At 47.6% G+C, this 72,089-nt stretch overlaps 1 pseudogene; it reads right to left on the minus strand.

The window, feature by feature from the left end:
- Window positions 1-15,430: 15,430 nt before the first annotated feature.
- Window positions 15,431-59,400, minus strand: LOC147896064 (epoxide hydrolase 1 pseudogene; annotated as a pseudogene).
- Between the last annotated feature and the right edge of the window lie 12,689 nt (window positions 59,401-72,089).

Genomic DNA, 72,089 nt, shown 5'->3' on the forward strand with positions numbered 1-72,089 from the left:
ATCATCCCACCAAGTATCTCTGCCACAGAAGTGAAAAAGGAAGGCATCCGAAGCTGCTCTCTCTATAGAGTGAAGTCCGCCTTCTGTACCCCCTTTTTTGTCTGACACGGTAACTCGACCATGTTAAAGTCACCTCCAATCACCCATGAATCCACAATGGGGGCCCAGGAGAGCAAAGTGTTCCACATAAGGACACGTTCTCCACCTCCTGCTCGAGGAGGGAGGAATGGAACCAAGTGGCGGAAAATCAACAGGGGAAAGAACCCTGCCACCTGAAGAAGAAGCCTTGTCAACAGGAAACCCAATCTATGGCTCCCTAAAAGTAGCGGGCACAAACTCCTCCTTTGGGAAATCTGAACCATCTGCCAGGGCTGAAAAAGAGTTCATGTGAACCAAGCCAGACACCGAAGTGCAAAGGATCCCTTCCGAGGAAAGAGAATCAATAGTGTAAACCATCCCCTTCCCCCTATCCAAGGGAGGAAGTGAGGACTGCCCTCTATCCTGTGTCTGCCCAGCCGCGGAGACCTCTACTGCCTCAAGAAGAGCGTCTGGCACCGCTGGATCTAGGGAAGAAGCTGCAATCGGGGAGGAGGTCGAAGCTTTAGTGTCTCGGACTATGCGAGGTGAGACTGGAGGGACAGCTTGAGGTGAAGCAGAGTCCACTAATGTACCCTCGTGAACTGAAGGAGGAATCTACTTACGTGCCGGAACCCACTGGAGAGCGTCGCGTGCCCCTGAGGTAGGTGGGGGTCGAGGAGCAGGTGATGGACCTGTACCACCCCCCTGTCGAGGCCGAGGAGCAGGTGTTGGACCTGTACCACCACCATCCTGAGGAGGACCGCCATGCGAAGGTCGAGGAGCAAGTGCTGGACCTGTACCACCCCTCTGTCGAGGCCGAGGATCAAGTGCTAGACCTATACCACCCCGCTGTCCCCCCTGTCGAGGCCATGGGGCGGTAGCTGTACTAGAGGGCTTCTTGGGCCTTTTCTTCTTCCTGGGGCAATCCCTGGCAAAGTGTCCAATGGTCCTGCATATCCTGCACTGGTCCTGTCTACCTGAAATCTCTACTCTCTGGCGAAAAAAGGAACCATCCGGGCATTGGATCATAACATGATCCATCTTGAGGTTAGGATCCTTACAGAGGACCCTAACTCTAGGTACCCCATCAGCCTTGGTTGCCTCTGCTGCAGTCAATGGCAACCCAGGGAGGGGTGGGATCTCAGCAACTGCGCCAAAAAGCTCCCCAATAACAGAAAGAAGTCGATGGTAAACCTGGGGAAGCCTGGGGAATCTGATGAAGAGCGAAAAGATTTCCTTATCTGCCTCCACTGGGTCGAAACCAATGTGAAAGGCTTCAAAGAAGATTTTCCTGTGTCCCAAGTGTAAAAACTCAGCCTTGAGCACAGTGCTCGCAGCCTCTGGAGTGTCAAAAATAACCTGGAAAAAACCTCGTCCCATAAGACGAACATCTAACAATCGTGGAGTGAGGTCTAGGGGGAGAGCCGCAAGCATCCAGTCTCGGGCTTGGGATCTGGAGGGGTGAGACCCGAAGATGCGTGCTAGCAACGTGGTAGAGCATTCAATCTCTACATCCTTCTTGAGCTGCTGCAGCTCGTCTTTAGAAAAGGTAATAGTTTTCGCGGCCGGTGGAGGTGGAGTAGGATTGGCTGACGGAGTATCCATCACCAATCGAGGTGAGAAGGCCGACTCTGACAATTTGAAGCCTCCTTCCGCTCCAAAAAAAAGCTGACGGAGTATCCATCACCAATCGAGGTGAGGAGGCTGACTCTAACAATTTGAAGCCTCCTTCCTCGAGCAGGAGGTCTTCCCCTGTTGAGGGGTTTGTTTTCGCCACTAGGTCGGAACATACAGGGCCTAGGTGGCGTCCCACATCGCCGCCGTAGACAGCTGATCCGGGATCAGCTTCATCCAGGTGTTACTGGGGGTCCCATTGATATATTAGTTATTCAAGAGCACAAGCTGGATTATAGAGATTGTGCCAAGTCAGGCAAGTTGCTTTCAGGACATACTTGAAAAAGCTTATGACAGAGTAGATTGGAGTTTTTTGGAGGGCACCCTTCTACGCTTTGGATTCACTGATGTTTTTTTTTTTTTTTTTTTTTGCAAAAAGAGACTTCTATTAAGTATTAAAGAAAAACCGTTAGAGCAAGCTCCATACGGGATACATCATGCAATGCACGAAAAGCTCAAGAGCCAAAAAGAAAGGATTGAGGCTGAAAGTGCCATCTCAATCCGGTAGAAGCCTCCGAGAAAAAGGGAGAACCCCTCCAAACTCGAAGAAAAATAGTCCTTCTAGAAGAGGCTGCCCGTGAAGAACCCTGCATGCTAGCCCATATGGCTATCAAAGTGTGAACCGTGTCAGTCCAAATACCCGTGAACACCTGTAATGGGTGTATCTGGGTGCCATCCAAGGCCTCAGTACATCTGGCTCTCCAAATGTGCCAAGAGGAAATGCTAGCCAAAATCTCCCAAGAGGTGTCCACTGAAACATGAGAAGCTCTGAAAGGAGTAAGTGGTACATCCTGTAGAGAGCAGGGCTCTATCATCTGCCGGCGGACCGAGAGTGCCCAAGAAGAAGGCTCACCCTCATAAAACACCTGGGGCCCGGTAAGAGATAACCATGCGACCGAGCCCCAAGTCATGAAGAAAGGGGATGTGTGAAAGATGCTGAGTATCCGAGCAACCCCTTTCCAAACAGTCCTCGCCTGACTGCAGTCCCAAAGGCAATGTCGCACTGACTCCTCTGCAGAGTGACAACGAGGACAAGTGGGATCAGCCCCAAAACGTGATCTCCACAGGTTCACTGCAATCCCTCCATGAATAGAAAGCCAAAAGAAAAGAGTGATCTTTCTATTTCTGAGGGATTTCCAAAGCCTCCTCCAGAAATTTCTACGCAAGTCTGCGGTGATGAAGAAGCTTTCCCAATGGGGGGCTCTGGAGGGAATCCAACCCCTACTGTTCAGCTGAAACCTCCTGGCATTACCAACCGTGAAACGAAAGAAGGGAATCCCCCTCTCTCGGTGCCCATGATCTATCCATTCCCACTCTCCTGGGTCCCACTGCAAGCACCTGATAGGTGCACCTCCATATAACCACAACCTCCAGGATCCCAAGGCCAAGAGCAGAGGGTCGGGGTCTAAGTACCACTGCAGGCCCGCTCCAACGTCCACAAAACCAGCAATCCTGACAGGCTGAAAGGCAACCTCAAGAAGAATGCCATCCCTGGATGTAGAAAGTAAACCTCCATCCCCAACATCAAATACCAGAGCGTCTTCCCCGAGACCTCGGAGAGCGATCACCTGTAAAGGAACTGATGTCCGCGAAAAAGCTCCCATCCAAGTGGTGGAAGTAATAGGCAGCTCAACTGTCCATTCCACCGGGATGGCTGCATCTATCTGCTGAATCCTGCGTGCTACCCCTCTGAGGTGACTCACGGACTGTAGTCTCTGATCCACAGGTAGCCTGATAAAAGATTTCCAAGTGCCTACTGTGTAGGCGGGGCCTCTCTCCCATTTAGACCACTGCATGTAATGGGAAGTGCCCAATGGTCTGGCATGCTCGTCAAGAATACTATCATTCCAAATGATCGGCTGCCTATCAATCTCTTCGACGGTAGAAGGAGGAATCCTTCGAAGAGTGTTCCTGAAGCTCCCCCAAGCTTTCAGGATGGCAGTCATAAGAGGAGAGGCAGGAGATCTGAGAGGGGCTGATGTGAAAATCCAGCGAGGGCTGTCTACCCAATCATCTCCCAAGGTTGGTGTGCAAGCCTGAATGCGTCCAAAAAAGAAATCCTTCCAAGGTTCCTGCCCAGGCATGAGTCCCCTCACCACCACCTTACAAAGCAATGCCCTGCACTGCAAATCCGGGTCAATGACATTAAGGCCCCCTTCACATGTAGGGAGAATAATGGTCTCCCAGGCCACCCTTGCTGCAACATCTGCTGTGCCATCAAGTCCACTCCATAAAAAATTCCTGACTGGTCTGATGAGCTGAGTGATGCAATCCCTAGACCGGCACCAGCAAGAACACACGAACCAGGAGGTGGCCAAGAGAACCTGATTCACTACCACAACTCTAGATGCAAGGTCGAGTTTGGCAGAGCTCCAGAAAAGGAGCTTTTTCCTTATACTTTCTAGTACTGGGGCAAACTGCTGTGCTGGAGAGATGTCCAATCCTACCTGGCATCCCAAATACCTGATAGGAACACCCCTCTGAATCCAGGAAAAACCAATGTCAACACCCCAGCCTGGAGTGTCCTCATCACTGATCCAAAAGCCAAAGGATTTATGCCAGTTAATGTGTGCCCCTGCAGCTGAGCAAAAAATATCCAAGGCTGTCCGGAAAGAAACAAGTGACTGCAAGGAGGCCTGAATAAAAATAGCAGTGTCATCAGCCAACTCACAGTCAAAAAGCTCCTGCTCCTGTCTCAAGGGCAGTCTCAGCCCAAAAAGCTCAGCCTGAGATCTAAGGAAGATACTCATAGCTTCTGCCACAAAAAGAAAGAGGAAGGGGGCTAAAGGGCATCCCTGACGAACTGATCTGGAAATCTGAAACCTGTCACCCCTTACCCCACCAATCAAAACCTGGCTGTGGGCTGATCTGTAAAGGGAGGCCACACCTCTGATCCAAGCATCTGAAAATCCAAACCGTAGAAGAGTGCCCTCAAGAAAACCCCAATCTACTGTGTCATAGGCTTTCTCGAAGTCCAAGAGTAAAACTGCTAGCCTCTGCCCACTCTGCATAGCCCACTCTGTGGCTTCCCAAAAGGAAAATATATTATCAAAAATGCTCCTGCCATGCACAAAGCCTGTCTGAGTATCATGGATCAGGTCTGGAAGAAGGGGCTGTAGTCGGATGCTGATCGCCTTGGCAAGGATTTTGTAAAGTGTGCCCAAAAGAGTGATGGGTCTCCAATGGGATACAAAATTCCTGTTGCCACCTTTCGGGATAAGGTGAATGAGTCCCTCGGTCAATGAGTCAGGCATCTCACCCGAGTCCCAAATGCCCTGCAGGGCTGAAGTAATATGATCACCTATCATATCCCAAAAGGCTATAAAAAAAGGAGGAGTAAGACCATCAGAACCAGGGCATTTGCCCTTATGAAGGGCAGAAAGAGCAGCCTTGAATTCTGTGTTGGTAAAGCGTGCATCAAGTGAGCATAACATCTCTGGGGTGACCAACACAGGTAAACTCTGCCAAACTTCACCTCTAGCCGCCTCTCTGGCCTGTGAGTTCGGATCTGCGGAAAGAAGGGAGGTATAAAAATCTGTCGCTAAATGCATGACGGTTTCCGGATGGGACTGCAAAACGCCGTCAGAGTCAATAAGCTGCCTGACACTCTCTCTACTATGTCTGGGGCCAAGTGTAGAGAAAAAATGTTTATTGACTCTCCCTCCCATTTGTATCCAAAAGGACTCCCGTGCATGGAAGGCATACTCTGCTCTCTGATCAAGCAAGGTCTGCAAGTGAGCCCTTGCGGCAGCAAGGCGCTCCTGTATCCAAGCATCTGATGGTCGTTTCTGCTCCTCCCTCTGAAGGGCTGCCAACTGCCGGCGGATACCGATCTCTCGCCTGAGTACCTCACCTCGTCGAGCACTAGCAACTGAGTGATAGAAGTCGCTGATACTGTCAAGTGCTGTGGCCACATGTGAAGGACCGGCCACCCCCCCCCTGCATATGAGAAACCCAGATCTCCAACACTACCTCTGTGAGAGTCTCATCCATGTATAAGGCGTCTGGGATCCTGATACTGTGAGACCGTCCTCTCAGATGAGGCTCTGAAATGGACAAAATTACCGGAAAATGGTCTGAAGTGGAAACACCGGGTGCAATGCAAACTGTCCCCCCTCTATCAAGAGCCCAGTCATCCACATAGAATCTGTCAATCCGAGCATGGATAGGCATCTGCACCCTATGGTTCGACCATGAAAACAAAAGTGACTGAGACTGAACAAGAAATGCATCATCTGACCAAGCATCTCTGCCACTAAACCTGAACAAGAAGGCATCCCAGGCTGCTCTCTCAAGGGAGTGGATACCACCTTCTCTGCCCCCTTTCTTATCAGAAGGTGCCTCAACCATGTTGAAGTCACCTCCAATAATCCATGAATCCGCAATGTCAGCCCACGAGAGCAACTCTTTCCAAAACAAAACACGGTCCCCTCTGTTGTTTGGAGCATAAAGGTTGAGGAAACCAACCTTACATCCGTCAATCAGAAGTAAAACCCACTGTGCCCTGGAGGGGGTTATGGTACCGTGTCCAATGACCAGAGGGAGAATAGAGTCTGAAACTGAAATGCATGTACCTCCTCTGGTTCCCAAGGCAGGAAGCCAAAAAGTCCGGCCTGAAAGCAGCTTACCTGACTTGGAGCAATCTCTGAAATCCAGTTTGTGTTCCTGAAGAAAAAGAATGTCTAGGGAACCACCTGAAACACCTGGATGGAGCTGATTCCTGATCAGCTGTCTGCGACGGCGATGAGGGATGCCGCCCAATCCCTGTATATTCCAACTGGCTATCCTCATCGGCGGGAGGAAGTGGGTTGGAATATCTTACCCGACCTGGTGGCGGAAACAGAAGCCTCTACCGGAGCAGACCTCCTGCCATATACACGAGGTCCGAGGGGAGGAAAATCCACAGGTGAGAGAGAGAATGATCTCTCAACAGGAATGCCGATAACTGGCTCTCCAAAAGTAGAGGGTACAAAATCATCATCTGGGAGGCTAGAGAGGTCCTCCAAAGCGGAAAAAGAGTTCCGCTGAGCCAATCCTGGGGAGGGGGTACGAAGGATTCCTACCGAAGCAGGAAGAGAATGTAAAACCCCCTTCCCTCTGTCGAAAGAGGGAGGCACCTGTACTGGATCCTGATCAACAAGTGGTGCAGACGAGGTGCCAACTACCTGCGCTGCTGAGGAAGGTACAGCCTGATCCAAGGGTGGAGTCGAACAAGGCTCCTGAACAGTAGTCTCCTCCTGAGGCTCCAAGGGGGTAGCCTCCGAAGAGGTGGAGGAGTGAACTAGAGTAGAGGGCCTAGCCGCGACCGGAACCCACCGTGGGCCAGAGGTGGGGTGGGGTGCTGAAGGGACTCGAGTAGCCCTAGGAGAGGGGGGAGCCCGAGTCTGAGGCCGTATCTGTGGAGCGGTCGGTCCTGCTCCAGCTCTCTGTCGTAAGCGAGTACGAGCTGGTTGCTTTGTGGGCCTCTTTTTCTTCTTTGGGCAATCTTTGGCGAAGTGCCCCGAGGATCTGCAAATCCTGCACTGGTCCTGCCGACCTGCAACCTCAAATCTCTGGCGGAAAAAAGACCCATCAGGTCGCTGTAGCATGATATGATCATCTGAAATACTGGGGTCCTGGACGATGACCCTAACCCTGGGTACCCCGTCCATCCTGACCGCCTCAGCAGCCGAAGAGGGCTCGCCAGGGAGAGGGGGGATCTCTGCCACCACACCAAACCTCTCGCCAATAACTGAAAGAAGCCGGTGATAGACTGAGGGAAGACCAGGGAACCTAATGAAAACAGAAACTCCCTGCTTGTCCTCTTCAACTGGGTCAAATCCCAGTTGAAAAGGAAACAAAAAGATCCTCCTGTAGCCTAGAAGTAGAAACCCGGCCTGTAGCAGGTCTCTCGTGACGTCCGGGGAATCTAGGCACACATGAAAGAAACCCCGTCCCAACAAACGAACATCCTTGAGGTGGGGGGCGAGGTCCTGAGGAAGCGCTGACAGCATCCAATCTCTAGCTTGTGACCTGGAAGGGTGTGAGCCATGAATGCGTGCGAAGAAAGTCGTGGAACACTCATGTTCGAAATCCTTTTGCAACTGCTGTAGCTCGTCTTTTGAAAAAATTACAGTTCTCGCGGCCGGTGGGAGCGGAGACGGATTGACTGAATGGGAACCCATTCGTCAATCGAGGTGTGTTGGCCGATTCAAACACAAAAATAAAAACTCCGTCCGCTTTCCTGAATCCCAGGAGACCCCTATAAGAAAATAGGGGTAATCCAGAAGAAGGAGAGGAAGAAGGAGAAGGGAGAGAGAAGAAGAAACGAAGCGAGGAGAAGGGAAGGGGAAGGAGAAGGGAGGAGAAGCAGCAGCAGGCTGCAGCCGGGGGGAAGCAGCAGCAAGAGCGGGGGGGGAGCAGCAGCCTGCAGCGGGGGGGGAGCAGCAGCAGGTGCGGGGGGGGAGCAGCAGGCTGCTGCGCAGGGGGAGCAGCAGCAGGCGCGGGGGGGGAGCAGCAGGCTGCTGCGCAGGGGTAGCAGCAGCAGGCGCGGGGGGGGAGGAGCAGCAGGCTGCTGCGCAGGGGGAGCAGCAGCAGGCGCAGGGGGAGGCTGCTGCGCAGGGGGTGCAGCAGCAGGCGCGGGGGGGGGGGGGAGGCTGCAGCGCAGGGGGGGGAGGCTGCAGCGCGGGGGAAGGGGCAGTGTAGGGGAGAGGGCAGGTAGGAAGGGGCAGCGAGGAAGGAGGGGAGGGGGTAGCGAGGAGAAGCAGCAGGGAGCGGGGAGAGAGGCAGCAGGGAGCGGGGAGAGGAGCAGCAGCAGGGAGGAGGAGCAGCAGGAGGGAAGGGAGGGGACAGCGAGGAGGGGAGCAGGAGGAGCAGCAAGGAGCGGGGGAGCAGCAGAGAGCGGGGAGAGCAGCAGCGAGGAGAGCAGCAGTGAGGAGGGGAGCAGGAGGAGCGGGGAGCAGCAGCAGTCACGTAGTCGCGACTTTTCATATTCACATTGTCACAATTGACCTCTTGTCGATTCACTGATGTTTGGATCAGAGGTGTTTCCTCTTTGTACAGATCAGCCCATAGCCAGGTACTTATTGGTGGGGTAAGGGGTGAGAGATTTCAGATTTCGAGATCAGTCCGTCAGGGATGCCCCCTTGCTCCTTTCCTTTTTTTATTCGTGGCTGAAGCTATGAGCATCTATATTAGATCTCAAGCTGACATCTTTGGGCTGAGACTTCCTATCAGAAGAGAAGAGGAGCTGCTTGACAGTGAGTTGGCTGATGACACAGCGATTTATTTGGATGCCTCTCCATAGACATTGACTTCTTTCAGGACAGGATTGGATTTATTTTGCTTGGCGGCAGGGGCGCAGATAAATTGGCATAAATCCAACGGCTTTTGGATCAGTGATGAGGACACTCCAGTTTGGGGACTTGACATAGGGTTCACTTGGGTTCAGAGGGGTGTGCCTATCAGGTATTTGGGCTGCCAGGTCGGCTTGGGTATTTCTACCACGCAGCAGTTTGCTCCCGTGTTGGAGAGCATCAGAAGGAAGCTTCTCTTTTGGAGCTCAGCCAAGCTCGATCTTGCCTCTAGAGTTGTGGTGGTCAACCAGGTCCTCTTGGCCACGGCCTGGTTTATTTGTTCATCTTGGTGCCGTTCTAGGGACTGCATCATTCAGCTCAGAAGACCGATCAGGAACTTTCTCTGGAGTGGGCTTGATGGCACAGCAGATGCCTTAGCCAGAGTGGCTTGGGAGACCCTTATCCTCCCTACACAGGATGGGGGTCTCAATATTATTGATCCAGATTTACAGTGCAGAGCCTTACTTTGCAAGATAGTGGTGCGAGGACTTATGCCAGGACAGGAACCGTGGAAGGACTTTCTTATCAGCAGCATACAGAGGTGCACACCTTCCTCAGGAGGAGACTGGATGAGCAGTGTTAGATGGATCTTCACCTCAGCACACCTCAGATCACCTTCATCCCCTCTCATGGTTGCCATTCTGAAAGCTTGGGCTAGTTTCAGAAGCTCTCTTCGGAGGATTCCTCCTTCCTCCCGGGAAGAGATTGATAGGCAGCCCATCATGTGGAACGACAGTATTTTAGATGATCGTGGCAGACCATTGGGTGCCTCACTCTACATGCAGTGGGCCAGGTGGGAGAGGGGACCTGCTTCTTCTTTGGGATCTTGGAAAGCCTTCCGTAGGCTTCCAGAGGAAACCAAGTCAAGGTTGACAGGACATCTCAGAGGGAGTACAGGGAGGATCTTGCAGATTGAGACAGCCCTTCCAGAGGCTTGGATAGACACAGATGATATGCCTCTCACTACCTCCACTTGGGCAGGTACTTTCTCGAGAGGCGGGGTTCCACTTCAGGTCTTAGCCTTCCGAGATGCACAGGAGGATGCTTTGGTTTTCAGTGTCCAGGATGGTGGCAGATTGCTCAGATCTACAAATGATATATTGCTTGAGTCTGCTTTTCAGCCTATCAGGGTCGTAGGCCTTTTGATGCAGGGATCAGATTCAGAGTGGTTCTTAGACCCTGACCCCCAGTTACTCTCCACCGGGTCTTGGAGACTTTGGCTCTATGGAGGAGTTCTCATCAGGTATTTACAGTGGGACCCCGGAGAGTGGGAGTGGATTGATGCGGGGCATCGAGAGAAGACCATCCCCTTCTTTCGTTACACGGTCAGTAATGCCAGGAGATTTCAGCTCAGTAGTAGAGGCTGGAGACCCTCCAGAGTTCCTCATTGGGAGACTTTTGGTATTACTGCGGATCAGCAGAGGTACTTCTGGAGGAGGCTCTGGAAATCCCACAGGAATAGAAAGATCACTATCTTCTTTTGGCTTTCTATTCATGGAGGGATTGCAGTGAACCTTTGGAGGTCCAGATTCGAAGCAGACCCTACTTGCCCTCGTTGCCTTTTTGCTTCGGAGTCTATTCAGCATTGCTTATGGAATTGCAGACAGGCGAGATTGATTTGGATGGGGATAGCCAGGATCTTCAGTCACTTTGCCCATTCCCCACTATTTATGACTTGGGGCTCGGTGGCTTGGCTTTCTCTTACAGGACCTCGGGTTTTCTATGAGGGACTTGACTCCTCTCGGGCCATTTCGGTTCGATGTCATCGGGTTGAGTTCTGCTCGTTGGATGTGGTTCCACACCGTCCTTTTACAGCTGTACATGCCTCTGTGGATACTTCTTGGGAGATTATAGCGAGCATAGCAGCCTGGCATATCTGGAGATCCAGATGCACAGAGGCTATGGAGGGTACTCAGGTTCATCCCTCGCACACATTGGCTAGTATCTGGACAGACATCGTACACACTCTGATGGCCGTATGGACGGGTATGCAGGGGGACTCCCGTGCAGCCTCAGCTAGGAGGGCTTCTTTCTTCAGGGAATGGAAGGATTCTCCTTTCTTCTCTTAATCTACTACAGGGTTGAGATGGCACTTTCAGCCTCAGCCTTGGTTTCTTTCCACCTCACTTTGAGGGGTTTTTTATTATCCTCCTGATTATATGATGTATTCCGCTTTGAGCTTGCTCTCACGGGTTTTTGTTCTTACTTAATAGAAGTCTTTTTCATGGAAAAAAAAAAAAAAAAAAAAGCTGCGGGAGATAGGGGGTAGAAAACAGGGAAAGGAGGTGAGGAGGGAGCGGGGGGAAGGGGCGAGGAGGGGAGGGGTAAAGGGGAGAGGCTGAGAGGCTGAAGGGGAGGGGGCAGGCTGAGAGGGAGGGAGGGGGCAGGCTAGGGAGAGGAAGGAGAGGCAGGAAGGGGGCGGGCTGAGGGGCAAGGAGGGGGCGGGCTGATAGGGAGAGGAGAGGGAGAGGAAGGAGAGGGAGGAGCAGGGAGGGGCAGGGAGGGGGCGGTGCAGGCTGAGGGAGAGGAGAGGGAGAGGAAGGGGCGGGCTGAGAGGCAAGGGGGAGGCGGAGAAGCAGGCAGGGAGGGGGTGGAGGAGCAGGCTGAGAGGGGGAGGAGAGGGAGCGGGGGGTGAAGGGAAAGGGGAGGAGAGGGAGAGGAGGGGATGGGCTGAGAGGCAGAGAGGGGGCGGGGGAGCAGGCAGGGAGGGGGCGGGGGAGCAGGCAGGGAGGGGGCGGAGGAGCAGGCTGAGAGGGGGAGGAGAGGGAGAGGGCTGGAAGGGGGCAGGCTGAAGGGGAGGAGGAGAAGGGAGGGAGGGGCTGAGGGAGAGGGAGGGGCTGAGGGCAAGGGAAAGAAAGAAAGAAAGAAAGTGTATTATTGTCCACTAGAGGCCAAAATGGGCCCATGGGACATCAAGAACTCTGCATACAAGATAGCACAAAATCAACGTGCCCCAAAGAAGAGGCATCGTCGAATATCATCTAAGTGCTACGCAATATAATGCAAGTGAAAGTACATAATGTCAAATCTGAGCCTAAATACAGAGTAAACTAGATGCAAGGAAACCGCCCCCGGGTGCAAAATGGGGGGAATGAGCACAATATGCCAATGCAAAGATACAAGTCCAGGTGTCACGGAGTCTGAGAACCAAAATAATACTGGAAATCCTGTCCATCGACTCTGCCTCCTGCTATGAGAGTACAAATCTGGGCAAAGGTGAGGTGAGCGGCTGGTGGGGCGAGATCTCCATGGGTGAGTCTCCTCCGAAATGCTGCCATCATCCTGGATCGTCTGGAGATGAAGCGGCGAGTACGTCCCCTATGTAACAAGATCCTGCGGCGTCTACAAACCATCTCATATGTACATCCACATGGTGGAGGCATGTGTCCTGTGTGGGCTCTGCCGTCCTCGTGCTCCTCCTGGTCTCTGTCCTCTGGTATGGCGTGTGCCTGAGCTCTATGAGGCTGGAGCCGTCGAATTACAGGACCATCATGATCGGCCACGTTATGGCCAAGATCTTTGCATCAGTTTTGGAAAGCCGTATAAATGACCATGCCGAGACGACAGAACTCAGAGCCAGAGGGCAGGCTGGATTTCGTAGGGATCATTCGACACTTGACCACATCCTCACACTTAGGGCACTGGTGGAGGAGGCGAAGTCACGAAGGCAACGGCTTTATTGTTGCTTCGTGGACTTCAGGAAGGCATTTGACACAGTTCCGCGATTCAGATTGTTTCAGAGGATTCGCCAGATGGGCTTTAGTGGAGAGATACAGTGGGCTATCATGGCTTTGTATGAGAAGGTCACTGGTCGAGCTCGGACACGTGAGGGGCTCTCAGAGGAGGTATGCAGCACGATTGGGGTGAAGCAGGGCTGCCCGCTCTCTCCCAGTCTCTTTGGATTATATATTGATGAGCTAGAGATGTTTGTACAGATGACAGGTGGTGTGGGCTCTACTCTCTCAGGATCCTCCATTCCTATCCTCCTGTATGCGGACGATGCGGTTCTCATTTCCTCTACTGCTCAGGGCCTCCAGGCACATATTGAGGCACTCCACAGGTTTTGCCAGGACAGGGGGTTGACCGTAAACCTTGGCAAGACCAAGGTTATGGTTTTCAACACCTCTGACCGTATTTACAGCACGGATGAGTTTTACTTCACTTATGACGGACAGCCCATTGAGCTTGTTAGAGAGTACACTTATTTGGGGGCAGTTTTCAGGGGACCGGTCTTCACCATGACATATGCAGCACGAGATAGGATTAGTAAAGGGTATGCTTCGTTGGCTCATCTTGAGCGTCAGTGTTTTCAGTCCCACTTTCAGCATCCCGATACGAAATCCTTGCTTTTTGATACATTGGTGAGACCAGCTGCGATGTATGCAGCTCCTTTCTAGGCAGGAGACCTCGGCGCTGCAGATTGGAGACGAGTAGAGAGGTTACAGATCATCATGTTCTCTCGGCTCATTAGGGCCAAGGCTACAGTTCCGCACGAGATCATGCTAGCAGAGTTTGGAGCTACTCCCCTTGCATTGGATGCAGCGTTTCAGTCGGTCATGTATCTGCACAGGGTCAGGGAGTTTGGAGACTCAGCAGCAGGCAGAGCTCGGTTGCCATGGTTAGCACTTGCATCTTCTATGGAGTTGGCACGATCAGGGACCCGATACTGCTGGTACTTCAGACTCACTAGATGGCTCACATCCCTTGGACTAGACATGGATAGACTGCCTACGTTCCGATACAGCATAGATGCCCCTCATCTCCAGTTGACTCGCCACGAGCTTAGCCAGGTCACGAGAGCAGACTTGCTGCAGCTTCATACGTATCGCACTTGGATTTATCCCACGCAGCTTCCGGTGAAGATGGCCACATATCGTGACCACTTCCTTCGGATCTCAGAGGATGGATTTGTCATCCCACCAGGCTATACAGGTACCCACATGTCCCACTCACTGAGGATTGCCCTCGGCCAGCTTAGAGTCTCTTCGCATCAGCTCGAGATAGAGGCTGGTAGGATGCGACGCATGGAGGATGGACGGCTGAGGGAGAGGGTGCAGCAAGGGAGCGGGGAGGAGAAGCAGCTCGCCAATTACAAACTTTTAACTCTTGGGGCATTTTCGGGAGTGGGGCCTCTTGAGAATACCTACCCAGTTTGAGAGCCTGCTGTCCAGGCATGTGTCTCCCTAGCGACATCTATGCGCAAATGGGGCTGCATGGTATGGGACATATAGCCTTACCTGGGATGGACTACGGTCGGAGGTTGCCTGACCTCTAGCTTGGAGGTGATCTTGAGGGATCTATGGTGGGTGGTGACGCACTAGCCAATACCACATGTCCCTGCGTTTTTATTCTGATATTGGTCTATGCTTGCAGGTTAGCATGGAGATGGAGATCCTAGATCCCAGCCTAGGGTTGTTTCAGTTTCCCACAACGCAAGTAAAGACTTTGGTCCCAATTTTCAAAGGTGGAAACACGAGTTGGCCCTCACGAGCAGCTTCTTCCAAAGGGCTATATTCCTTAGGGAATGGAGGGCTATATTCTTTAGGGAATGCAGGTTGAGATGGCAGAGGGAGTTAAGGGCAAAGACAAACAAGTGTACTGTTGCTTTATAGACTTCCAGAAACTGTTTGATATGGTACCAAGGCAAAATCTATGGGAAAGAATGGATAAACTTAAGGTCCCCCTAGAACTAAGGGCTGCTACAGCTAGATTGTATGAAAGGTTCTAGCTTACACATCCCGTCAAAAATTCCACCCCTAAAGCCTCTTTTTACCAGTGACATAGAAGTGACACAAGGCTGTCCCCACACTTTTTGGGTTCTTCATATAGATGAACTAGAGGAATGGATAAGACAAAAGGGCAGAGGTGGTATCAGATTGCAGGATATGTGGTTTTATTGCTTATCTACAGAGATGATGTGTCCTTTTTGCCAAAAATACACCTCAGCTTTGAAAGCACCTCAATATTCTCTCAGAGTAATTCTATTTTGTTTGATGGAAGCAAGTAGGAAGTGGGGAATCTTAGAAGTATCTAGAACTGGTTTTGAGGACAACTACAAATGGAATCTATGTGTCGAAAAGAGTATACTTAGAGGCCTAAATGCTTTGTTCAGCTTACAAAACAACTGCAGGAAATTCAAATATTTGGAATTGGAGCATGAGGAAGCTTCTTTTTCAGACTAGTGTGCAGCAGTATGGATGTCAAGTATGGGGAAAAAATGTAAAAAAGAATGTGGAAAAGAATAGAGACAATTCAGAAAGCTTCCTAAAAGAAGAGCTAGAGATAAGATTGCAAACTCTTACCTAGCTACGTGCAAAAGAAATGTAGCAAAGAATAGAGAGAATTCAGAAAAGAAACAGACTTCTTGAAAGATGGTTTTTACTTTCACCTTCGAGAATTGCTACCTACACATTCAACATGCATGTTGCTACAAAGAATGCACCAAGTCCAAGCAGACAAAACAATGACCTTAAAAACTGTCAGAAAGGGAAAAACCACCTCTGATCAACTTAATTTTGTATGCTATAAGTAAAATTATAAAAGGCACAAGGAAACAACATTCATATATTTTGTTTGAGTAAGAGAGAAAAGGAAGAACGTTGGGCAAACCACCCTGAATAAATCGTCCTGAGCATATTTACCTCCTTCTCTCCCAAAGCATCCAGCAAACCAATCAAATCCCCCACTATGTGGAATACTGTATATTTTTCCACATCCTTAGGAACGTCAGATTTTCCATAGCCACGCATATCCGGTGCAACAGCATGATAACCTGCTTTTGCAAGAGTATGTATTTGATGACGCCATGAATACCAAAATTCAGGGAATCCATGAATCATTAAGACTATAGGGCCTGTACATTCATCAAATAAAAAAAGTGTAAATATTTTGAATTGTGATGTCGACTTGATATAAAATTTGTGTAATGATTGGAAAATGCTACCAACAAGAAATCTATGGCCTCCCTGACGAACATACCCATTGACATTGCCAATTCTCAACAAATCCTAGAAAATCGGCCTTCATTAATTAAGCATTCCAGCATGTGCTCCACTCAAACAAGCAATGTACATCCAACTATGTAAACAAAAATTGCCTACAAACTTGAATCAAGATGAAGGCATCACATAGCCTTGAATTATTATAGACACGCAAACCAAAAAACCCAAAGGTGCAATAGATTGGATGTGTTCAAATTGCAGACAATAGTACTATATGGCACTACTCTAAGAGATCATGTATGGTGATTTGAATCTATTAAGTACTTATGAGCTCCTTGCACTAAGTCACATGCAACCCTTTTCTTAAGTTCAAAGGAAAGGGGCCTTTGGATCCTTTTGTATCTATTCGGGTCACATATGCCATATTTGATCTCTGCATTCTACAAAAAGCATCAGGTGGCAACAAGCCCCGAGCAGTGGGCCAGTAGTGGAGGCATAGATATCCACTATGCAGTCGGCCATTGACGAGACCTCCGGATGGGTGGGCGTGGGCCTCGCGAAACAGGAGCCTACAAAGGCCACCGTTTCAGACACCATTCTTGAGGAGGATCAGGGAGCCAGTAAAGCTCTCAACATTAGAGTCAGCGGGATTCCCCATACCCCCACCAAACCATCTGTGATGCGACCACCATTGTGGCTATCACCTTGGAAGTCTTAGAGCATGGGATTGAGGGCGCATGGTGTATAGGGCAGGACCCCATTTGGGAGCAGCCCCTTCTTTCAGACACTTAGGCTCGCCTTGCACTATGCAAGCAGATAGCTCAACAGGACCTTCCCAAGGTCCACTTGGATGAGGACCTCACATCCTTGTGAGAAAAGGAGAGGCACACCCTCATACAGGAACGGACATCGCCTGCAAGAAGGGGAAGTGGGCAGTCGTTCGAGATGGGTGGCTTCTGATAGACACCTGACGGGCATCTGGTGGTCCTCCTACATAGAGTACCGAGACCCTGACCTGCACCATTTGGAACTGAAACGGTACTTATGGACAGATCTTAGAAAGTTCTCAGAATCATACATAAGACGAGATACCGACAAGACCCATTAGAGCTCAGAGCAACCTTTGCCTATAGTTAGTGGATACACATAACATATTGGAGACCTCGAGAGACAGGTGGAGCATGTGGATCGGGAGGAGTGGTGTACTATTCAAATCATCTCTCATCGGGATGACCTCGGAGGAGAGGCATGAAACACATTCTAGATTTCTTTGGATTTGGATCCGATGCACCTCTTGATAGGACCTCTTCATCACAGCATGTTATATCTCCTATGAGACCTGACACTTTGCTAGAGATCTCTATGAGGAAGATGAGACATCACCACACACATCCCTACATCCGAACATATGGATTTCTTGAGCCATGGGAAAGTCCTTGTTGTTGGGGACTTCAAAAGGATGATGAAAACGTGAGAACTGGTAGGTGACATGCATCAATTCTTGACTTTCGAGATGATTATGTTTTACTACTGGATCTAGATGAGGCAGGGATATCTGGAGTGTCCATAGGCAGGCAAGCCGGGTCAAGATATATGACCTTATCATTTACCGTGGTCTAGACCAATGGTCTTCCTCGAGTGAATACACTTGCTTTCCACACGGCAGGCTTGCTTTCCACATGGCAGGCTCCCAATCTGAGGTGTCATTGAGGGGCTAGAGCACGGAGAAAGAGGGTTTATTGCTGCTTTGTGGATTTCCACAAGGCTTTTGATACTGCCTAGAGCTTGCCTGATTAGATGCTTGTAGGATATGGGGTAATCAGGAAATCATTTGGGCAGTCTTGGCACTTTATGAGAGGGTCACAAGCAGGGTTCCGATGCCTCCAAGGTGGTGGTTCCGAGGTGGATAGAGGAGATCAAGAGCGCTAACGAGGTCAAACAGGGTTGTCCACTATCACTAACTATGTTTGGCCTCTCTCGTGCTTACTCCACCTACCACGATATACGCTTTGATCGGGATCACTCACCTTCTTACACTGGCCGTCTGTACATACTTCTCGCTTATATTGACTTCATACCCCTTTTAGAGGATCGTGCTGCCCTTGTCACCCGCTCACTACACGAGGCTGCCATTCACGCTTTTCCCCACACCACCCGCTCCACCCGCCCACCACCCCCTGGAACCGTACCTTGTAATAGTTGGTACGATGATGAGTGTAAGGCCTTACGCCGTCAACTCAAATTCGAAACCAAAAATAGTCTTCCGAGCGCACCAGATACGCTACGTGAATACCGTAGACTGGTACGGAGGAAGAAACTAGACTTCGTTCGTCGAAACGAGGAGGAGCTACTGAACATTTTGTTTAGTAACAACTCTAAGGACTTTTGGCGGAGATTTCTAGAAGGACGGTCCCCTCCGCCACTCACTGACACCCAGATCTGGTTTGATTATGCACGCACACTTTATGACATCCCAAATCAGCCAGTCCCACATGCCTCGTCCCACATCTTGCACCCTCTTCACTAGAGGAGGTAGTGAAACTTCATAATGACCGAGGGAAGGATCATGAGGGACTATGCACTGAGTTCATTGCATATGGGATTAACCTCCTAGCCCCGATCTTAGCAAAGCTTTTTAATGAAGCGGTTTGTTTGGGATTTCCACACACTTGGACCATTAACACTGTCTCACCCATCCACAAGGCAGGGGATCCCATGAGCCCGGAGAACTACAGGACCATTATGATTGGACATGTCATGTCCAAGAATTATGCATCAGTACTTGACTCCGAGGTTAGCAGACTTGCAGAGTGTCGAGGACTCAGAGCAGCAAGACAGGCCGGCGGATTCCGGCGTGATCATGGAACCATGGACCACATTCTGACGCTCAGATGTATCATCGAGGAGGCGAGGTCACGGAAGCAGAGGGTTTATTGTTGCTTTGTGGATTTCCGCAAGGCATTTGACGTGGTCCCAAGAGCCCGCCTCATACGGCGCCTACAGGACTTGGGTTATGACCAGGAGATCATTTGGGCTGTCATGGCACTTTACGAGAGAGTTTCTGGCAGAGTTCGGGCAGGATCCGGGTGGACAAATGAGATCATGAGTACCATCGGGGTCAAACAAGGGTGTCCTTTGTCGCCTACCTTGTTTGGCCTCTACATTGACGAGCTTGAGACAGTGATGCAAACACAGGGGGGTGTAGGTTGCTCTCTTGCGGGCACATTGATCCAGATTTTGCTCTATGCAGATGACGTGGCTCTCTTGTCTTCCTCAGCAGAGAGGCTTCAGAGACACCTAGACGCACTACAGTCCTTTTGTGAGTCTCATGATTTAAAGGTCAACCTGGGTAAAACCAAGGTCATGATCTTCAATACATCTCGAGCCATCATGCGTCAAGAGCAGTTCACATTTGCGGGGTCATCTGTTGAGATAGTTTCATCATACACTTATCTTGGGGTTATCTTCTCCGGACCGAGCCGAGCTTCACTATGAGACCCGCGATGCAGGCACGCTTGAGTAGAGAATATGCCTCATTGGCCAGGCTAGAGAGGCAGTGCTTCCGCTCACTTTTAGGATCCACGCACCAAGGGGTTGCTTTTTGACTCCTTGGCTCGCCCAGCGGGGATGTACGGCAGCCCTTGTTGGGGGTCAGACTTGTCGGATACAGAGTGGGCCCGTGTGGAGCAGCTACATGTTCTCATGCTATCACAGATGATTTGTGGTAAGTCATCCGTTCCTCACCAGATCATTCAGGCTGAGTTTGGGTCACCCCCTTTACAGCTAGATGCTGCATTTCAGGTCATCACATATCTGTACCGAGTTAGGGAATATGGGGATTATACCTCGGGGCGTAGCAGGCTACCATGGATAGCTCTATCCTCTTCTATGGCACTTGCAGCAGGAGGAGATCAGAGGTGCTGGTATGCACGTACAGAGAGATGGTTTGAGCGACTGGGGCTCCACATGGATAGACTACCTCCCTTCCAGTATAGCATGGATGCTTCGTTCTCTCCCCTCTTATCACACGAGGTCAACCAGGTTATCCGTGAGGATCTACTACAGCTACACACTTTTCGGACCTGGTTGGAACCGAGTGAACTCCCAGTGAAGCTTAGCTTCTACAGAGATCACTTCTTACATATCACAGCGGAGGTTCATTGACCCACCAGGATACACACAGATTCACCTACCCCACTCGATGAGGATCTCTCTTGGGTAGTTTCGGGTCTCTTCACACAGACTTCGCATCAAGAGTGGCAGAGCAGAGCGACTACCCAGCGAGCGGCACTTATGCACACTATGTGACATACAGAAGGTTGAGACAGAGGAGCATTTCATCTTCAGGTGTCCTGTGTACTATGAGATCCGAGGACGTTTCCACTGCCTCTTCAGAGATAGTTATGGGATTCTAGCCCATTTCCTCTCCTACCCAGACCAGCGGTGTTTGGCAGGTTTCATTCATGAGGCACTTAGACACCGCGAGAGGATACTCCAAGCACGGAGACAGGAGCAGACTTCTTCCTCGGTTGATCCCTCTCAGGGCTCTATCACGGAGTTCTTTCAGCTGGATCACATGGATCCCAACGAGACGAGGCCTCGACATGACCGTGACCCGGAGCCCGTGACCCGATAGCTCAGACAGAGGGTCGACACACAGATCACACTTGGAGACATCCCCTCCTTGTTTAGAGTCGGAGCCCAACCGACGGGGGTCACAGTAGCCTTGGTTAGACGCAGAGCTACGACCAGGAGATGTGCCAGGACCGCACCTCTGAGTCACCGACAGCACTCTATTGCCGACTTCATGCCTCCACTGCCTCATCCATCCTGATATCTTGCTGTTGCTGGGGATGATGATGATATTGATGATGATGCTGAGATTGATATATAGTCGACCATCGACATGACTATGTTGTACTTAGGACTTAGTACTGCCATTCTGCATTTTTGCATTTTTTGCATTTTGCATTTTGCATTGGTATGGACGCTCGTTTAGTAGCTCCACTACCACAGCTCATTGTATCAAGATTTTCACAGTCTCATAGACCCATTGGTCTTCCGAAGACTTTAGTAAACTTTCTTTCTTTCTTTCTTTCTTTCTTAAGACCTTCATTGGGACATTAAAAGGGGTATGCTCCTCTCTCGTCGGCTCCTTGATTCAGATTCTCCTCTATGCGGATGATATGGTCTTACTCTCCTCTTCAGCTCCAACAACCATTGGATCCACCCCACACTTTCTGGCAGACACGTGATCTCAATTTCCAACCTTGGTAAAACCAAGGTTATGATCTCAACACATCCCAAGCAGCCATGCACAAAGAGCATTTTACCCTGGAGAAATTACGAGTGGAGCTCATCGCATCCTACAAATATATTTGGGAGTTCTTTTCTCTGACCTAATTTCTGCAATGCGATCAATGATGCAGGTCTGACTAAGCAGAGAATACGCCGTGCTTGCTAGGCATGAGCGGCAGTGCTTTCACTCTCATTCCTAGGATCCCCGGACCAAACCTCTTCCCTTTGACCCTTGGTCTGCCCAGTGGATAGGTATGTCAGTCCTTGCTAGGGGCTTGATCTATCAGAGGTAGATTGGGCTCGAGTGGAGAGGCTCCAAGTTCTCTTATTGTCATGGATGGTCCACAATGGTAAGCCGTCAATCCCACACCACATCATTGGATGAGTTTGGGGTACCACCACTGCAACTTAACATAGCATTCCAGGTGACCACATACCTTACTGAGTCAAGAATTATGGTTGCTCGAGCTCAGGCCGGGTGCATGTTACCATGGCTTGCCTTATCTACATCCATTACATTAGCAGTTGAAGGAGATCAAAGGTGTTGATATGCCCGTACATGCAAATGGTTTGAGAGCCTGGGACTCCATATGGATAGGTTCCCCAACCCCCTCTATTTCGCTCACTTACCATGAGGCTGACCAGGTTTTCATGAGAATCTCATAAAGCTACACACATTCAAGATCTGGTTAGCCCCTAGCAATCTTCCTGTAAAGCTAAGCTTCTACAGAGATCACTGCCTACGAATGTCAGAGGAGGGATCAATCGATTCATCAGGCTCCACCTCCCCTAGTCTTTGAGGATTTCGGTCACGCGGTTCCTCATTTCCTCACACTGACTATGCATCGAGATTGGACGGGTTGAGGGAATAGTTAGAGTGGCCGCATTTGCACAGTATGTGATCTATAGGAGATTCAATAGAGCACTGCTTTGCTTTCAAAATGCCATTTGTACTATGTACTATGAGATCCAAGTCGTCCACCACTGTCTTTTCATAGATGGATTCGGAGTCTCTCCAGCCTCGTCTCAACCAGATCAGAGACATTTTGGCAACCTTCATTCATGATGACATACAACACAGAGGTCAGCTACTCAGGGCACATAGATAAGAGAACATACATAGGACCACCATAGTGAGGCCACACCACAGTTCTCATCCTCTCCATGGGCTCACACACTTTGTACTAGTCTCTATGCTTATGTATGTATTTGTCTTGGATGCAAATGCCTGCTTAAAGGCTCCATCCATTCAGCTCATTGTATCTAGTTTTTCAGTTTCATAGACCCTTCGGTCTTTCAAAGAGTTTATAAACTCTCTCTCTCTCTCTCTAACACGAAAGTCACACTAGAATCTCTCAATTGAAGGGCCATAGCTTGGAGACCATAGTGGACCACACATGCCAATATCTGTCAGCGTTCTATCATAGGTTGTTTACCGCCACCGCAGCCTCGCACATTGCCAGCCCTCCCTTAGGCTTGACATCTCCACTAGCTTCTAGATGATCACCGCACTGCCGCAGCCCCCCATCCTCTACATTATCTCATAAATTTCTCTCTATCTATCTATGAGTGTGGTTCTCTGTATCCGTCATGGATGTTAATGCCCACTTAGAGGCTCCATCCCTCAATTCATTGTATCATCTTCTTTTAGCCTCATTGATCCTTCCATCTTTCAAAGAATTTTAATAAACTCTCTCTCTCTAGTTGGCGCATCGTTGATGATGTATTTTCCTTTCGGATGATTTTGTGTCCCATAGGCCATGTATGGCCTTTCGTGGACCTTTAATAAAATTTCTTTCTTTCTTTCTTTCTTTCTTTCTCTCTCTCTCTCTCTCTCTCTATATATATATATATATATAACATGAGGACTGCAGATATCTCTTCTTTCCTATTCATCTTTGGGAGAAAGACCAATTAGCACTCATTAGATGACAGCCTAGCTCCTTGCGACCACAAAGGGGGAGAGAGGGGGCCAAACTGGATCATCAGAGTAAGCAAAAACAGTGCTCTATTATTGACTTCCTAGATGATGCCAACCCTCACTAAAGCTAGAGCCACTGTCAACAAATATCATCTCTTCTGTCCTCAGCCGACTGATGGATAGGTAGCATACATAGGTTCCGTAACTCAAAAGGTCAGTTGACCAGCTAGCAAGAGCTAGTGGAGATCGTGAAGTCCTACACTTACCTAGGGGCGGTCTTCATGGGACCACTTTTACGATGATTCGTGTAGCTAGGGCACGGCTTATGAGAGGTCCCTGAGCTTTCCCCAACAAGAGCGACAATGCTTCTAGATGGTGCCAACCCTCACTAAAGCTAGAGCCACTGTCAGCCGAGATCATCTCTTCTGTCCTCAGCCAACCGATGGATAGATAACATACATAGGTTCAATAACTCAAAAGGTCAGTTGACCAGCTAGCAGGAGCTAGTGGAGATAGTGAAGTCCTACGCTTACCTAGGGGCAGTCTTCATGGGACCAATTTCATGATGATTTGTGTAGCTAGGGCACGGCTTATGAGAGGTCCCTGAGCTTGGCCTGACAAGAGTGACAATGCTTCTAGACACACTTCTAGGATCCCCCGAGAAAGGGGTGGTTGTTTGATACATTACTGAGGCCAACCACCACCTATATAGTTCCCTTTTGGGAAAGTGATCTCTCAGCAAACTAATTGGAGGATTTGTTAGGCTAGAAGTGATTATGGGATCAAGTAGCACAAATGGAATTTTCAATGATACCAGTCAAGATCGATGCCATTTTTTAGACAGTAATATACCTTCCTAGGGTTTGCACTTTATTTAACTGGATGCTATCGAGATTGGCACTACAGTCGCCTAGATGACTATTGATAGGGCTAACTCGGCCTAGTATGCACATATATCCAAATGTTTTGCCATTCAAGGTATTCATACAGATCAACTCCCCCCTTTTCAATACAGTTTGGATGCCCCGTCCCCCCTAGTCCCACAAGATGAGATCAACCGTATCATGCAGTTGGATCTGCTCCAACTCTATACATCACGAACTTGGAGGGGACCAAAAGTTCCACCACCAAAATTCATTCTATCATGATCAGTTCTTGAGAGTATCGGACGATGGAGTGATATTAGACCCCAATATCCAGGGGATAGACGAGTTCCACTACCTGAGGATCCAGGGAAAGCCACAGGCACACCTAGAGAACAATGGATTTGCAAGCTATTCACACTAGAGGTGGTGGAGATAGAGGAGCACTTCTTAGGTACGTGCCTTGTCTACTATGAGGTTTGTGGATGATACCACTGCCTTTTGCACGGTTTTGCGCCACTTTCTTGGCAGTGTTGGAAATGAAGGAAAGGATCTCTCTAACCTCACAACCTATGCAAAATAGGAATGGCTCCATCTCACACTCAATGTGTCACGGGGATGCGAGTTTTCTAGACCTGTGAATGCCTTTGGCCTCTCATTGATTGGTATTGTAAAAAGGGCTAATCTGCTCCAACTCTATACATCACGAACTTGGAGGGGACCAGAAGTTCCACCACCAAAATTCATTCTATCATGATCAATTCTTGAGAGTATCGGACAATGGAGTGATATTAGACCCCAATATCCAGGGGACAAACGAGTTCCACTACCTGAGGATCCAGGGAAAGCCGTAGGCACACCTAGAGAACAATGGATTTGCAAGCTATTCACACTAGAGGTGGTGGAGATAGAGGAGCACTTCTTATGTACATGCCTTGTCTACTATGAGGTTTGTGGATGATACCACTGCCTTTTGCACGGTTTTGCGCCACTTTCTTGGCAGTGTTGGAAATGAAGGAAAGGATCTCTCTAACCTCACAACCTATGCAAAATAGGAATGGCTCCATCTCACACTCAATGTGTCACGGGGATGTGAGTTTTCTAGACCTGTGAATGCCTTTGGCCTCTCATTGATTGGTATTGTAAAAAGGGCTAATCTAGTGTATTAGTTCCATGGACCTAGGCAAGGAGCTAAAGGGCAAGAGAGGGGTAAAAAATCCCACTCCTAAAAATAGCTCCATGGGCCACGTTTGGCAAGTTGTCTTGGGAAGCAAAAAAGTCAAAAATCACTTTGAGGCAGGTTGCTAGACCATAGGAAGGGAGGGAGAGGCAACAAGTCACAGGCTGGTTCTAACAAATCGCCTTGCTGATTTTTGAATACCAAAGCAATCTGTGGGCTGTTTGAGGGGTGCCACGCTTGCCAAAAGCTGCAAAACTGATTCGCCTATTGCTAGGAGCCTCCAAAACTGAATCGCCTACAGCTAGGGACCCTCCAAAAGGAATTGCCTACTGCCAAGAGCCTCCAGACTGAATCACCTTTAATTAGGTGCCAAGTGAATTCGCCTTTTACCTGTTTAACATAGTTGGGATTCATTCTAAACCTTTGTTGTCGAATTGGTTTAGCATCTAGCACTAAAGGTATTTTATGTTGACACAAATCGGGAGGAAATCCTCGTAGATCAATGTAAAAACATCCTTGTACCTGATAAATAGACCTTTGGTAACCCTCAATTGCTCGGAAGAAAGATTGACACTTACCACTATCATTGAGTTGCAGGTTTGTCCACTGTTTTGAGATTGAGTTCTTGTGTTGGCTTTGGTATTAATTATTCAACACCAAGTCATGTAATGATTACTGGTGTTTCAGCGAGCTCTCATTCCCCTTCTATATCTTCAATGAAAAAACTCGGATACAAATCTTTTCGCTTAGCGATCTGCTCAGCCTTTAGTTTCCGCTTGATGTCTGTAGCCACCTGAAAAATATCAATTTCACCCGTAGGTAGTATTTGTGATTCCATCAGTCTTGCGACTCCACATCCTAAGGAAATGGATATGAGACTTCCAAATCCTTAGGCCGGCAGCTACTTAGAATCTTCCGAGGATTTGTGGAAATGCATACATCTTGACTATCTATTTTAATGATCGTCTCAACTAAACCCCAATCATGAAGTACTTTTGCACTTCTAATCCAAGGCTATCCCAACAGTATTAGATAGGCACGTTGTTCCATGGTAATTACAATAAAACTGGCTATATAATAAATACCACCTACAGAGATAACAACATGTAAAATACCTTTTGGGTCAATTGGCCTTTGATCTGCCATGCGTACTTAGAAAGGTGATGGTTTAAAGGACTTGAACTTCAACCTCTTAGCAATATTTTCAAAATAATGCTTACTTCAGAACCACCATCTACTATCACATCTGGTATAGTTTGTTTCATAACTTTGATGGCGATCACCAGTACTTCTTCATTGACTACTAGAGTGTTAATGACAAGTATAGTGGCTAAAGAATCCACTTCTTTCGGTTGCTCGGACGATTCCTTAATTTGTTGAGCAAAGAAGTCCAGACAATACGGAGCTATCCGCATCAACTCAGCACATGTCAGACTGATTTGCATATTCTTGAATATTTTCCATGCTCGGGCTAGCTCTACGCTAGATTCTGATGAACTGCATGGTTTTCACACACTTGCCTTAGATTTTGAGGATTCTCCTTGCTCAGTAATGGACGGCTAAGACTGTTCTTCAGACATCTCCACTGCTGGCATTTTTCCCTTTAAATCCCTTGCAATTTTAGCGGCAAACTCCTTTTGAACTTTTCAATTTAATATCTTTACCTGAGGAATCCGCGTCTGCAGGAGTTGCGATTGAACCTTTTGACATGGTAACCACTTTGGCATCAACTGCATCTGGTAGCTCGGCTACAACTACTTGGCATTCCAGATCCATTTCTTTCCTTTCCATGCTTTTTTGAGAAATTTCAAATGTTCATCCCCAATTGGACAATTAGAACGTAGATGATTTTCTCCACATCAAAAACAATAATCTTGGATAGATTTTTTTTCTCTTTACCACTCTTACCTTTATCCTTCTGCTCGGGACGTGGTGGCTTACCATTCGCTGGCCAAGTATCAGTTGTCACCTGGTTCGCTGTCACTTCGCGACCTTTAACATTGAACCAACATTCTGCCCAAACTTGCTACATGTATTGCAGTACTTAGTTTTGCATTCTTCTTCCAAGTGTCCACCCCGAAAGCACTTATTACACCATTTCTCATTATTACCCGGTTTTCCTCGAATGCCCAATTCCTTCAAGGCCATCTTCAGCTCGGTCTTGAGCTTATCTTTCTTTGTTGGTGTCTCCTCAGTGCATAGTTACCAGGGAACAGGAACATTCCGAAAATCCAGGGTGTCGGAACGGGAATGTTGCGGGAAGGGGGAATGGGAACTAGAACGCCACGTCATACATGGCACGTTGATAGGACAAAACCTGTATCAAGTTTTTGAGCACTGTATATAGCTGTGGGTAGGCACATAGTTGTACACATCTAGGGTAGGTGTGGGCTTTTGGCATCTGTGGATTTTTCTTTCACAAGCATGATGGACTGATGTATAGTTTTTTGAGACAATAAAGTATGTGTTGCAGGGACTTCATGGGAAATGATGAAATGCAATGTGGTTGTACTAGACTTCCAGAGCAAGGGTGTCCAGTGTGTGGTCAAGTGAAATGTTTTTGGGATCATGTAAAGTTAAGTCATGAAGGGTTTTTAAATATTTTCCTGAGTCAATGTGCACTTGCATGTTATAGGAATTTGATATGTTCTGGTGTCCATGTCAAGGGTCTTTTCATGTGTGTGTACAGGGGAGCATGCAAGCTTTAATGTGCATGCTAATGTGTGTGGGAATTGTGTGACTAAAGGTCCAAAATGTGCATTTAATGTGCCTTGGGGGGATATTTGCATTTTTTTAATGGGAGAGTGGTAAAAAAAGGCAAAGGTGACGTGGCATATATCAAAGAAGCATGCATGTACATGGCTACATGAGGATGACGGAGAAGCTTCTGAAGGCGAGGTGGCGGCTAGGAGTTGGAAAACGTGGTGGTTACTGGAAGAAAAAAACGTGATGGTGGCTTCTGGGAGGAGCAGGGGAGGTGACTCGATTGCAGGCGTGGGGGAACTCTTTTGTGTAGGAGTGAAACATTGTCACTACTGCGCTCTGGATGATAGAGAAGGAGAGGCCTTTGGCTGGGGGTACACGACAGTGTGGTAATTCTCAAAGGAGCTTGGTGAAGGCGGGTGCAACAGTGAGCTCGTAGGGAAGACGTGAGCTCAGGATGGTGGGGGCGGCTGTGTGGAGAGAGATGGCATGAAGCTCATGGATTGGGACTTCAGGACCTGGCTGGGGGATCTCTACAAGGAATTTGGAGAGTCGTGGAGGAGGCTGCTGGACAGAGGTGCTGCTGATGGTGTAAGGATTCACGACGAGGTGAAGCTATGAAGTGCCCGGTGATGCTGAGGAGACCTTGGCGCTGAAGATCTCCAGAGATAGTGATCTGTTCGTAGTTGGCTGAGCAAGGCTACCTTACAGGCAGGACCATCATCGTTTGCACGTGAGCTGATACGAGGAATGTATGGGCTGGTTTAAATCATCTGAAGGACTGTTGGCGACGTGAAGTATGAGCGTGGAGTACTCTGTGGGCAGGAGAAGAATACATACGCTGGAAGTGGATTTGTAATGCAGAGATGGTTGATGCGACCTGATTTGCCAGTCCCTTTCACTCTTGGGTCGTTGACTGCAGCTTTGGGGAGAGTTACGTGCTGTTGTCCTTGATGGAAGCTTAGGAGTGTGGGCTGTGGGTTCATAGTATTCTGAGGCTGACTGTTCTCTGAGTTTTGGGGGGAAGTTCAGCTCTAAGTTTATCTGTTTCAGGCTGTGTGGCCTTTTGGCTCTCTTTGAGTCTGTGTGATCCATGTTCCGTCAGTTTTTGTGGGGGTTTGTCTCGGTGCCTAATACAAAGACACATGCTCTGGAACCTGGTTCATAAGCTCATCATCTACGAGCCCACATTGCAGCTGATCCCTATGAAGTCTCAGCTATCTGACGTGGTGAAGTACATAATTCCTGGTTGTCTTTCTTTTTTTTTCCTTATCAACGTCATCATATGACATAAAACTATGTTAGAAAATGAAAGAAACTAACATTTTACAACTTTAAACTTTCTATATAAGCTCTAAAATACCCATTTAAAACGTTCAAATAGCATTAAAAATAAAAAATAAAAAATAAAAAATTTGAGAAACGTTCCGGGGTCATTCCGGTTCCGGCTTGCGGCATTCCCACATTCCAGGAAGACGGACTACCGTTCCTTGGTAACTATGCCTTAGTGTCGCTAACAACACCTTTCTTCTTTGCCTTGCTCTTTAAGCCTCCACTCTTTTCCAGAGCAACAGCTCGATCTGACAACTCTTCATAAGTCTTAGTGGGATTGACAATCTTCGGCTTACACAAGTCTACCTGAGTGCACCCTGTGATCAGCCAGGCTCGCATAGACTTTATCATCCAGTATAGTGCTTATGGATAGCCAAGAGACATGGCTTCATGACCTTGAGATGAAACTAGAAATGCTATTGGGTGCTCCAGCTGAATTGCATCCCTCAGTATCTCAAGAAATACAGCTGGGTGATAGACATAGGATATTTTTTCCAAGAAAGAGACTTCTATTAAGTAAGAGAAAAAACCTGCGAGAGCAAGCTCAAAGCGGAATACATCATGAAATCATGAGGATAAATAAAAAGCCCCTCAGAGTGAGGTGGAAAACAACCAAGGCTGATGAGGCTGAAAGTGCCACCTCAACCCTGTAGTAGTCTCAGAGAAGAAAGGAGAATCCTTCCATTCCCTGAAGAAAGAAGCCCTCCTAGCTGAGGCTGCACGGGAGTCTCCCTGCATACTCGTCCATACGGATATCAAAGTATGTACGGTGTTTGTCCAGATACTAGCCAATGTGTGCAAGGGATGAACCTGAGTACCCTCCAAAGCCTCTGTGTATCTGGCTCTCTAGATATGCCAGGATGCTATGCTCGCTAGAATCTCCCAAGAAGTATCCACAGAGGCATGTACAGCTGTAAAAGGAAGGTGTGGTACCACATCCAACGAATAGGACTCAGTCCGCTGACGTCGAATCGAAATGGCCCGAGGAGTCAAATCTCTCATAGAATACCTGACGCCCTGTAAGAGAAAGCCAAGCCACTGAGCCCCATGTCATAAAAAATGGGGAGTGGGCAAAGTGACTGAAAATCCTGGCTACCCCCATCCAAATCATCCTCGCCTGTCTGCAATCCCATAAGCAATGCTGAATAGTCTCTGAAGCAGAGAGGCATCGAGGGCAAGTAGGGTCGGCTCCGAACCTGGGACCTCCAAAGGTTCACTGCAATCCCACCATGGATAGAAAGCCAAAAGAAGATAGTGATCTTTCTATTCCTGTGGGATTTCCAGAGTCTCCTCCAGAAACACCTCTGTAGATCCGCAGTGATATCAAATGTCACCCAATGAGGAACTCTGGAAGGTCTCCAACCTCTACTACTGAGCTGATATCTCCTGGCATTACTGACCGTGTCACGAAAGAAGGGGATGCTCTTCTTTCGATGCCCTGCGTCAATCCACTCCCACTCTCCGAGGTCCCACTGCAAATACCTGATGGGAACTCCCCCATAGAGACAGAGCCTCCAAGACCCGGTGGAGAGTAGCCGGGGGTCTGGGTCTAGGAACCACTCTGAATCTGATCCCTGCACCAAAAGACCTACAACCCTGATAGGCTGAAAAGCAGACTCAAGCAAGATGTTCTATGTGGACCTGAGCAATCTGCCACCATCCTGGACACTAAAAACTAAAGCATCCTCCTGTGCATCTCGAAAGGCCAAAACCTGAAGCGGAACACCGCCTCTCGTAAAAGTACCTGCCCAAATGGAGGAAGTGAGTGGCATATCATCTGTGTCTACCCAAACCTCTCGAAGGGCTGCCTCAATCTGTAAGATCCTCCTTGCACTCCCTCTGAGATGTCCTGTCAACCTTGATTTGGTCTCCTCTGGAAACCTGCGGAAAGCTTTCCAAGACCCCATAGATGATGCAGGTCCCCTCTCCCACCTGGACCACTGCATGTAGAGTGAGGCACCCAGTGGTCTGCCATGATCATCTAAAATATTGTCATTCCACATGATGGGTTGCCTATCAATCTCTTCCCGAGAGGAAGGAGGAATCCTCCGAAGAATGCTTCTGAAACTGGCCCAAGCTTTTAGAATGGCAACCATGAGAGGGGACGAAGGTGATCTGAGGTGTGCTGTGGTGAAGATCCACCTAACACTGCTCATCCAGTCTCCTCCTGAAGAAGGTGTGCACCTCTGTATGCTGCTAATAAGAAAGTCCTTCCACGGTTCCTGCCCTGGCATAAGTCCCCGCACCACCATCTTGTAAACTAAAGCTCTGCACTGTAAATCTGGATCAATAATATTGAGACCCCCTTCCTGTGTAGGGAGGATGAGGCTCTCCCAAGCCACCCTGGCTAAGGCATCTGCTGTGCCATCAAGCCCACTCCAAAGAAAGTTTCTGATCGGTCTTCTGAGCTGAAGGATGCAGTCCCTAGAACGGCACCAGCATGAACAAACAAACCAGGCCGTGGCCAAGAGGACCTGGTTGACCACCACAACTCTAGAGGCAAGATCCTGCTTGGCTGGGCTCCAAAAAAGAAGCTTCCTCCTGATGCTCTCCAAAACGGGAGCAAACTCCTGCGTGGAAGAAATATCCAAGCCGACCTGGCAGCCCAAATACCTGATAGGCTCACCCCTCTGAACCCAAGTGAATCCTATGTCAAGCCCCCAAACTAGAGTGTCCTCATCACTGATCCAAAAGCCATTGGATTTATGCCAATTTATCTGCGCCCCTGCCGCCAAGCAAAATAAATCCAATGCTATCCTGAAAGAAGTGAGCGTCTGTGGAGTGGCATCCAAGTAAACTGCTGTTTCTTTTGCCAACTCATTGTCAAGTAGCTCCTCTTCCCTTCTGATGGGAAGTCTCAGCCCAAAGATGTCATCTTGAGATCTAACATAGATACTCATAGCTTCAGCCACGAACAAAAAAAGGAAAGGAGCAAGGGGGCATCCCTGACGGACTGATCTCGAAATCTGAAATCTCTCACCCCTTACCCCACTAATAAGTACCTGGCTGTGGGCTGATCTGTACAAAGAGGAAACACCTCTGATCCAAGCATTAGTAAAGCCAAAGCGTAGAAGGGTGCCCTCCAAAAAACCCCAATCTACTCTGTCATAAGCTTTTTCAAAATCCAAAAGTAGAATGGCAAGATTCTGGCCACTCTGCATGGCCCACTCTGAAGCTTCCCAGAAAGAGAAAATGTTATTAAAAATGATTTTGCCATGCACAAATCCCGTCTGAGTGTCATGAATAAGAACAGGGAGAAGGGGATGCAATCAGAGGCTGATAGCCTTGGCCAGAATCTTGTAACAAGTCCCCAGAAGTGTGATAGGCCTCCACTGGGACACTAAATTTCTGCAACCTCCTTTTGGGACAAGGTGGATGAGACCCTCTGTAAGCGACCTAGACATCTCGCCAGAGTCCCAAATGGCCTGCAGGGCTGAAGTAATATAGTCTCCAATCATATCCCAAAATGCAATGAAAAAAGACGGGGTGAGGCCATCCGAACCTGGGCACTTGCCCTTGGCAAGGGCTGAAAGTGCAGTCCTGAACTCTGTGTTGGTGAAAGGAGCATCGAGTAGAACATGCATAGCCGGATTCATCAACACAAGGATGCTCTGCCAAATAGCCTGTCTAGCATCCTCTCTATCATGTGTCTCAGGATCAGCAGTAAGAAGGGTGGCATAGAAATCTGAAGCTATGCGTTAAGACATCATTAGGCTCTGTCTGTAAAACCCCATGTGAGTCAATAAGCTGGGATACACTCTCTCTACTATGTCTAGGGCCAAGAGTAGAGAAAAAGTGTTTATTGACTCTACAACCCATCTGAATCCAGAAGGACTCCCGTGCATGAAAGGCATACTCTGCTCTCTGATCAAGCAATAACTGCTCATGAGCCCTTGCTGCAGCAAGGCACTCTTGAATCCAAGCATCTGAAGGCCGTTTCTGCTCTTCCCTCTGCAAAGCTGCCAACTGCTAGTGAACACCAATCTCGCGTCTAAGAATATCTCGTCTCCTGGTACAAGCAACTGAGCGGTAGAAGTCGCTAATACCAGAAAGGGCAGCAGTTACATGTGATGGATATGGCTGCCCACCCTGGACATGAGAAACCCATATCTGCAGGGCTGCCTCTGTAAGGTCCTCCTCTGTGTAAAAGGCATCGAAATCTGAAATCTCTCACCCCTTACCCCACCAATAAGTACCTGGCTGTGGGCTGATCTGTACAAAGAGAAAACACCTCTGATCCAAGCATCAGTAAAGCCAAAGCGTAGAAGGGTGCCTCCAAAAAACCCCAATCTACTCTGTCATAAGCTTTCTCAAAATCCAAAAGTAGAATGGCTAGATTCTAGTCACTCTGCATGGCCCACTCTGAAGCTTCCCAGAAAGAGAAAATGTTATAAAAAATGCTTCTCCCATGCACAAATCCCGTCTGAGTGTCATGAATAAGATCAGGGAGAAGGGGCTGCAATCGGAGGCTGATAGCCTTGGCCAGAATCTTGTAACATGTCCCCAGAAGTGTGATAGGCCTCCACTAAGACACTAAATTTCTGCAACCTCCTTTTGGGATAAGGTGGATGAGACCCTCTGTAAGCGACCCAGGCATCTCGCCAGAGTCCCAAATGGCCTGCAGGGCTGAAGTAATATAGTCTCCTATCATCTCCCAAAATGCAATGAAAAAAGACGGGGTGAGGCCATCCGAACCTGGGCACTTGCCCTTGTGAAGGGCTGAAAGTGCAGTCCTGAACTCTGTGTTGGTGAAAGGTGCATCGAGTAGAACATGCATACATGGATTAACCAACATAGGGATGCTCTGCCAAATAGCCTGTCTAGCATCCTCTCTATCATGTGTCTCAGGATCAGCAGTAAGAAGGGTGGCATAGAAATCTGAAGCTATGCGTAAGACATCATCATGCTCTGTCTGTAAAACCCCATGTGAGTCAATAAGCTGGGATACACTCTCTCTACTATGTCTAGGACCAAGAGTAGAGAAAAAGTGTTTATTGACTCTACCACCCATCTGAATCCAGAAGGACTCCCATGCATGAAAGGCATACTCTGCTCTCTGATCAAGCAATATTTGCTGATGAGCCCTTGCTGCAGCAAGGTGCTCCTGAATCCAAGCATCTGAAGGCCGTTTCTGCTCTTCCCTCTGCAAAGCTGCCAACTGCTGGCGAACACCAATCTCATGTCTGAGAATATCTCGTCTCCTGGTACAAGTAACTGAGCGGTAGAAGTCGCTAATACCAGAAAGGGCAGCAGTTACATGTGATGGATATGGCTGCCCACCCTGGACATGAGAAACCCATATCTGCAGGGCTGCCTCTGTAAGGTCCTCCTCTGTGTAAAAGGCATCTGGAATCCTGATGCTGTCAGACCAGCCTCTCAAGTGACGCTCTGAGATAGCCAGCACAACAGGAAAGTGGTCTGAAGTGGAAACCCCAGCAACAATGCATACCGATCCACCTCTGTCTAGTGCCCAATCATCTACATAGAATCTGTCAATGCATGCATGAATAGGCATCTGCTGCCTCCTGTTCGACCAAGAGAACAGGAGGGACTGTGGCTGAATAAGAAAGGCATCATCCCACCAAGTATCTCTGCCACAGAAGTGAAAAAGGAAGGCATCCCAAGCTGCTCTCTCCAAAGAGTGAAGTCCGCCTTCTCTACCCCCTTTTTTGTCTGACGGTAACGACCATTTTGAACACCTCCAATCACCCATGAATCAGCAATGGGGGCCCAGGAGAGCAAATTCTTCCACATAAGGACACGTTCCCCTCTAATGTTGGAGGCATACAAGTTAAGGAAACCAACCTTACGCCCTCCAATCAAAAGAATAATCCACTGAGCTCTAGAGGGAATAATCACTCCGTGTCCAACAACTAAGGGGAGAACCGACTGCGAAACTTAAATAGTAGTGCCCCCCCTGGTGCCCAAGGCAGGCGACCAAAAAGTATGGCCAGAAAGCAACTTGCCTGACTTGGCACAATCTCTAGAATCCAGTTTATGCTCTTGAATAAATAAGATATCAATGGAACCCCCAGTAACACCTGGATGAAGCTGATCCCGGATCAGCTGTCTACGGCGGCGATGTGGGATGCCACCTAGGCCCTATATGTTCCAACTAATAATCCTCATCGACGGGAGGATGTAGAGTGGAACACCTTACCCGACCTAGTGGCGGAAACAAACCCCTCAACAGGGGAAGACCTCCTGCTCGAGGAGGGAGGAATGGAACCAAGTGGTGGAAAATCAACAGGGGAAAGAACCCTGCCACCTGAAGAAGAAGCGCTGTCAACAGGAAACCCAATCACTGGCTCCCCAAATGTAGCGGGCACATACTCCTCCTCTGGGAAATCTGAACCATCTGCCAGGGCTGAAAAAGAGTTCCTGTGAAGCAAGCCAGACACCGGAGTGTGAAGGATCCCTTCTGAGGGAAGAGGATCAATAGTGTAAACCATCCCCTTCTCCCTATCCAAGGGAGGAAGTGAGGACTGCTCTCTATCCTATGTCTGCCCAGCCGCGGAGACCTCTACTGCCTCAAGAAGAGCGTCTGGCACGCTGGATCCAGGGAAGAAGCTGCAACCGGGGAGAAGGTCGAAGCTTCAGTGTCTCGGACTATGCGAGGTGACATTGGAGGGACAGCTTGAGGTGAAGCAGAGTCCACTAATGTACCCTCGTGAACTGAAGGAGGGATCTGCACACGTGCCGGAACCCATTGGAGAGCGTCGCGTGCCCCTGAGGTAGGTGGGGGTCGAGGAGCAGGTGATGGACCTGTACCACCCCCCTATCGAGGCGGAGGTAGGTGGGGGTCGAGGAGCAGGTGCTGGACCTGTACCACCACCATCCTGAGGAGGACCGCCATGCGAAGGTCGAGGAGCAAGTGCTGGACCTATACCACCCCTCTGTCAAGGCCGAGGAGCAAGTGTTGGACCTGTACCACCCCCCTGTCCCCCCTGTCGAGGCCATGGGGCGGTAGCTGTACCAGAGGGCATCTTGGGCCTTTTCTTCTTCCTGGGGCAATCCCTGGCAAAGTGTCCAATGGTCCTGCATATCCTGCACTAGTCCTGTCTGCCTGAAATCTCTACTCTTTGGCGAAAAAAGGAACCATCCGGGCGCTGGATCATAACATGATCCATCTTGAGGTTAGGATCCTTACAGAGGACCCTAACTCTAGGTATGCCATCAGCCTTGGTTGCCTTTGCTGCAGTCAATGGCAACCCAGGGAGGGGTGAGATCTCAGCAACTGTGCCAAAATGCTCCCCAATAACAGGAAGAAGTCGATGGTAAACCTGGGGAAGCCCGAGAAATCTGATGAAGAGCGAAAAGATTTCCTTATCTGCCTCCACTGAGTCAACCAATATGAAAGGCTTCAAAGAAGATCTTCCTGTGTCCCAGGTGTAAAAACTCAGCTTTGAGCACAGTGCTCGCAGCCTCTAGGGTGTCAAAAACAACCTGGAAAAAACCTCGTCCCAGAAGACGAATATCTAACAATCATGGAGTGAGGTCTGGGGGGAGAGCCGCAAGCATCCAGTCTCTGGCTTGGGATCTGGAGGGGTGAGACCCGAAGATGCGTGCTAGCAACGTGGTAGAGCATTCAATCTCTACATCCTTCTTGAGCTGCTGCAACTCGTCTTTAGAAAAGGTAATAGTTTTCGTGGCCGGTGGAGGTGGAGTAGGATTGGCTGACGGAGTATCCATCGCCAATCGAGGTGCGGAGGCCGACTCTGACAATTTGGAGGCTCCTTCCGCTCCAAAAAATGCTGCGGGAGATAGGGGGGTAGAAAACAGGGAAAGGAGGTGAGGAGGGAGCGGGGGAAGGGGCGGGGAGGGGAGGGGTAAAGGGGAGAGGCTGAGAGGCTGAAGGGGAGGGGGCAGGCTGAGAGGGAGGGAGGGGGCAGGCTAGGGAGAGGAGAGGGAGAGGAAGGAGAGGCAGGAAGGGGGCGGTCTGAGGGGCAGGGAGGGGGCGGGCTGAGAGGAGAGGGAGAGAAGGGAGAGGAGAGGGAGGAAGGGGGCTGCGGCAGGCTTAGAGGGAGAGGAGAGGGAGAGGAAGGAGAGGGAGAGGCAGGGAGGGGCAGGGAGGGGACGGTGCAGGCTGAGAGGGAGAGGAGAGGGAGAGGAAGGGGCGGGCTGAGAGGCAGGGAGGGGGCGGAGGAGCAGGCAGGGAGGGGGCGGAGGAGCAGGCTGAGAGGGGGAGGAGAGGGAGCGGGCTGAAGGGAAGGGGGAGGAGAGGGAGAGGAAGGGGCGGGCTGAGAGGCAGGGAGGGGGCGGAGAGGCAGGGAGGGGGCGGAGGAGCAGGCAGGGAGGGGGCGGAGGAGCAGGCTGAGAGGGGGAGGAGAGGGAGCGGGGAAGGGGGCGGGCTGAAGGGGAGGAGGAGAAGGGAGGGAGGGGCTGAGGGAGGGGGAGGGGCTGAGGGCAAGAGAGAGAGGGAGGGACGGGCTGAGGGAGAGGGTGCAGCAAGGGAGCGGGAGGAGCAAGGGAGAGAGGGAGGGATGTGGGCTGAGGGAGAGGGTGCAGCAAGGGAGCGGGGAGGAGCAGCAGCTCTCCTAGAGAACCTAGAGTGCCATAGCAACCTGGAACACTTAATTCTGACCAGCAGGAGTTTTTCCGACATAGGATATTCAAAGCATTATAGCCAAAGATGAAGTCTAACCCTCCAAATCTGGAGATAAACAATTTGAAGTCATCAAGTTAGCAATGAGAGTGTTTTTCAGGTAACAATGTACATCTCCTCAACAATTCAACTTTGTCTCAATTTGCTTCCCTTCAAATATGAGTTATGTTTATACATTGTTGATTTCCTCTATGATTTCAAATATATCTCCATGTTGCTGGAGAGTGGTGTAATGACATGTAGACTGGGTATTATGATGCCTTGAAAGAACATTGATGACTCAAAGACCATGTACTCTCACACCGATTTGTGTTTCTCATTCATAATTATCCTTATTTGTCACCTTTCCTTTAGAAAATGGCATCTCAAAGACCATATTTGTTTTGCACAATGAATTGCAGTCCATTGAGAAAAATCAGACTTGGGATATTGTGGATTTGCACCCACGGAAACATGCAATTGGTACCAAATGGGTTTTCAAAGTGAAAAGGAAGCCAGATGGGTCCATGGATAGGTACAAGGCACGGCTGGTTGCCAAAGGCTATGCACAGAAAAAGGGCATAGATTATGAGGAAACTTTTGCTTCTACATCCCGGATGACCACCATAAGGTCAGTTATTGCCATGGCTGCAAATTTTGTTTGAAATGTCCATCAGGTGGACATAAAAACAGCTTTCCTTAATGGGGACTTGCAAGAAGAGGTTTATGTCAAACAACCTCCTGGATTTGAGCTTTCTGGCAATGCACTTTAAGTTTGCAAGCTGAATAAAGCTTTATATGGCCTGAAACAAGCCCCACGTGCATGGTATGCCAAGATTGATGCCTTCCTGGCAGGTAAGGGGTTACACAATAGTCCCACGAAAAGCGCCCTCTACATCAAGAAGGATGGGGTGGATATTTTGGTCATCATTATTTATGTAGATGACATGCTGCTCACAGGGTCAAATGAGGAAATAATTGCAGATTTCAAAGCTAAGTTGAAAGCTGAATTTGACATGACAGATTTGGGCATGTTAAATTTCTATTTGGGGATCCAGTTCATACAAGACAAGCGTGGCATCGTCATGTCTCAATCCAAGTATGTGCAAAAGCTCTTGAATAGGTTCAACATGCAAGATTGCCACTCCCATAGAGCCAGGGCTGAAGCTTACTATGTATGATGCAGGTGAATCAGTGGATGTCACACTTTACATCCAGGCTGTTGGATGCCTCATTTGTTTGTGTAATACAAGACCCGATATTCAGGATGCAGTATCTCACGTGAGTAGGTGTATGCACAGCCCAAAGACAACACATTGGCAGGCTGTAAAATGCATCTTCCGTTATTTGCAAGGCACAAATTCTTATGGCTTGATGTTTCCCAAGGGGGGTGACTTGCAGATGCATGCTTACAGTGACTCAGATTGGGCTAGAGACTATGATACTAGAAAGTCCACTAGTGGTAATTGTTTCTTTTTGGGCAAAGCTTGCATTTCTTGGCTAAGCAAGAAACAATCTACAATGGCTACTTTCTCATGTGAGGCTGAGTACAGGGCAACTTTCACAGCGACAGTTGAATGTGTTTGGCTGTGTCGTTTGTTTGTTGATCTTCATCTCTTATTGGAGGGCTGTAAAACGCATCTTCCGTTATTTGCAAGGCACAAATTCTTATGGCTTGATGTTTCCCAAGGGGGGCGACTTGTAGATGCATGCTTACACTGACTCAGATTGGGCTAGAGACTATGATACTAGGAAGTCCACTAGTGGTAATTGTTTCTTTTTGGGCAAAGCTTGCATTTCTTGGCTGATCAAGAAACAATCTACAATGGCTACTTCCTCATGTGAGGCTAAGTACAGGGCAGCTTTCACAGCGACAGTTGAATGTGTTTGGCTGTGTCGTTTGTTTGCTGATCTTCATCTGTTATTGGAGGGTCCTTCTCCAATTCTCACTGATAGTCAGAGTGCTATAGCAGTGGCAAAGAATATTGTGTTTCATGCTCGCACGAAGCACATTGAGGTTCATTATCATTATGTCAGAGAGAAGTTGCATGCACGGGAGTTCAGTATGATCTATGTGTCAACACATGACAATGTTGCAGACATCTTCACCAAGGCACTTCCACGTGAGAAGTTTGAGGCATTTCGCAGTGCCCTGAACTTATCTCCTTTTGGTGACCGATCACTACCTTGTACATCACATTGGCACTGCAGGGGGGTGTTAGAATTATTGGTACATTCTAGGCAGTGTCCAATGCAATGTAGTAAGTAGGTTAGGGGTACTTTTCCCTCATTGAGATTTTTTCCCCTAATCACAGCTAGATCCCTAACTACGGTTAGTGGATGGGATGAGGTTTTGCCACTTAGACAAAACCTCTCACTCTTATACTTTCTAACTCACTCATCTATTCAGACGTTTTGCACCTTCATGCTCTCACACTTGCATTCTGCTCCCTCTACTCCCACAGCCTCAAGTACCTGCCTGGCCACTCAACTGCTTAAAGCAGAAAAGAAAGCATATTTACACAGCTAGCATCCAAGTAAGCTTGAACAAGGAGAATAGCATCAATTGGGAGACCTTCCGGGAGACATAAAACATAGAGCGTCTAGCCAGCTCTTCCAAAGCATCTCGCAACCAGACAGAGAGGTGCTCTATGTGCCCTACCCACTCTCCAAAGCATCTCACGACCAGCCGAGGTTCCTCTTCCAAAAGTCACGACCAACCACCATGATGTTGTGTGCAACCAGCATGCCTTTGTGTGCAGCCAGCCCTTCAATACTCATTCACGACTAGGAGCTAGGAGTCTATGAGCAGCCAGCCTCCCGAGGTGGATTCATGCCGTCAAAGTGACCAACTTGGCTCCCAGAGCCAATTCACATTACAAGTGCTGAGCCCTGTGACCAGCCAGACCCGAATAAGTCACCAAGGCTTGAGCTTTGTGACTAGCCCATACTCCAAGAGCGGAACGTGACCAACAGGCGTCGCTTTGCGAGCAACCAAGCGCCCTCGAAGCCAATTGGCATCACCAATACAAGCCCTCCTAATCAAAAACGTAATGCATCCTCTGCTCAAAGAATTGGCGTCTGAGCTCATTCTCCACCCGCTCAAAGAAACGTAATGCATCCTTCTTATCAAAAACGTAATGCATCCTCCGCTCAAAGAATCGGCGTCCAAGCTCATTCTCCACCCGCTCCACATAGCAGTTCGCCATCATGCAAACTTTCCAACAGTCGAGATCTCTCAGGTATGGACTCTCTTCCGCCAACACACAGCCCACACGATGCCCGTCTGCTTCTCTATCTCCCACCGGTGTGCTCTCGCGTGCGCCGTCTCTCTCTACACAGCTCGTTGCCCGTCGTCTCCTTTTCTTCCCAGTTCCCCCTGGGAGCTTCCATGGGCAACCTTACCAAAAGCATCTGGGCATGGGGAAATGCCACATGGCATTCTCCCTTCATTTGCCCTTAGCCCCCTCTAGTGGGGCTCTTTTTGGAATCCTGCCAATGGCCTAACTTGAAAACTAAGGGTATGTTACACCCTTCTTGTTCCAAACCACAAAATTCACCCCCAAGGCGCAATTGCTAGGGGTTCTAGCACATCAAGCAACCCATGCCCTCGCTCAAGGTCCTGCCCACATGCAGCCAACATGCATGTGCTAGAAATTATGCCCTCATGATAGGAAGTCTTCATTTACACCATGCAGTGCTGGATTCCTTTATTTTGGTTTTCTAATGAATGCTATTTTTTTTTTCCCCCCAGAAAGAGACTTCTATTAAGTATTAAAGAAAACCGTTAGAGCAAGCTCCATACGGGATACACCATGCAATGCATGAAAAGCTCAAGAGCCAAAAAGAAAGAATTGGGGCTGATAGTGCCATCTCAATCCAGTCGAAACCTCCGAGAAAAAGGGAGAACCCTTCCAAACTCGAAGAAAAATAGTCCTTCTAGAAGAGGCTGCCTATGAAGAGCCCTGCATGCTAGCCCAAATGGCTATCAAAGTATGAACCGTGTCAGTCCAAATACCTGTGAACACCTGTGAAGGGTGTATCTGGGTGCCATCCAAGGCCTCTGTACATCTGGCTCTCCAAATGTGCCAAGAGGAAATGCTAGCCAAGATCTCCCAAGAGGTGTCCACTGAAGCATGAGAAGCCCTGAAGGGAGTAACTGGTACATCCTGAAGAGAGCAGGGCTCTATCACCTGCCGGCGGACTGAGAGTGCCCAAGAAGAAGGCTCACGCTCATAAAACACCTGGGGCCCAGTAAGGGATAACCATGCGACCGAGCCCCAAGTCATGAAGAAAGGGGAAGTATGAAAAATGCTGAGTATTCTCGCAACCCCTTTCCAAATAGTCCTTGCCTGACTGCAGTCCCAAAGGCAATGTTACACTGACTCCTCTGCAGAATGATAGCGAGGGCAAGTGGGATCAGCCCCAAAACGTGATCTCCACAGGTTCACTGCAATCCCTCCATGAATAGAAAGCCAAAAGAAAAGAGTGATCTTTCTATTTCTGAGGGATTTCCAGAGCCTCCTCCAAAAATTCCTATGCAAATCTGCAGTGATGAAGAAGCTGTCCCAATGGGGGGCTCTGGAGGGAACCCAACCCCTACTGTTCAGCTGAAATCTCCTGGCATTACCAACCGTGAAACGAAAAAAGGGAATTCCCCTCTCTCGGTGCCCATGATCTATCCACTCCCACTCTCCTGGGTCCCATTGCAAGCACCTGATAGGTGCACCTCCATACAACCACAACCTCCAAGATCCCAAGGCTAAAAGTAGAGGGTCGGGGTCTAAGTACCACTCCAAGCCCACTCCATGGTCCACAAAACCAGCAATCCTGACAGGCTGAAAGGCAACCTCTATAAGAATATCATCCGTGGATCTAGAGAGTATACCTCCATCCCCAACGTCAAAGACCAGTGCATCTTCTCCGAGACCTCGAAGAGCGATCACCTGGAGAGGAACTGTTGTCCTCAAAAAAGCTCCCATCCAAGTGGTGGAAGTAATAGGCAACTCAACTGCACATTCCACCGGGATGGCTGCATCTATCTGCTGAACCCTGCGTGCTACCCCTCTGAGGTGACTCACGGACTGCAGTCTCTGATCCTCATGACACGTCCCAGCACTCCTGAAACCCCTTATCTGCAAAACAACCACACAACATCAGATCTGAGCAGGCTGCTCACCACCCAACCATGACATCTACGGGATGTGATCCCGAATCAGAAGATGTCCCCTCCGAGCCACGAGCTGAGCTACTGGCACGAACTCCCAATCAGATCCAAACCAGCCTGGTGTCCCATACCACCAGGTGGTGCTGTGAAGCCCTGGATCTGCCACCGGGCCTTGGGCTACGCTAAGATGCAGGCGCGCGTCCGCGACTCAATCCAAGATCAGACCTGGCACTTGGGAACGAGACTTGCTCCCAACTGCACACTGAGAACTGAACCCCCTGGGCCTCTTTTATAGACTCGGGCCCCGGCGCCAAAAATAGCGAAGACCTATAAATAGTTCGTACCCTTGCCACTCAACCCGAGAATCAAGCCTGCCTAGCTCTAAGCCTCCCCAGGCTAACCTGAGCTAGTCATGTGTACCTAGTACACGTCAGATACCAATCTGTGCACATGACATACTCCCCCTCCTCTAAGAACTCACTCCTGAGTTCGCTAAGAAATCTGAAAATGTTCTTTGGAGGTTTTGTAATGTCTCCCATGTTGCATCCTCCTCAACACGATCCTTCCACTTGATCTTGTATTCCGTGATAGTACGATTACGAATCTGTCTTTCACGAAATTCAAGAATACACTCAGGTTCGTGAGGAATAAAAGTCAAATCTGTAACTTCTATAATCTCATGAGGAGAAACAAGTTGATCATCTGCACCCAAGACTTCTTTCAGTCTACTGACATGAAAGACTGGATGGACTTTAACATCAGGTGGCAATTCTAGTCGATATGCAACTGGTCCAATTCTTTTAATGACCTTGAATGGACCACAGTATCTTGGGGATAATTTCGGAACCAAACCAGTACTTAGGCTCTTGGATTCCTTCGGAATTCGCAAATATACCATCGTTCCTTCAGAGAACTCTCTAGGTGAACGATGTCTATTAGCATAAAATCTGTCCCGATCTTGGGCACTTCTAATAGACTCCTTGGCAAACTGCAACATTTCCTGCATGTCTTGCAAGAAGTTCTTAGCAGCATCATTTTGAATCCCTTTTAACCCAACCATAACTGGTGACTTAGGTTGAAACCCGTACATAAGCATAAAAGGACTGTAACCTGTACTAGAATGCTTTGCACTGTTGTAAGCAAATTCAATCATAGATAGATAATCTTCCCATGAAGACTGTCTCTTAGATACATATGCCCGAAGCATGTCTTCAACCAACTGGTTGACCTTTTCAGTACTGCCATCAGATTGTGCATGATCCGAGGAACTCATACTTAGAGTAGTTTCCAACTTCTCAAATACAAGTGTCCAAAAGGTTTGTAAACTTTGAGTCCCTGTCACTAACTATGTCAGATGGCAAACCATACAGCTTAAACAAGTGGTCCACAAACTCGTGAGCCAACTGAACAGCTGAAATAGTTGTTCTAGTAGGTAAGAACCTAGCCATTTTTGTCAAACAGTCGACTATGACCCAAATAGAGTCATGACCCTTGCGCGTTCGTGGCAAACCAGTAATAAAATCCATGGAAATACTTTCCCATTTATTACCTGGAATCTGTAAAGGCTGTAATAAGCCCGCGCTTCTAAGGCGTTCAGCCTTAATAACTTGACAAACCCGGCAACCTACTACATAGTTCTCTATAAATGCACGCATCTTAGGCCAATAAAAGGTATGCTTCACAAGAGACAGAGTCCGATGTATACCTGGATGTCCCGCACTAGGAGCATCATGACACTCCCAAAGAATCTTGGATTTAAGGTCCAGAACATCAGGCACACAAATCTTTTCATTCCGGAACAGCAAGCCGTTCCTAATCATCCACTGACCTCCCGTCGCCTGTATCCTAGGTGGCACAATCTCTGAGTCCTGGTCAACCATGGAGCTCCCACCATCCTCGACTCTCTGCCAATAAGAACTGAAATGACTATCAGTTGCGTATAGCCCTCTCAAGGATTGAAATAGGTCTGAGGATATTTCCGTAAATGACAATGCATTTACAAACTTAACTCGACTTAAGGCATCCGCCACACTATTCAGGGAACCCTTACGATAACGTATTTCGAAATCAAAATCCTGCATTAGTTCTGCCCATCTAGCTTTCCTTCCTCTCAATTCTGATCCATCACACACATACTTAATTGACTGGTGATCAGTCAATACAAGGAACTTTGAACCATACAAGTAGTGTCTCCAAACCTTAAGAGCATACACTACAGCATAAAGTTCCTTCTCAAGTGTGGGCCAACGATATTGAGTGTCGTCTAGCTTCTTACTCTCGAAAGCTACAGGTCTGCCCTCTTGGAATAGAGCTGCCCCAATCGCATAATCACTCGCATTGGCCTCTAAAACATAAGGCCGGGTAGGATCGGGTAATGCAAGAACGGGTGCTTCCTTGATAGAAAACTTCAAGGTTTCAAAAGCCTTGTTCATTGCATCATTCCAAGAGATCGGCTGGGTAGACCTGCGTCCACGACCTTTCAATATGTTGGTCAAGGGTGCCGTGATACGTGAATAATCACGCACTGACTTCCGAAGAAATACCGTAAATCCTAGGAAAGAACGAAGTTGTTTCACAGTCAGAGGGATAGGCCATTCTAAAACCTTCTGGATACGATCCAGATCAATGCTAATACCTTCAGAAGAAATCTTGTGTCCTAAGTAAATGATCTCCTTCATAAAGAAGTCACATTTGCTCATCTTGGCATAGAGCTTATGCTGTCTCAGAACAACTAAGACAACCCGGAGGTGTCCTATGTGATCCTCAAGCGTTCGACTATATACCAAGATGTCATCTAAGAACACTACAACAAATTTGCCCAGAAAATCCCTGAACAAATCGTTCATCATCTGCTGAAAAGTAGCAGGAGCATTGGTCAAACCAAAAGGTAATACGAGAAACTCGTAATAACCATACCTAGTTCGGAATGCGGTCCTATCTATGTGTTTAGCATAGATACGGATTTGATGATAACCCGTACGCAAATCAATCTTAGTGAAATACTTCGCTCCGGCCAAACGGTCTATCAAATCATCGGAACGAGGGAGAGGGTATCGATTCTTAATTGTCACTTTATTTAATCGTTTATAATCTATACACATTCTCCAGGAAGAATCTTTCTTCTTTCTTAGGAGGACAGGTGCACCCCAAGGTGATTTACTTGGGCGGATATAGCCCATATTCAGGTAATCCTGAAGCTGGATAGCTAACTCATCCTCCTCTACCTGGCTCATCCTATAAGGTGGTACACTGATAGGTTGAGCCCCTGGGACTAAGTCTATGCGATGATCTACTGCCCGTTCTGGAGGTAAACCTTCCGGCAGTTGAGCTGGGAATACGTCCTTAAAATTATCTAACAACATTCTCAATTCACGGTGTTCAAACACACTTAATTCATTTTTGTTAATTACAGAAACAACAAATGAAGAAAGTGGAATCAAAACACACTGATAGACATCATAATGAGAATTGTTTAATTTATTCCGAAGCTGCATCGCAGATACAATAGGCCCCTGAGAAGAGGGAATTTTATCACACTGAATACAAAATTGGGTGTCCTAATCTACAAAAGAAAGCGTATGCTCCGTCCATCCGATCTGAATATTGTGGGTTTTAAACCACTCTATCCCGATCAACAAGTCTACATGCTCCAGATGCATAACATAACATGTAAGAGCTCCCGTGTAGGCTTGAATCCGGATAGGAAGCGCTTCAACCTTGCGATCCCAAAACTGCTTCCCAGCTGGAAGCTGCACCTCATAGGTGTGGTCGCTAGGTACTGTGGACAGCCCCATCTTCTGCACAAATTTGTAATTAACAAAATTGTGAGAGCTGCCCGGATCAAAGAGAATGTGAACCTGTTGGTCCATAACTTCTCCATAAACTTGGAAAAGATCATGGGAACCAAACAACGAAGTATTGAAAGTACAATTACAAAAGAGTGGGCAGGTAATGACATTTACAGAAATACCTGTCATCGCGACTTGGTTCGCTCCCTTGGCTGCGGTACGTGGACCCGCCTGGAGCTTCGGTCCTAGCACCAACTTTTGGTTCTTCCGCTTAGGACACTCATTCTTTGTGTGGTCCCGCTCCTCGCAGTAGAAGCATCGCCCTTCTTTCTTGAGCCTCAGAGTGCGAAGGAAACGGGCTTTACCATTCTTTGCTGGAGTTAAGCTTTTCTTGGAGGCGTTGTCCGTAGACTTCGTCTCCGCAATACTAGTCGTATGCTGAAAGAACTTGCGTTTGTTCTTTCCACTCGTGTCGGTAACTGTGGTTGCTTTGGTACCGGCCATGGTATCATCATATATGCGCGCATAAGTCATGGCCTCCTGCAACGTTGTGCACTTGTTGTTCTTTATCTGCAACTTGTAGGAGTCTGGCAAACCATCCACGAAGAAACCTAACAAGGTCACTGGATCCATCTTAGTGGCCCTGGTTTGCAGATCCCGAAATCTTTGAAGATAAACTTCAAAAGTCAAGTTTAATTTTGACATATAGAGGGCTTTGAGCTTGCCAACGATATCGTAATCATCCTCCTTCTTCAGGAACTCCTTCCTGAAGATCCCCTCAAAATCTGTCCATGTATTAGGCTTAGGCTGGAGTTCCTTCCACCATAGCAAGGCTTTACCTGACATAAACCCTGCTGCAAGCTGAATCTTTTTCTCATCTGGATATGGGTGGAATTGGAAGTGTACCTGCCACTTGTGTAACCAAGTGTCAACTACCTCCTTTGTTCTCGACTTTTGGTCACCCGGAAAAGGATCTGGAGTTATATTCGGGCCTAGCACTGAAGCCATGGCATCCACATGCGTGAGTGCCTGCACAGTGCTAGCCAGAAGGGTGAGAGTTGCTTGTATCCCCTGGAGTTGCTGTGTCAACCCCGATTGATTAGCATTGACCTGCTCGAATTTGCCATCAAGAGCAGTCGTAAATTCACTGAAGGCCTTTTTGGTTATCAGGTCGTCATAGAGACCCTGATCCTCCTCTCCCACAGGAGTGTAATCCAAGTCCTGCTCTCCCATGGTGAACTCGGGATTTGGAGCATCAGACATGGCTGAAATCTGATTTGAATACGAACTGAGAGAAATAACTGACTGAAACGAAGCACAGAGGAGAATGGAGCAGAAGAAAACCATCCCGAAAGATGCCGACGGAAAGAGATGCTGGAACCTGGCGAATCGGAAGCCCACGAATCTCGAGACCTCTCCGAACCCGCAACCGGATGCACATGCTGCTGAAGTGGCTGTACGGTCTGCTGACGCAGGCCGTACGGTCTGCTGACATGGCTGTACGGCCGCTGACGCAGGCCGTACAGATGCTGACGTGGACTGTACGGCATCCGTACAGTCTGCGGGTACTGTCTCGGAGCAGGGGGTGCTGACGCAGGGCTCGCTGCAGCGGGATCCGTACAGATGGCGCTGGCTGGCGCTGGTGGTGTACGGACGCTGCGGACTGCACGGTGCAGAGGTAGCGCTGGCCCAGGCAGGTACGGCTGATGCAGGCTGGCGCACAGTTCGAGGCACTGCTTCGAAACTCTAGGCTGGGCTTGTGGGTAGGCTGGTACCCTGCCCCCACCTATATAGGGAGCAGGGCAGCCTTATTTGGAAGCTCTGCTTCCAAAAAAGGCTAAGCTCCCCTAGCTTTGGAGGGGGTGCTTTTTCGAAAAAAAACACCCTCTGCGCAGGCTGCACGCAGCCCAATGCGCAGGCTGTACACAGCCTTCTGCGCAGCCTGCTCGCCGCCCTACGAGCCTCTCTTTGCCCCCAGCCTGTTCCGTACTGTCCTAGGCGTCACTTCTACGCCTCCCTTGCAGTTTTTTTCGCCTCTCTCTCCTACCTTTCTGCTCTCTCTCCACTTCCTACAGCCTTCTCTCACAGGCCCTTCAGGGATCTCAATTTCTCTCCCTCCTTTTCTTCTTCCTTTTCCCAGATATCTCTCCACCCCTCTATCCCAGGTAGCCAGCAAAAACGCAGCAACAGATTTCGAAATTTAGGGCATACCTGGAGGAAAAACTCGTCAAAAGTTCTCGCATCAGAAGTTCCTACCTCAGGAGCTGGCTCTGATACCAACTGACACGTCCCAGCACTCCTGAAACCCCTTATCTGCAAAACAACCACACACAACATCAGATCTGAGCAGGCTGCTCACCACCCAACCATGACATCTACGGGATGTGATCCCGAATCAGAAGATGTCCCCTCCGAGCCACGAGCTGAGCTACTGGCACGAACTCCCAATCAGATCCAAACCAGCCTGGTGTCCCATACCACCAGGTGGTGCTGTGAAGCCCTGGATCTGCCACTGGGCCTTGGGCTACGCTAAGATGCAGGCGCGCGTCCGCGACTCAATCCAGGATCAGACCTGGCACCTGGGAACGAGACTTGCTCCCAACTGCACACTGAGAACTGAACCCCCTGGCCTCTTTTCTAGACTCGGGCCCCGGCGCCAAAAATAGCGAAGACCTATAAATAGTTCGTACCCTTGCCACTCAACCCGAGAATCAAGCCTGCCTAGCTCTAAGCCTCCCCAGGCTAACCTGAGCTAGTCCTGTGTACCTAGTACACGTCAGATACCAATCCGTGCACATGACACCTCAGGTAGCCTGATAAATTCCTTCCAAGTACCTACTGTGTAGGCGGGGCCTCTCTCCCATCTAAACCACTGCATGTAATGGGAAGTGCCCAGTGGTGTGCCATGCTCATCAAGTATACTATCATTCCAAATGACCGGCTGCCTATCAATCTCTTCTAGGGTAGAGGATGGAACCCTTCGAAGAGTGTTCCTGAAGCTCCCCCACGCTTTCAGGATGGCAGACATGAGAGGAGAGGCAGGAGATCTGAGAGGGGCTGAAGTGGGCTGTCCACCCAATCATCTCCCAAGGTTGGTGTGCAAGCCTAAATGCATCCAAAAAAGACATCCTTCCAAGGTTCCTGCCCAGGCATGAGTCCCCTCACCACCACCTTACAAAGCAATGCCCTGCACTACAGATCCGGGTCAATGATATTAAGGCCCCCTTCAGATGTAGGGAGAATAATGGTCTCCCAGGCCACCCTCGTTGCAACATCTGCTGTGCCATCAAGTCCACTCCATAAAAAATTCCTGACTGGTCTAATGAGCTGAGTGATGCAATCCCTAGACCGGCACCAGCAAGAACACACAAACCAGGCGGTGGCCAAAAGAACCTGGTTCACTACCACAACTCTAGAGGCAAAGGTCGAGTTGGGCTGAGCTCCAAAAAAGTAGCTTTTTCCTTATACTTTCTAGTACTGAGTCAAGCTGCCGTGCTGGAGAGATGCCCAACCCTACCTGGCATCCCAGATATCTAACAGGAACACCCCTCTGAATCCAGGAAAAGCCAAGGTCAGCTCCCCAATCTGGAGTTTCCTCATCACTGATCCAAAAGCCGAAGGATTTATGCCAGTTAATGTGTGCCCCTGCAGCTGAGCAAAAAATATTCAAGGCTGTCCGGAAAGAATCAAGTGACTGCGAAGAGGCCTCAATAAAAATAGCAGTGTCATCAGCCAACTCACAGTCAAGAAGCTCCTGCTCCTGTCTCAAGGGCAATCTCAACCCAAAAAACTCAGCCTGAGATCTAAGGAAGATACTCATAGCTTCTGCCACAAAAAGAAAGAGGAAGGGGGCTAAAGGGCATCCCTGACGAACTGACCTGAAAATCTGAAATCTGTCACCCCTTACCCCTCCAATCAAAACCTGGCTGTGAGCTGATCTATAAAGCGAGGCCACCCCTCTAATCCATGGTAAACCAAAACGTAGAAAAGTACCCTCAAGAAAGCCCCAGTCTACTCTGTCATAGGCTTTCTCAAAATCCAGAAGTAGAATTGCCAACCTCTGCCCGCTCTGCATAGCCCACTCAGTGGCTTCCCAAAAGAAAAAGATATTGTCAAATATGCTCCTGCCATGCACAAAGCCTGTCTGACTATCATGGATGAGGTCTGGAAGAAGGGGCTGCAATCGGATGCTGATCGCCTTGGCAAGGATTTTGTATAAAGTGCCCAATAGAGTGATGGGTCTCCAATGGGATACAAAATTCCTGTTGCCACCTTTCGGGATAAGGTGTATGAGTCCCTCGGTCAGTGAGTCAGGCATCTCACCCGAGTCCCAAATGCCCTGTAGGGCTGAAGTAATAGGATCACCTATCATATCCCAAAAGGCTATAAAGAAAGAAGGAGTAATACCATCGGAACCAGGGCATTTTCCCTTATGAAGGACGGAGAGGGCAGACTTGAAGACCATGAAAACAAAAGTGACTGAGACTGAATATGAAATGCATCATCTGACCAAACATCTCTGCCACTGAACCTGAATAAGAAGGCATCCCAAGCTGCTCTCTCGAGGGAATGAATACCACCTTCTCTGCCCCCTTGCTTATCAGAAGGTGCCTCAACCATGTTGAAGTCACCTCCCAATAATCCATGAATCAGCAATGTCAGCCCACGAGAGCAACTCTTTCCAGAACAGAACACGGTCCCCTCTGTTGTTCGGAGCATAGAGGTTGAGGAAACCAACCTTACGTCCGTTGATCAGAAGTAAAACCCACTAGGCCTTGGAGGGGGTTATCATGCCGTGTCCAATGATCAGAGGGAGAATAGAATCTGAAACTGATATGCATGTACCTCCTCTGGTTCCCAAGGCAGGAAGCCAAAAAGTCCGGCCTGAAAGTAGCTTACCTGACTTAAAGCAATCTCTGACATCCAATTTGTGTTCCTGAAGAAAAAGAATGTCTACGGAACCACCTGAAACACCTGGATGGAGCTGATTCCTGATCCGCTGTCTGCGACGGCGATGAGGGATGCCGCCCAATCCTTGTATATTCCAATTGGCTATCCTCATCGGCGGGAGGAAGCGGGTTGGAATACCTTACCCGACCTGGTGGCGGAAAAAGAACCCTCTGCCGGAGCTGACCTCCTGCCATACACACGAGGTCCAAGGGGAGGAAAGTCCACAGGTGAAAGAGAGAAGGATCTCTCACAAGGGATGCCGATAACTGGCTCTCCGAAAGTAGAAGGTACAAAATCATCATCTGGGAGTTTAGAGAGGTCCTCCAAAGCAGAAAAGGAGTTCCGCTGAGCCAGTCCTGGGGAGGGTGTACGAAGGATTCCTACCGAAGCAGGGATAGAATGTAAGACCCCCTTCCCTCTATCCAAAGAAGGAGGCACCTGTACTGGATCCTGATCAAGAATTGCTACGAATGAGGTGCCAACAACCTGGGCTGCTGAGGAAGGTACAACTTGATCCAGGGATGGGGTCGAACAAGGCTCCTGAACACTAGTCTCCTCCCGAGGCTCCAAGGGGGTAGCCTCCGAAGCGGTGGATGTGTGATCTGAAGTAGAGGGCCTAACCACAGCCGGAACCCACCGTGGGCCAGAGATGGTGCCAGGTGTAGGAGGGACTTGGGTAGCCCTAGGAGGGGGGGAGCCCGTGTCTGAGGCGGCGCCTGTGGAGCGGTAGGTCCTGCTCCAGCTCTCTGTCGTAAGCTAGTACGAGCTGGTTGCATTCTGGGTCTCTTTTTCTTCTTTGGGCAATCTCTGGCGAAGTGCCCTGAGGATCTGCAAATCCTGCACTGGTCTTGCCGACCTGCAACCTCAAATCTCTGGTGGAAGAAGGACCCATCGGGTCGCTGTAGCATGATGTGGTCATCTGAAATATTGGGGTCCTGGACAATTACCCTAACCCTAGGTACCCCATCCATCCTGACCGTCTCAGCAGCCGAAGAGGGTTCGCCAGGAAGAGGGGGGATCTCTGCTACCACACCAAACCTCTCGCCAATAACTGAAAGTAGCCGGTGATAAACTGAGGGAAGACCAGGGAATCTGATGAAAACAGAAACTCCCTGCTTGTCCTCTTCAACTGGGTCAAAGCCCAGTTGAAAGGGAAACAAAAAAATCCTCCTGAAGCCTAGAAAAAGAAAACCGGCCTGTAGCAGGTCTCTCGTGACGTCCGGGGAATCTAGGCACACCTGAAAGAAACCTCGTCCCAACAAACGAACATCCTTAAGGTGGGGGGCGAGCTCCTGGGGAAGTGCCGCAAGCATCCAATCTCTAGCTTGTGACCTGGAGGGGTGGGAGCCATGGATGCGTGCGAAGAGAGTTGTGGAACACTCGTGCTCCAAATCCTTTTGCAGCTGCTGCAGCTCGTCCTTTGAGAAAGTGACAGTTCTCGCGGCCGGTGTGGGTGGTAACGGATTGACTGAATGGGAACCCATTCGTCAATCGAGGTGGGAAAGGCTGATTCAAAACCAAAAACATAACTCCGTCCGCTTTCCTGAAGCCCAGGAGACCCCTACCAAAAATAGGGGTACTCCAGATGAGGGGAGAGGATGAAAGGAAGGAGAGAGAGAGAGGAATGAGCAAGGAGAGGAGGAGTCAGCAAGTAGAGGAGAGGAAGAAGAGGGGGCAGCAAGGGGAGAGGAAGAAGGAAGAGGAGGGGAGGAAAGAGGAGAGGAGGAGTGGAGGAGAGGCATTAGAGTGCATTGAATGGTAGGTGCATGGGTCATAGGATAAGGGTAGGTGTAAATGGGAAGGTGGAACTTGAGTGATCTCAAGGGACATTAATGAAAGGGTATCACCCTTTCATTGGGAATCTCACGTAGCATTCTCTCTACCACATTGCATTCATCCGTCATCTCTCTCCCACTTTGCATGTAGGTCGAAAAAGAAACAAGTACTCTCACGAGGGCGCTCTTCCCCATTGGAGGGCCAATCGGCATTCAAATTCTGCATGCATTGCACACATTTGCATTTTCGAAAAGTGTGGATTTTTCACATTTGGTATCAGAGCGGTGATGATCCACAAGCGGGACGAGAAGAGGGCGACAGTTGCGGACGACGGAAGTCGCAAGAGAAGTTGCGGAAGAGGATCACGACCGACCGATCTCCGAGGTTCTAAGACGAGATTTTTCTGAAAATTTCTGGTCTTGAACGGTGAACGGGGTGTCCTCACGAGGTGAATTGCCCCCCCCCCCCCCCGCCCCCGTCCCCCCACCCATGTGAATGTACCCTTAAAATCCTTAAACCGTGAGGAAAAGGGATCCCCCGTTCTCCCCAACGGAAAGTCGGATCGGAATAAGATTTTAAGGGGGGTGATCCACCCATCAAGTACCCCCTATAACGGTATCTAGAGCTCCAATCCGCTCAAAACAAGTAGCCCAAACAGAGCGTACCAGTTTACAGCAGAAATACAAGAAGAAAAGCTTGAAAGAGAAGGGAAAGGAGGTCATTTAAAGTGTCTTCTCAACACAAACGAAGCAGGAGTCGGATAAGTACCACCAACTCTACAACACTTGACTTTTGCTGTAAAATAAACCTCTTTTTTTTTGAAATTACAGCAAGACATTTTCTCTCTTGTATTACTAAAAGGAAAGAATGGAAGGGGAAGGGACATATAACAATGAACTTATTCCTTTTCCTCCATTACCCCAAGGAGAGAGAGAAAGAACACCTTCACCCCCTCTTGAAGAGGATGGATTAGGTGAGAGTTATACACATCTTGAGTATGACAACCCACAAATAAATCTACAGCAGTCTCTCCTTCAAGAACCTCTTGATAGGGAGTTCTCCTTTCATAATGAAAGAAGAAATGAGACCACAGCCAAGAACAAGGTGATGAGTTCATGCCTTCAACTCAAAACCCAGTACACATGGATTATAAGCCAAGTGCAAGAGGAAGGGAGGAGACTCCTGTTTTTTTTTTTGCGCAAAAAGTAGTGCTAGTTATATTGCTTGAAAACGAGAGTACAAGAGGGCCTAAGGGCCAACGGGCTGCAATCGCAAAACGGATACAGCCCGAGGTAACAAAATACCAATTACAAGCCTCTCAGGGGAGTGTGGACAAACAGCCACGGTGGGGGGGAGTAATGCCATTGAAGACTCTGAGCAAAGTGCTGGAAGAACAGCTCTCGATGGTCCCAGTCGCGAAGGAAGCGACGTCTCTTCTCCTTCCCTGCCCGGGACTCCCTCCCACTGATCCTTGAGCGTGTGAATGATCGTGCTCCAAATGTCCACTAGGGTCTGGGTAGCAGAAGAAGCCTGATCTCCTAAGGTCTACGTGCATCTGGAAGTCCAGATATGCCAGCCTGCAAGACTCCCTATGATCTCCCAAACTGGGTAGAGGAGACTCCTGTTGATAAGCTGATTTTCCAGCTTAGCAATACAGTCCATTATTGCAAGACTAGGGACTAAGAGGACTTTAAACTTCGGGGATGAAGAGTTGAGTACCCCTTCTAAGAGGTCCAAATTCCAACCACGAGAGAGAATTGAGTTTCCCAAATATGATGGGGCAAGGGAGGCTGACAAAATCCTCAATTGGATTCGCCATTTTGAGCTATACTTTGCCCATTAAGACAAGACCGAGCAAGAGAAGCTTGCTCTTGCCACATTGCATCTGCAGAAGGATGCTCTAATGTGGTGGTCCTTGTCACAAACAGGAAAAGAGCCTATTCATATATGGGCTAAATTCGTGGAGCAACCGAAAGCCACTTTCATGCCACCGAGGCATGAAGAGAACCTAACCTTTCGTTGGGAGAGGTTTAGGCAGTTCGATAATGAGAGAGTTACCCGAAAAGAGTGAGGAAGATAGGAGAAAGAAGTATTTAGCAGCTTTAAGCCCAAAAGTAAGGTACGAGGTTGAAATGTTTAACCCGACCATGCTTAAGGACCTCACTAAGCTGGTGAAATAGCCGAGAGGAAATTGAATCCTCGTAAACCCTTCAATAAGGAGGATGGGTCATCATCTAAGACCAACAATATACCCACTTTTAGGAAACCAAACCGGTTTAAGAATAATAAAGGGAAGGGTAAAGCTCTTGTAAGGAATGTGAACAGCCAATCACGTCCTGGATGGGTGCCATTTCCTTCTATGACTGACGAAGAGGAGAGGAAGTTGATTAAGGAAGGAAAATGTTTCGGGTGTAAGAAACATAAGCCAGGGCACTTATGGCATAAGTGTCCCGTTCTCTTGGCTAAGATTGCCAAGACGAATTCAATAAAAGGGAAAGCCAAGGCATCCAAGCAGGAGGGTGAGGCTTCTACCTTGTCACCCTCGAAATCTACTGTGACTATTGAGCTAATAGTGAATGCTGTCCATTCAGCCAATACCTTTGGGCCTCATGATCTTTTTAAGGTGTATGGATTCGTGAATGGACAGAGAATAGTGGTTCTCCTAGACGATGGATGTAATTATGACTTAGTAAGTGATAGATTGGCAAAATCACTCCATCTTAAACCAGAACCTATAAAAAACATGTCGCTTTGAGGAGCTTTTAGGGGACACAATGAAGAAGACACATCCATAGTACGGAATATTCCTTTTCGTATACAAAAATATAGAGATCGAAGGGATTTTCTAGTAGCCCCTTTACAAGACGTTGACATGATTCTAGGTAAACCATGGCGGTATGATTTTAACCCTGCTATTCATCCTCATACTCATCATTGTTGCTTTGTACATAAGGACGAAAACATAAGGATCGTAGGGGATCGGGACGTGTATACAATTCCATTGATTACTCCTACCCAAGCGAAAAGATTGGTAAAAAGAGGGGTAGATTGTAATCTTGTGTATATACGGGATTCACGAGATCTTCATATCTCAAAAGAAGATCGGAAGAGAAATGAGTTCCTTAGAACTTATGAGGATCGATTTTCAAGAGATGACTCATTCGAATTGCCTATGGAGAGAGAAGATGATCATGCCATTGACTTAGAGCCAGGAGCTTCTCCTCCATGTAGAGCCCCATACAGGATGAACAGGATAGAAATGGAGGAGGTAGAAAAACAAATTGAAGATCTGTTGTAAAAAGGCCTGATTCGACCAAGCAGTTGTCCATTTGGAGCACCTGTATTATTGGTTAAGAAGAAGGATGAATCATATCGTATGTGTATAGATTACCGTGCTTTGAATAAACTTACGATTAAAAACCGGTATCCGATTCCAAGAGTGGATGATTTATTAGATATGCTTAAAGGTGCTAAAGTTTTTAGTAAATTGGATTTGAAATCTGGTTATCATCAACCTCGTATGAAAGCTGGGGATGAACATAAGACTGCTTTTCGCACTCTCACTGAACATTATGAGTTTTTGGTCATGCCTTTTGGCCTAACTAATGCTCCAGCCATTTTTAGTAGGCTGATGAGAAGGGTTTTGTGACCCTACTTGGGAAAATTTGTCATAGTCTTTTTTGACGACATTTTAGATTTCAGCCAGAATGAGGAATAGCATAAGGATCACCTTACTAGGTGATGGAGCTCCCAAGAAAGGATCGATTGTTCCTAAATACCAAGAAGAGTGAGTTCTTCAAGACAGAAATAGAGTATTTAGAATACATTGTGTCTGCTGAGGGAATTTGGGTTGACCCTAAATAGGGCAAGGCCATAATTGACTGGTCAATACCCAAAAACATACATGAGCTGAGATCCTTCCTACGGATGTGTAGTTATTATCGTAGATTCATTAAGAATTCTGCACGTCTTGCTTCCCCACTAACAGATTTGTTGAAGAAGCATTCCTTGTATGAGTGGGGAGAGGTTCACCAAGTAGCTTTTTAGGAGCTTAAGAGAACATTGGTGACTGCACCAGTGTTAACACTTCCGGACATGGACAAAGAGTTCTTTGTTGTATGTACGGATGCGAGTGGTACCTCGATTGGGGCAATGTTGATGCAAGGAGGGCATCCCATTGCTTATGAGAGTAGAAAACTTCAAGGGGCTGAATTGAAATATATCACGTATGAGAAGAAGTTATTGGCAATCATTCATGCTCTATGGTTCTGCTTTCAAGATTAAGACTGACCATCAAAGTATCAAGCACTTGTTTTCTCAACCCATTGTCTCTTCAAGGCAAATCAAATGGGCTGAATATATTCAATCTTTTGGGCAACCAAATATCGAATATCAGTCAGGAAAGGAGAATTTAGTAGCTGATGCTTTGAGTAGACGGTAATCACGTTTCTGTGATTAAGGAGAAATCATTAGGAGCAATGGTTGAAGCTTATCCTTTAGATGAGAACTTCGCTGACATTTATGGGAAGATTCAGTGTAATGAGGTCGGGGATTTAGAGGCTTATTCCATCGTGAATGGATACTTATTTTTGGGACGTGCCATATGTGTACCCAAAACATTTCCGTAAAGGGTATCACCCTTTCATTGGGAATCTCACATAGCATTCTCTCTACCACATTGCATTCATCCGTAACAAGTACTCTCACGAGGGCGCTCTTTCCCATTGGAGGACCAATCGGCATTCAAATTCTGCATGCATTGCACACATTTGCATTTTCGAAAAGTGTGGATTTTTCACACCATTAGTATCATAAAAAAGCACACCTGTTCTGCCTTACCCCTACGGTCACTTGGTTTAATTTAGCTGCTGCACATTCCCTGGAAATACACCAAGAAGTACACACCAAGTGATGATTTCTACGTTCCTCATTATAGTACAATTGCTGGGAGGGGGAGGAGGAGGAGGAGGGAAGGGAAGGAAGGAGGGGGCGGGGGGTTTGAGGTAGAGAAAAAAATCACCTTCAAGGACATTTGCACATATGACAGGCTATGTTTGAATGACCGAGGCACATCAGGAGGAGACCATAAGAAAGAAAGCATCTTTTAAATTAGGAAAAGCACGCAAGACTTTACAGGATGAATGTTTGTAGAAATTTTACACTTATCAACACAAATACATGCGACATGCATCCATGCACATGTATGTATCTATGTACATAAAAGTATTATTGAGTGGATAGCTTCCCAAGCAGTGATAAGCTCCCACAAGGGCTTCACGTGCCCTTAAATAAGGTGCATCTTTAGAGAGTAGAACAAACATTAAACCATCGAAATAAGGTGTGCCCAGATTGCTCTCAGCTTGACAGGATATGACATAACTCTACAACTTGGAAATCGTTCCATCTGACATACTCTACGACTTGGAAATATCCCTATTCTAACACATGTTTGTTTCGTAGTTGAAAAGGCATGAATTTTGTGGCAGCTTCTCTTTCAACATTGGACGCGCTCAAATCACTTGGGGCGTGAATGTTGGGACTGTGGATGCTTTCTTGAACGACAGGGAAAGAAACTATCCTTTTGCAAAAATGAGGGATTAATCAAGCCAAGCGTACCCGAGCCTTGCTCCGCAATATGCAGGCTAATGCCATTCGTCTTAACGAATCTATGGGAAATTCCAGCGTCTTCTAAGCTCATCTCTTTTTCGGCAATGCTACCTGCAGCGATTGCCATAAATAATTGCTTGTAGATGAGTAGCACCCGCGACAAATTTCACATCAGAGAGGATAGCCTTGTATAGGCGAGGTGCGTTATAGGATTAGCTGCTCCCGATCGACTGTGCGCTGCGCATGATTGACTCCTTTTTTACACGTGACAAAAGATGTAGTGCCCCATGATTGGCTCATGTGTTACACGTGGCACTTAGTGGAATTTATAATGCTCGCACACAATTGTCGGACAGCGACCTCCATTCCCTCCTTGCACCAACCTTTCACATTTTGTCAAGAAAGTGAGAGCCTTCTCATTGGCTCTTTCGTATTGTGGGCGGATTTGAGGAAAGTGTGTGTCTTTTCTCTCACCCACGAGGATTGTAAGCCTCCTACATGCCCTTTTGTAACAATATTAAAATAACTATAATGGCACATGACTATATATATTTTTAACCTAAAGACTCAATGCTAGCATCAAGTTTCATGTTAGCATGCAAAGAAAATCGCCATACCTTTAACAGAAAAACTCTTTGGGTGATGCTAGCATCAAGAATCAATTTAACATGCAAGGGTACGTGTGTACATAGTTCTCATGAGAAGAGGCACATGAATCAATCATATAACTCTTCTAAAGGCTATATATCTTCATTTTTATTGCGAGCCAACATGAAAACACCGGCAAGAAGCTACATACCACATGGTCACCAGCAACACAATGCATTATTCTACCAACCAAGAGTGTGGGTATGGATGTACACAAGTGTGTGGTGTATGACTTGCCAAAGGAGGAGGTATTGCTATCCTTGCAAGTTGGAGGAGTGGTAGCCTTACATTGGCCATTGTGTGAGGGTGGTCAAGCTAGTAAGTTGATGGAAAAAGTAGCATGACTTTCTAAATTATGTCACCTACAAGAAAACAAGCAACTTCAAAGTGAAAACCACACAACCATCTAGCCATCTTTAAAACCATACTTGTAAATTCCTCCCATCGATAAGGATTGTTAGCTAGAACATACAGGGCCTTTTAAAACCATACTTGTAAATTCCTCCCATCGATAAGGATTGTTAGCTAGAACATACAGGGCCTTGTGGCATCCCTCGTCACCACCGCAAACAGCTAATTCGCGGAATCAGCTTCATCCAGGTGTTATTGGTGGCTCCATTGATGTTTTACTCTTGCAGGAGCACATATTTGATGCCAGTGATTGTATAAATTCGAGCAAGCTACTTTCAGGTCACACCTTTTGGTCACTTGCCTTTGGTACTAGGGGAGCTACTTTTTTAGTTTTAGATTCTTTTCTCCCCTTGGTTGTTGAACATGGTGTGATCTCACCTTGTAGAGCCTAGTGGGTTCTTCTTTTGATTGGGGGTCACAAGGTTGGACTGCTCAACCTTTACGCCCCCAATAACAGAGGGGATCGTGTACTATTTTGGAAGAAGTTGCCCTCTTGTGCCCCCATTTAGATTCATGGGTCATAGGAGGGGACTTCAACATGGTAGAGTTACCCTCATATAAAAAAAGGGGGCAAAGAGGGTGTCATCATCCATTCTTTAGAGGGGGCAGCTTGGGATGCCTTCCTCTTTAGTTTCAGTGGCAGAGATGTTTGGCTTGACGATGCTTTTCACACTTAATCACAAGTCACTCCTGCATTTTTGGTCACTCCTGCATTTTTGGTCAAACAAGAGGTTGCAGATGCCTATCCGTGCATGGATTGATCAATTTTATGTTGATGAGTGGCCCTTGGATATAGGAGGATCATTTTGCATTGTCCCTGGGGTTTCCACTTCGGATCACTTTCTGGTGGTTCTCATGGTTTCCAAGCTGCATTTGAGAGGACATTCTGCTAGCATTAGGATTCTAGATACCCTTTATGCAGAGGAGGACCTCTCAAAGGTAGCTTTGCAGATTTGGGTTTCTCATGTGCAAGGTGGATTGCCCTGCCCTTCACATATGGCAGCAGCCATCTTTGATATTAGCGACTTTTATCTAGTTGCTAGTACCAGGATACGTGAGATTCTCAGGTGAGAGATGACAAAACATGTGTGCCTCAGGATCTATGGAGCACTCTAAGGTGGATGGAACCTATGTGGAAACATGATGAAGAGAGTGCTCATGACATGTATCTCAAGTCAATTAGGTTCCAAGATAGATTAGCTTGGACTCATAAAGAGAATCTTGAGATAGTGCAAAGTGCTTGATTGATATTACTTCAAATGAACCTCCCTTTTATAGGTGAGGGTACTTACATCCATTTTGCTTGCTCACATGTGGGATATCTCCTCCATGCCATGTGGCAGCTTTCCCTTTACTCATACCTTTGCTCATACCTTTGCTCTACATGTGCTCATGGCACCACAACTCTCAACACCTCCCCTTGGTGCCATAATCCTTTGGCTACTGCAAGGTGGTCAGATGTGAGTTACATTCCATCACCTCCCCTTAGTGCATACATGCTACTTAAGGTGGTCAAGTGTGGCTTCTACATGTCAATACCTCCCCTGGGTGCTTTCATAGCTACTCTCAGGTGGTCAGGTTTGATTACAAAACATAATAGGCAAGGTTGGCAAGGATTTTACTTTTCAATGCTTCATGTCGATGTCGCTGTCTTCTTCTCTTAACGTAGCTTGATGCATGATGCTTTGTTCTTCCATGTGCCTTAATGCTTTGTGTGTGGATGCCATGCTTCTTGCTATGGTCATCTCATGCACTTGTGCTTTCGGCTTGCTTATGACAATGATGTGTGCATTCATGCTTTGCTTTTTCCAATGGTTGCAAAGGTCTTACCAATTGATTTCTTTCAATATTGGCAGTGTCTAATTGCATACAATGATTTTGACTTGACAGACGCGTAGAGCTCGAAAAGACGATCACTTTTCCTTTTTGGAGCATGTCCAAATTCTTCCTGGATTGGAAGTTATGGCTTGTCAAAGATTTTATGAAGAAGAGGGCCTTTGATGATGTGTCACAGGGATTCACATGCTGAATTCCATACTGTGCTTAACAAGAGGCTCTGTGCTTAGAAGGCACTGCTGACTGTGCAAGCTGATGTGGCATTCTTGTGACCCAACTAGATAAACCCAAGGTTACATTCACTTTACCATAGTTCAACTGAACCTAACCATAAACTTTAACCAAAGTCTTTGAACTCAAGGTTAGCTAAACTCAACCATGGTCCCAGCAGCTAAACTACACCTAACTATAAACTTAACCAAGATTGCACTTAACCACAGTTAAAGCTCTTATCTGCCACGTGTCCTTATCCTCTACACACCCTGGGTCAGATGAACTTAACCAAGGTTCATTCTTATCCTCCATGTTTCTTTTCTGAGACCTTGGAGAAGATGAGAAGCGGAGGCGTCGCAGCTGCAGCGAAGATGGCATCGAAGCGACGGATTCGTCCGGGAAGGCTGGTTGTAGAGAACCTGCGCTGGAGGTGACTTGCATGGAAGCTTTGGGCGCTGCTAAGCTGAGTGAGCAGCTCACATGCGAGGTCGTAGGCTGGCTGCTAGCTCTCACGGTTGCTTTTGGAGCTATGTGCATGCGCTAGAGAGCCGTTGGCACATCTTGGAGCTGTGTGGGTTGTGTTGAGCATTGCAGGAGCCGCTTGGAGCATATGGAGGAGTGGCTTCTATCTTGCGTAGATATGGAGCGGTTGGTAGCCTGTAGTACGAAGGCGTTGGATCAAAGACGTCTTTTCTTTTGCTACAATGGGGCTCGGCCGTGAGTATTGTTGCTGGAACCCGTGTTTGCTCAAGAGCACTGCTTGTTGAAGAGTGTGTAGGAGCTCGTTGCAGAGCCGGTTCTTCCTTTCGGCTGTGGCTTTGAGGCTTGTTGAAGCATGAGCGCTTGAAGCAGGAGACGGGAGGTCTGTCGGCTGGCTGGAGTTTTGGAGTTTCTGTCGCAAGGAGAGAGCTCTTAGTGGTAGTGAAGCGTTGCGAGTGAAGTCTGTCGTGGCTGTGTCGTTGGAAGCCAGCCACTATTGTAGGCAATTCACTGAGGTAGCCTTTGCTGCTGTTGTCGTTCCTTTCAGGTCACAGATCGATGGCCACCGAAAGCCTTAGAGGCAATGCAAGCGCAACTTGCACTTGTTACAAACATCCTCTCGATTGAAGGTACTGAATGACATACGAGGCGTCCCTGGAAGTGAGAAACAGAGTGCGGATGCAGAGATTCTGTTGGCAGTCGGTTGAGTAGATGACTCTTTCACAATGGAACACTCTCAAGAAGAAACTTCTCTCTCAGGGTTCAAACCTCTCCTGTCCTAGATCATTATAGAGAATAGATCTATCTATCTCTCTCAATGCGTAGCCTCTTTCTCACAGTAAGAATGAACGGAATTCCCACAAGAAGATGGATTTCTCTCGCTCTTTCTCTCAATGAATTCTCACAAGAACTCTTGAGATCTAACACTAATCTTACATTCTAAAACTAATCTAGGAATGGGAGCTATCCTAATGAGCTACTAATGAGCTAAACTAGGAGAGCTAAACCTATGCTCTGATACCATGACAAAACATGTGTGCCTCAGGATCTATGGAGCACTCTAAGGTGGATGGAACCTATGTGGAAACATGATGAAGAGAGTGCTCATGACATGTATCTCAAGTCAATTAGGTTCCAAGATAGATTAGCTTGGACTCATAAAGAGAATCTTGAGATAGTGCAAAGTGCTTGATTGATATTACTTCAAATGAACCTCCCTTTTACAGGTGAGGGTACTTACATCCATTTTGCTTGCTCACATGTGGGATATCTCCTCCATGCCATGTGGCAGCTTTCCCTTTACTCATACCTTTGCTCATACCTTTGCTCTACATGTGCTCATGGCACCACAACTCTCAACAAGAGATTGGTATTTGCCAACAATTGGCAGCTTTGCAGAGGGAAGAGTAGAAGAGGCCACTTGATGCTTGGATTCAGGAGCACCTTGCTGCATCAACAGCTCATCAACAGATTTTGTTCAATCAGAGAGTAGAGTTTGCCTTTCATGCATGAGAGGCCTTCTAGATACAAATGGGAGGTAGAGTCAATAAGCATTTCTTCTCCACTCATGGCCCCAGACATAGTAGAGAGAGTGTCTCTCAGCTTATTGACTTAGATGGAGTTTTGCAGTCAGATCCAGATGCCATCATGCACATAGCTACAGATTTTTATGCCTCACTTGGTAGTCTCGCTGTAGATGATGCCAGACATGTCATTTGGCAGTGTATCCCTAGGTTGGTGAGTCCACATATGAGAGTCTCTCTTGATGCACCTTTTACCAACCTAGAATTTCTTCTTGCCCTTCATAAGTGTAAGTGCCCAAGTTCAAATGGGCTTACACCCTCCTTTTTCTTGACCTTTTGGGATATGATTGGGGATCACATCACCTCAACCCTGCAGGGCGCTTGGGAATTCGGTGAGATGCTTGGCTCACTTACAGAGGGTCTCATACATTTAATCCCAAAAGGGGGGTGCGAAATTTAGTGTTGTAGTGGAGACCCATCACTCTATTGGGCACTTGTTACAAAATCATGGCTAAAGCAATCTGGAATGTGGTTGCATCCCTTACTCCCTGATCTTATTCATGATACGTAGACAAGGTTTGTTCATGGTAAAAGCATTTTTTATAATATATTCTCCTTTTGGAAAGCTTCAAAGTGGGCCATGAAGAGTGGTCAAAAGCTTGCAATTCTACTCCTAGACTTTGAAAAAGCCTATGACGGGTCGATTGGGATTGCTTGGAGGGTACCCCTCATCACTTTGGTTTTTCAGATGCATGGATCAGAGGGGTCTCAACCTTGTACAGGTCAGCCCACAGCCAAGTGCTCATAGGAGGGGTTAGGAGAAGGTTTCAAATTTCTAGATCAGTCCATCAGGGGTGCCCTCTTGCCCCTTTTCTTTTCCTCTTTGTGGTTGAGGCTATGAGCATTTTTCTTAGGTCTAGAGTTGACATTCTTGGGCTCAGACTTTTGCTTAGATCGGAAGAGGACCTCGTGGATTACGAGCTAGTAGATGACATTGCTATCTTCTTGAAAGCCTCTCATCAGACTCTCACTTCCTTTAGGACAGCTTTGGATTTGTTTTGTACTGCAGTAGGTGCTCACATCAATTGGAACAAATCCAATGGCTTTTGGATCTATGGTGATGACACTCCAGATTGGGGGGCTAATTTGGATTTCACATGGATTCAGAGGGGTGTGTCAGATACCTAGGATGCCAGGTTGGTTTGGGTATCCCTTCTTCATAGCAGCTTGCTCCTGTGTTAGAGAGAAATAGGAGGAAACTCCTTTTCTAGAGTTTAGCTAGATTGGACCTTGCACCCAGAGTGGTGGTTATGAAACAGGTTTTTTTTGTCATAGCCTGATATGTATGCTCCTATTGGTGCAATTCTAGAGATTGTATCACTCATCTCATATGGCCTATCAAGAATTTTTTATGGAGGGGCTAGATTGCACTACTGACACTATTGCTAGAGTAGCTTGTGACACATTGATCCTTCCCGCGCAGGAGACATCATAGATCCAGACTTGCAATGTAGGGCCTTTCTTTGCAAGTTTGTAGTTAGAGGACTTATGCCTGGGGATGGGCCTTGGAAAATTTTATTCATTCATGGTATTCATGCTTGCAGCCCCTCCTCAGGGGGAGATTGGATGGACACCACTAGATGAATCTTCACCTTAGCCCATCTCAGGTCTCCTTCCTCCCTGCTTATGGTTGTGATTTTGAAGGCTTGGGCCAGCTTCAAATGTAGGGATTTTGCCAAGCTTGTAGCTCTGCTATATGATTTAACTTAAAAGGATTCCAACAATATAGGCATCTACAACATTATAATCTTGGCTTGAGAATCTAGGAAATTTCATCATCATTATTGGGCAGGGTTGATGTGTAGGAGAACAAGGTGCAAAGCAATAAAAAATGATGGGGGGACGATATGGCAATGGGTTTGGAATCCCATTCACACCTCCTTTGAAAATGTGAGGAGAATTCTCGGCACCCTCTTCATCCAAAAGATCATTGCTACTCTGCTAACTATCACTAGATTTTTCCTTCTAGAATCACAAGGGAAAATTATCTTGTGACAATTTGTTCTTTATATCTTCTTGTACCATGAATGCACCTCGAAAACTACTTACAGAAGCTTTGGGGTGTACGTATATCATGGAACAAAATAGTGGAATTGGAAAGTTAGCATACATGTGCTAGCTAGCATAAAAATAATAGCATGTTAACCTTGTTTCACCCATTTTTTGTCTAAATATTCACCCATATATATGCTTCCAATATTTTTCCTTTGATCTATGTGCAGAGGCTGATGGAAAGCTCTAAAAGTGGAGTATTTGAAGTAGTCCAACTTGTGCCTTGAGAAGGAGGAGTTCTAGGAAGAATATGGTCTCATCTTGATAGGAAATCTCTAATAGTGGAGTACCTCGAGGAGTCGAGGTTGTGCCTTAAGGAGGAGCTCCATATAGAATATGGTCTTAGCTTGATATGAGCTAATCCCAAGTACTTGAAGGAGATAGAGCTGTAAAAAAGAGAATATATTGGTATTTTTAAAACACCTAGGGATTCCTACCAGTATATAATAAAGTGTAGAAGTGTATGTCTTGAAGTATATAGAGATTTCATGCTTTTCCTTAATAAATTCTACTAGAAACAACACCGTGCCAACATGGAGATAACTATGGCCTTTGCAAGGGCATATGCAAAGTAGTTAAACCCAATGGTAATCAAGCAAGGAAACTCCAGTGTGTGTGTAGGGATGGTTTTTGCAGAGTAGCATATTGAAGAGTGGCTACTTTGACAGCCACCTCACAAAATGGTGGCTAAAGAAAAAAATAATGTTTATGCTGCATAAGATACATGTTAAGGGGGAGACAGAGACAATGAAACTTTGAGAGATACCATTCTTGCCACAAGTGAGAAGGGGGGGCTGGGTTGAGGAAACCCTCCTGTCTACTGGAATGTCTAGAATGCATGGCAAAAGTAAGAAGGAAATGAGGGGTTTTATGCATGTTGTAGCCCAAATGTAGAGGATTAGACACGTGGCTATTGAATTGCATACTACCAACACATATTTCATTTATTTTGGATTGGTGCACTCTCTAAATCATTTTCGCAATAGTTTTTGAAAGTGCACTCTCAGAAATCATTTTTATACATATTCTGGAGTGCTTTAAGATGCATTAAAAAAAAAATCCACTCTTAAAAAAACAAATTAAGATAACTTTGTAGTTTTTTGGAAGTACCAAAATTTTTTTAAAAAAAGTTTAACAATACATTTATATAAATATAAATATAAGTACACACACACGCGCGCGCGCACGTGCACACATGCATGTGCACTGTTATGCATAAGGCACTACAAAAAAGTCAAATATTCTCATGGATGTTTACCTCTTACCTTGTAGATACATGCCAATAATTGTTAGAGAGAAAAAAATAATGGATATACATTTGCTTTGTCCTCTATGTTGGTTGGTTTGAAAATATTTGACAAATTAAAAATGATTTTTCTTCTTGTCAACCATAGACATGAAGACATAGGTCAAATATTTAGTCGCATATCTAGAGAGTTGAAGTCAAAGGATTTTTTGACTATGAAGGATATGTTAGACATCAATGCTCCACTCTCATGTAACTACACGGGAACCAGCTAACTCTACTTGTAAGCCCCCCATATGAGGAGAAGGCATTTGAGTAGCTCGGTTATCCGCTCTACTTGTAAGCCCCCCATATGAGGAGAAGGCATTTGAGTAGGTCCTGGTTTGGACACCAGATGGGGGCCATGTGTGACTTGATAGCTGGACACCTTCAGATAGAGTTGGCACACTGCCAACTAGGCTACATGCAAGTGCGGGAAGGCATCCCATGACTGACCGCATTGAGGGTAGACGGAGCATTTCCTGGGGTAGCCCACTCTCGGGTTGCGAGGCCCATTTGGAGCCCCAGATGTGATCCCGGATGGCTCTGGGCTGAACGGTGACCATAGGTCAATTGCTCTATTCTGTGCCATGGTTCTATCGTGTGGTCGGTGGCCTATTTCGGGACCGACCTCTAGTCGGCCGTTTTGGGTGAACTGGATCGGTCTCCCAATTGGGTCTAACCGACTACAACTGGTGGCTATATAAGAGCAAGCCCATGAAGCCCATCATCATCACTGGCTACAGCAACCCTGATTCCTTAGCATCCAGCCTCTGTCCTCTACTGTTTCCAGCATGCCATCAAAGCTTCTCACACACGAGCGCACGGCTGGGAGGCAGCGCCATCTATTGTATCAATTTTACAGTAATCAAATTTTGGATTCTCCATACTATCAGCTTTTCTCTCTTGCATACGAGATCCTGTTATCTGTTGAGCATAGACGTTGTATTGTTTTCTTACATGGTATTAGAGCTTGGGCTCTAGCAAGAAGATTTGGTAGTGTGTTTCTGTTTGCGAGCAGATTGTGAGAGATGGCCCAGCCCGCAAGACTGCGAATCCCACCGTTCGGTGAAAGTGGAAAGTTGGACGGCACTAACTAACCACTCTGGAAGTTCAAGATGAAGACCATCCTAAGCGCATACGAGCTTTGGGATACTGCTACTGGGGTGGCCGGTTGCGAGACCGAGTCCAACCAATGCAAGACAACAGATAGTACCAACTGCAGATTAAATTCTCACGTGGACAAGAAGAAATGCAGATGTGCTGTGTTCTATTGTCTGCAGTGGAAGTGATTCTATCATGGTGTTAATTCAACATGTCACCACAACGGAGGAGGCATGGACGGTTGAAAAATCAGTACGAGACCACGAATCAGACACGGATTCAGAATCTGGAGACTCAACTCACGAACGAGAAATTGTCTGAGTCTGAAATGACAGAGAAGTTCATCGCCAGGGTGAAGAATTTGCGCGATCAGATGACTGCGATTGGCATCACCATCACCAGTGAGAATCTAGCACGAAAGTGCATATATATTCTCCACCCAAAGTACGACAGTCTTGTTACAGTGTTGAATACGCAGAACAAAAATCCGCCCCTCAACTTTGAGGATTTCAGCGCAATGCTTCTGGAGGAGGAGATGCGTCAAAAGATGAGGACTAGAGAAGATTCAGATTTCTCGGCTGGATCAAAGAAAGGTAAGGGTAAGGACTCTGGTAACTCATCTTCTTCTGATGATAAAAAGAGAAAGAAGAAGATCAAGTGCTTCTATTGCAACAAGGCAGGGCACAAGCAGAATGAGTGCTGGAAGAAGATTGCAGATGAGAAGAACGGAGTAAAGAAAGAGTCCAGCAACAGCGTGCAGGCAGTACTAGTAGAGCTGTTCGTAGCAATTGAGGAGATTTGCACGGAGGCAGTTCATGTACATGCAGATGAAACTTGGATTATTGACAGTGGTGCATCGCGCCACATGACCAGTCAGAAGGATTGGTATACCTCTCTACATCCGGTAGGGCATGACATCCTGGTAGCAGTCGGCAATGATGCAAAACGTCCAGCAAAAGGAAAAGGTACGATTGCTCTCAAGTAAGATGGAGTTGTAAAATAGTTGTCCGATATTCTTTATGTGCCAAATATCAAGAGGAACTTGTTATTCGTTTCTGCGATCATGGATTGGGACCTCAAAGTTCACATCGATAAGAATGGTGCACAGATTTTGGATATTCAAGGGAAGGTCATTGGTAAAGGTACACGGCGCAACAACATCTACGAACTCTCAGCTTTCAGTGCTCGAGCTGATGTGAGCAACACTAAGCTGTGGCATGAGAGGTTTGGTCATCTAAACCTTAGTTCTTTAAAGGAGATGCATAAAAGTGGAATGATTGCAGACCTACCAGAAATTACAGATCTGCTCGATGTATGTGAAGCTTGCATGATGGGCAAGTAGCATCGGCAGCCCTTTCCTAAAGAGGCCAACAAGGCAAAGGCTCCTCTAGAGCTCGTTCACATGGACCTCTGCGAAAAGATGGAGACAAAAGCTTTGGGTGGTTCCTACTACTTCATGATGTTGATCGATGACTATAGTAGAAGGATATGGATATACTTCCTGAAGACTAAAGATGAGGCTTTTAGTAAGTTCAAAGAATGGCATGCAATGGTCGAGAAAGAAATAGGGAGGAAGGTGAAGAAGTTGAGATCAGACAGAGGTGGTGAGTTTACATCAAATGAATTCGAAAGTTACTACAAAAGTCACGAGATCAAGAGGCAGAAACCCTCGCCACATACATCATAGCAAAATGGAGTAGCAGAGTGCAAGATGTGCATCATTTGCGAAATGGGTAGGAGTATGATGAAAGGGAAAGATTTGCCAAAGACTTTTTGGGCTGAAGCATGTAAGACGGCAGTTTACATTCTGAATCATAGCTACACGTAGGCTGTGAACGGGATGACTCCTGTAGGCCTTTTCTGGTAAGAAACCTTCAGCTACACATTTCAGAGTTTTTGGATGTGACTATTTTGTGCATGTCCCTGATGCTAACAGGACCAAATGGGAACCGAAGAGCCGAAAGTGTATTTTCTTGGGCTACAGTGAAGAGGCAAAGGGTTACCGTCTCTATAATCCTGTTACCAAGAATGTAATAGTAAGTCGCGATGTGGTCTTCTCAGAATAGACACATCAATTGGAGGAGGATGCTTCCTTCCCAGACAACCAGGACCAGGATATCCATCCAATACAACCACCAACAGCAGACCGAACTCCCCCAATGGTGCTTGGGAGGATTCAAGATAAAGAAGAGGAAGAAGAGCCTGCTGAACCACAACAGCAATGGCCATTCTCGAAGTGGGTAAAGCAACTTTTGGACGGCAGAGAACCTCCAACCATTGAGGAGGAACCATTTGAACACCGTCGGCGGTCCAAGAGATTAGAGGAGCAAAGAAGGGCGCAGGAACACTTGGTCAACTACGCTTTGATGACAGAGGTGATCCATGTCGAGGAACCCAAGTGTCTTGAAGAAGCACAGGGTGATGATAGGTGGATGGAGGCTATGTAGTCGGAGTATGGCTCCATAATGAAGAACAACACTTGGGACCTTGTGGATCGACCACCAAAACGCAAGGTAATCGGCACCAAGTGGGTATACAAGACCAAGTACAAGTCCGACGGCACGTTGGATAAGTACAAGGCTCGGCTCATGGCAAAAGGATTCGCACAGGTACATGGTTTTGATTATCAGGATACTTTTGCTCCCACAGCTCAACTAACCACAATTCGCAGTGATTTGACTTAAGCAACACAGGAAAGTTGGCCCGCGTTTCAGATGGATGTAAAATCCACCTTTCTAAATGGAGATCTCAAGGAGGAGGTATACGTGGAACAACCACCAGGTTTTGTGATCCCCGATTCAGAAGGTAAAGTTTGTAAACTAAAGAAGGCACTTTATGGGCTGAAACAGGCCCCACGAGCGTGGTACCAGTGGATTGATGCCTACTTTCTGCAAAACGGTTCAAGAGGAGCACATCTGATGCAAATTTGTATATCTACAGAGAAGGAGGCAGGTGTATGATCGTGGTCCTTTATGTGGACGACCTTGTCATAACAGGGAATCATGAAGAGGAGATCTCACAGACAAAGCATTTGCTAGGAAGAGAGTTTGAAATGACAGCAGACCTCTGACTGATGCATTTCTATTTGGCAATTGAAGTTTGGTAAGAGCCAAAATAGATCTTCATTTCACAGCTGAAGTATGCTGGAGAGAAACTGAAGGCATTTGGCATGGTTGATGAGTGCAAGACGGTTGGCACTCCTATGGAGGTTAACGTGAAGCTCTCAAATGAGGATTCATCACCACTGGTGGATGAAGCGAAGTACAGAAGGCTTGTGGGCA

This window comes from Dipteris shenzhenensis, chromosome 12, assembly GCF_047967505.1.
Source record: "Dipteris shenzhenensis isolate YYH24624 ecotype China chromosome 12, Dip_SZ_1.0, whole genome shotgun sequence".
NCBI lineage: Eukaryota > Viridiplantae > Streptophyta > Polypodiopsida > Gleicheniales > Dipteridaceae > Dipteris > Dipteris shenzhenensis.